We start from the raw sequence: 72,089 nt of genomic DNA, 5'->3' as shown, positions 1-72,089 counted from the left end.
ACAGGAGGGAAGGAACTGGGACTGAGTCAAAAATCGTTCCTAGGGCTGCCTCAGTGTGGAGCTGTTATGCAGGGTTGAGCCAATAAGTTCAAGGAAACCCTAAACACCTACTGATAAGCAGGGGTCCTAGAAATCCTGAACAACACAGAATGTTTTTACAGAGAATCTTTAGTTTTTACATTTTGTGAAAAAAAATGTATTAGGTGGACATCTGATTATCCAATCTAATTTGGGTCCATGACCAGATCAGATAATCAGGAGAATGGGTGGGGTTCTCCGTATCAGCCCTGGTTGGTGGGGCTCCAACTGTCAACTGAAAACTTGTAAATATATATATATATATATATATATATATATATATATATATATCATGGCTAAGGAAACTAAAGTTTAGCATTTCATTTTAATTGCGGAAAAACAAAGATTTCTATGGGTTTTTTTTAATTAGAGTTTCTTTTTTTATCACAGAAAACTAGGATCTCTACTGGTAAGGAAGCCAATTCTGCACTTCCTAATTCAGCAAAATTCCTAGGCCTGTGTGACCAGGGTCCCAGTGGGGACCAGCTGAGGTCACTCAATTAGGGTGACCTGCAAAGAATGGGGCAGACAAACCCCAAAGCTTCTTAATTACCTCATTGGTTATTCAGGAGTCAATAACACAGTTCCCTTAAAGTACCCAGTTTCAGGCCTCCATCCAGGTACTCATGTCAAATATGATGAAGATTCCTGTAAATCTTATTTCATCATATAAAAGAAAAGATTCTACCAATCCCAAACAATTAGACATGTTACCTCCCAGGTTAATGAATATTCCAGATCTTACTCAAATACACTCATACAGCCAATTCTTATTAACTAAGCTAAAATTTAATTAAAAAACAAAAGAAAGTGCATGGTTAAAAGATCAGTGTACATACAGACATGAATTGAATTCTTGAGGTTCAGATACATAGAGATGGTGAGCTTTGTAGTTGCAAAGAGTTCTTTCAGAAATAGTTCATAGGTTATAGTCCAATGTCCAATGACATATACAGGACAGACCAGTCAGCACTGGGATCCCAATCTGGCGGGTTAAGCTTCGCCTGATGAAGCATCAAGCAGATCTGAGATAAAAAGGATCAGGTACAAGGATCTTTTATACAATTTCAGGTCTTCTTTGACAAGTTGGAGTCCCTCAGGGAACAATAGTCCCTTATTTCCTAAGCATTGTCGTTAATTAATCACACAGATTAATATAAGGCAATTTATCCATCAGGCAATCTATCACCAGTACTTAGCTATACGAATTAACGTAAGACAATCACCTGTTCCTCCACTATTCACTATACATTTCAAAGAGAGATGAATATAGAGATATCCCATGTTTACAATACATTTAAATGCTAGGATGTTCTTTTGATATCTGAATGATCAGAATACAGCATAGACAGGGACTGTTGATTATATTGTTGATCCTACTCATATGTAAATATATAAAAACACAAAGCTTACCTCCCCAGATGTCTTTAAGGCTTGAATTTAAGTAGTTTACTTCTAGCCATGCATCATAGCCCATCAATAGGGGCTATTTCTGAGTAATGCATAGGCTATTGGGCCCAAAATATGGAGTAAGATTAGCTCTGGTGTCATGTAATTCTGTGACTGAGCCTTGACATCTATTTTCTCCCTTTTTGCAATGTCCTTCTTAGAACTCTGAAGCTGTATTTGCTGTAACTGAGAGAACACCAGTGGTTTCGAGTTCATGCTGGATGCCAAGGACAAACCTCTAATCACCTTGTTTCCTGCTTTTCTATCTCTAAAGGAACTCAGAGGAGAGAAGTCTTTGTAAACTCCACTTTTGTTCAGCAGTGTTCCCTGGCTCAGGGTCTTATATGAAATAGTATTAAAGCCTATTTATAGACACAGTTGGACATTCTCAGTTCCATCCCATTAACACTATTAAATATTGGAACAAATCAGTTATTTTAAAATCATGCAGGAATATTCACTGTGTTCAGATCTCATCCTCTAAAAGAATCTAGATCCTGAGGATCACTAATATTTCTGTGGAGTTGTCTATTTTTGAGCCACATAGCTATAGATGTCAGGATTTGCCATGCATTTCATTGGCATGCTTCAAGAGGAGAGAAAAAGAGAGCTTTTTTCCATAGCCATAACCCCATTGTTTCAAGTGTTATGCTGTAATTTTCCAACTGCACTTTCGAAATGGTCAATCATTACTTCAGATGACAGTAATATTGATTTTTACTAGGTGTATGGACAAGGTCAATGTTGTTTTAGGTTATAAAGCATCTAGGGGTAATCATGAAACCAGTCTAGCAAAAACCATTAACTCACAGATGGATTACAGAAATGACATTTTGAAAAAATGCCTCCCTGAGTTTGTCTAGTAAAATATGAGCTGAGCGTATTTTGCTGATGAAGAACAGAAGCATAAAATGGTGTTACCTCTAAAGTAAAGAAAAATAGCCATTTTACAGAAATGTCACCAAATGAAAAAGTATGAGATTTATTCAGTCATGCAAAAAAAACAAAAAAAAAACCAGCAAGTTTATGTTAAATTCTGTGAAATATTTTTCATTTTAGAATTATTATGTTGCCAAAAGGCCCCAGTCAAATTCTGAGTCCCATTTTGGGAGGTGCTGTACACACTTACAGAAAGAGACAGTTTCTGGCCCAAAAAGGCTACAATAAACCCCCCCAGCACAGCAACATATTGCATGAGAAGACTACTGAGTCCATGTGTAGTGCTACGGAAGTCAAAGATGTTCTGTGCTTAGACGGCAGTCTACCTCTGCACTACACACTGCAGTTCTGGGTGTCTATGACAAGATGCAACAAGTGGTTGTGACAAACAGGAAATGGAAGGGGGCAGGGAAGACAAGCTAACAGTAATAGGATCCGATAGTTAAAGGGGCTGACAATGGCTGAGATTTTAAAGCAGTGCACACCTTCCATTAAAGTTCACAAGAGTGTCTATTTCCTCTACACTGCTCTGAATATTTTTGTGCACAACTTGATCATTCTGAATCATTTGAAAAAAACCTAAGACTAAATAAAATATTGACTGATGTGGACTGCCCCTCAAACTGGACAACTTATAGGCATCACACAAGGAGTGAGTCTTGAAAAAGAATTTGAAGGAAGAGAAGATAATGACCTTATGGCAGTGGTAGGCAACCTGTGGCCTGTGGGCCGCACACAACCCATCAGGATAATCTACCGGTGGGCTGTGAGACAATTTGTTTACATTAACCGTCTGCAGGCATGGCTGCCCACAGTGCTCAGTGGTCACAGTTCGCCATTCCCAGACAGTGGATTACGCTGATGGGCCCCGTGCATCCCATGGGCCACAGGTTTCCCACCACTGTGTTATGGTGTAGGTCAGGGAGGGCATTCTATATGGAGAGACCCGTGTGGACCTAGCCTGTATTTGCAGACTAGCAAAGCCCGCAGCCATGAACACCCTCTAATGTGGAAGCCCCACAAAAGCTGAGATTTTGCTCTGCATTCATTAAAAAATATTCCCTAGCCCTTTTCCTGGGAAGATAGCCCTGGTTTACCCCAGTTTACATTTTCAATCTGTAGGGCTGGGAATTCCTCTTTCTTTCTTTTCCTAAAGATGAGAAGTTATATGTACAGCCGTTCCATCCCAGCTACCCAGGACTGGCCTTTGGATCCAGAAGAACCAGGGCTATAAATTCCTTAACACTTGGGAAGACCCCTCATTCACAGCTTAAATGGCCTTTAGAGGCAGTGCTGCCCAGGCTACTGCTGAAGTTACTAGGAGCAAAACAAGCTGCCTACCTGAGTCAGTGCCTCTGCTGAACAATGCATCTTGTGCACTCACAGCTGTTTAAAGCAGAGGTAAAAGGCTACCATTTGGATCTGGTAGCTATGATTCTAACTTGTTAAGGCCTTGCAATCACCTTGTACATATGTAGGGCCCTACCAAATTCATGGTCCATTTTGGTCAATGTCATGGTCACAGGATTTTAAAAATCATAAATTTCATGATTTTAGTTATTTAAATCTGAAATGTCATGGTGTTGTAATTGTAGGGGTCCTCATCTCTGCCAGGGAGTTGTGTAGGGGGGCTGCAATTTTATTGTAGTGTTTTTATTGTAGTGTACTGTTTATTGCAGTGCTGCTACCCTTACTTCTGTGCAATTGCTGGTAGCAGCGCTGCCCTCAGAGCTGGGCCGCTGGAGAGTGGTGGCTGCTGGCTGGGAGCCCAGCTCTGAAGGCAGAGCCGTCGCCAGCAGCAGCCCAGAAGTAAAGGTGGCAATACTGCGAACCCCCCGCCTTAAATAAACTTGTGACCCCCCCTGCAACTCCCTTTTGGGTCAGGACCCGCAATTTGAGAAACACTGGTCTCCATGAAATCTGTATAGTATAGGGTAAAAACACACAAGACACCATATTTCACAGGAGGCTGAGGGTGGGGGGAACACCCAGATTTCACAGTCTGTGATGCGTTTTTCATGGCCATGAATTTGGTAGGGCCCTAGACATATGTAAGTGACAATACAAGGTGCAAGGCAATGGAGAATCAGGCCCAGAATGAGCAGTAAAATCTAATGGGTTAAAATTCATATTTAACCTCACTACAGTCAATGGGGATTGAGTGTATCAGCAGCAAATGAAAGGGGGATTTGGTGTAATAGATGTGATGTACGTAGAAATGCAGGCACACAAAAGGGGAAGAGGATACGGGCAGCTAAAAGCATTTCAAGCATAGTATAAATTGTAATCTTGATAACTAGCATAATTTTAGCAGATCTATTAATGAAAGAGATTACACTGAATGAATAAATGCCAGAGGCTTCTGAAAATAATTTTCTTTTGTAGATTCATATGCTTGTATACATTTCAACTATTTTGTCAGATATCCATTTTAAAAAGAGTTGGGCAAATTCAGGGATTGAGTTGAATACTCACTCCATGGGTGGCAGCTGTGTATGGTATACCCCAAGCTGTATTTATAAATTTTATATTTTTCTCAGATTTCTTCCTTTTTCTGTTATTTAAGTGACTTTTTCAGTACTATACTTCTATCTTCTACTTACGCAATCCCGTAGACTTACTTTGATTTATTATTTTTTAAAATCACAACTGAATTTTGTATTGTAACATAATGCAAGGAAATTTTCTGTTGCTTAGGGTTTAGCAATATGTTGTTATATCATGATGCCTAAGAGTAAATGACTCTGTCACAGGAGATTTGAAGATGAAAGGTTCCCATGGTGATTTTCATTGGAATCACATGTCATTCTTAGTCTCAAATAAAAGATATTAGACAATTGCCAAAGAAGATCCAGTAAACTATTTTTCAAATGAAAAGGATTTTGTAAAGAAAAGAACATGCAAGAGAGTAATTCTAATGTTTCGAATTCATCGGTAATAAGCTAGAACCATGTATTCAGGAGGTTAAAGCAGCCTGCAGTTAGCAAATTAGATATGAGTTTAGATCATCATATGTCTGCAATGGGCTACATATTGCCCAAGTATCATGTGTCAGAGCAGAGTCTAGTTTCTCTGTTTATGGCTCTACTGCCACAACACCAGGTGAAATCCCGTCTCCAAAGTTCTTCCATTGACTTCAGTGGAGCCAAGATTTCACCAATAACTTGGGCCTGATCCTTCATATAAACAGGTAAGGCTTCACTAATGTTAATAGATTCCAAGGCCAGAAGGGACCATTGTGATCTCCTAGTCTGACCTCCTGTGTAACACAGGCCAGAAAATTTACTAAAAATTATTCCTTTTGAACTAATATACATTTTGATTTAAAAATTCCCTGTGGTGGAGAATCCACCTGATTCTTGGTAAATTGTTCCGGTGATTAACTTCACTGTTAAAAAATTATACCTTAATTCCAGTCTGAATTTATCCAGCTTCAGTTTCCAACAATTCAGCTGTGTTATACTTTTGTCTACTAGAGTGAAGAGCCAGTTATCCAATTTTTGTTCCCATGTATAAACACATGGAGCTTCCTGAGCCTATCAATATAAGGCATTTCCCCCCTAATGGTTTGTGCAACTCTTCTCTGAACCTTCTCCAATTTATCAACATTTTTCTTGAATTGTTATTCACCAGATGTGGACAGAGTATTTCAGCAACAATCATGCCAGTGCTAAATATAGCAGGAAAATAATTCTCTTACTCCTACTCGAGAGCCCTCTCTTTATGCATCCTAGGATTGCATTAGTCCATTTTGCCACATCACTGCCCTAATGCCACATCACTGCCATCATGTTCAGCTGATTATCCACCGCAACCCACAATATCTTTTTCAGTCACTGTTTCCCAGGACAGTGTCCCCCATCTTATAAGTGTGGCCCACGTAGGTGTATACATTTATATTTAGCTATATTCAAATGCATATTGTTTGCTTGTACCAAGTTTTCCAAGTTCTCCAGATTGCTCTGTATCACTGACCTGTCCCCTTTGTTATTTACCACTCTCCCAGTCTTTGTCATCTGCAGACTTCATCAGTGATGGTTTTATATTCTCTTCCGGGTCACTTATAAAAATGTTACATAGCGTAGGGCCAAAAGTCAATGGGGCTGTGTTAATTGACACCCTTGGAGAATCTAGCCTGTTGTGTTCAATCTCAGGCACTACTTTAGCAGAAAGATTGACAAACTGTTGAGGTTTCAGGCAACAGCAACAAAAGGGGTCAAGAGGGAATGATTAGAGGTAAATGAAGTGCTAAGTGTGCATCTTGTCTAAGGGACAATGGAGGGATGAGTATATGAGATGTATTAACACAAAGGGGACAGGAATTATCTTGTGTAGTACACAGGGTTTGTTTAGAGTAAAGAGTTCAAATTAAGACACAATGTAGCCTGAATATTGGGAAAACAGCCTGTCAAATCTATAAGCCTATGGAATAGTCTCCTCAGGCAACAGATGGAAACCCAGTCACCTAGAGCTTTTTAAAACGAGTCTGGAGAAACAGAAAATGTACTTTAGGGAATGGTCCTGAAGCTGCAGGAGAATTGGATGCTCTCCTTTCCATCTCTAAAGTCTCCATGTGAAATCCTAGTTTTACTGCAGTCCCACCGATTACAATGAGGATAGGATTTTACCCTATATTCTAGGACTGGAAGAGCTTAGTCTGCACAGTAGTCTTTTAGCTTAAATTTCCTGTGAGAAACCTGGGAGGAGCAGGAGACCCCGGTCAGAGGCTCGGTACAGTATATCCATCAGCTTCGGGAACTGGGCACCCTGGCACTGGGGAAGCAGAGGATGCTGTGGATCTGGTTGAATCTGAGGAAGGGGAACTAGATCAGTGTTTCTCAAACTGGGGTCGCTGCTTGTGTCGGGAAAGCCCCTGGCAGGTCGAGTTGGTTTATTGATCTGCCCTGTCTGCAGGTCCAGCTGATTGCAGCTCCACCTGGCCGTGGTTCACTGCTCCAGGCCAATGGGAGCTGCTGGAAGTAGCACGGGCCAAGGGATGTACTGGCCGCTGTTTCCAGCAGCCTCCATTGGCCTGCAGTGGTGAACTGTGGCCAGTGAGAGGTGTGATTGGCCAGACCTGTGGATGGGGCAGGTAAACAAACCAGCCTGGCCCACTGGGGCTTTCCCTACACAAGCGTGACCCCAGTTTGAGAAACACTGAACTAGGTGAACTCTGGCCATTGTGCCGCACTGCCCTAGGGGCCAGTTGTATGGACTTTGGCCACTCGGCCGCATTATCCCACTAGGGAAGGGGAAGTAGATGGACTCTGACCCTTGAGCCACACTGTGCTAACTACAGAGGGGTTTAGAACACAGACTTGGGCGCAGAGAGGCTGTGTTACCTCCTGCCCCCTTGACTTAAGGGGCCATCATGGTACAAGCCCCGCCACACATCCCTTCTTTCTGCATGCTGGGGATGGACTCCCACAAGACAGGGCTCTTCCTAATTCAGTCATCCCTCTCCTGACATCTGGCTCTCAGGACAAACTCCCAAAAAATGGCTTCCTCTTAGCTGGCACTGCTATATGTCAGATGTTGTGAAGAAGATTGCTTCGTGTTGCAAAATAGTTCAGGTTCAGGTTTGGTGAATTTTGTGTTAACCTGAACAAGAATTTGAATCTATTCTACTTCACCCACCCAGAGAGAATAGAACATGCATAAAAATAGTACAGCAGAATGCATACTTCAAATGTATGTTGTTTCTGGAGAACCCTGTTCCCCCAGGAGCAACACAAAGATTGTCTTGTTTGATTTGTCCCAGTAGTGACAGTCTGTGTGAGGGAAGTGGCAAGCTGTTTTCACTGAGGTGCTCTGAGGCATTCTGCCAGTACAGGTCAGAAACAGGCAGTATAACACTCCTGACCTACTTCTGAAAGGAGCACTGTCGTGCATATCTGACCCTCAGTTAATACCTCCACATGATAGCACATGCTATCGGGCCAGAATCTGGCAACTCCAACACATCTGGCCATCTTTTGGCTGTGAAGCACTGATAAGTCTGCTAGGCAGCCTTTCTGGCACTCCAGGAGCACTGCTATCAGCATTGAGACTAGATTCTGCAAAGGCTGTAATGAAGAGCTCCTTCCTGCATACACCACCTGAATAGGCCACCCAGAATCTAGACAATAGTCAGTAAAATGCTTTGGGACAAAAAGTGCTGTGTCAATATATATAATTTTGATGTTATACATTATAATAATAATAATAATAATAGCAGCAATCATATACCATGAGTCAAACTTGTTAGGTTAAGACACATTTGATTCCGACCCTAAATACTAAAAACAAACAAAAAAAAACAACAACCCTACACCCATACTCAAAAAAACTCCAGTCCATTTAGAAAAAGCACATGGAAAGTACTGAATATTAGCAATTCACTAAGCTCTAGAATGAATTCAAAGGTGAAATAAAATTAGGCTGTTCAGTGATATAACCTGTAAAAGCAGAGCCATTATTGTCATTATCATTATGATTAGTCTTATTCTTACTAGAAAACTTAACAAGTTTTGCCTACAGGTGATTCTACTATTGACAGAGCAGGGAAATCCCCTGTCCCTTTCACCAAATCTAATATTCTGGTGAATGTATACCTCAAAGCATTGTATGACAGTAGTGATAGCACAGTTCCTGTCATTTCCCAAATGCTGGATAAACATATGGCGTCACTGATATCAACCAAATAATTCCTGTAAAAGATTTATTCCTAACAGACCCGTGAAGCGTGCTGAGTCCTGAGCACTGCGGTAAGCTGAGTTTCTTAGCAACATAACGATTGCCTGTGGCAAAATGTAACAGACTTGACAATGACAATGCAAGTGGAATGCAAAGTCTCGCTATGGAAGAAAGAATAATAGGAATGAAATTTTTACATTTAAAATACAATAGGTGTAGTCTCAAAACAGGCCAGCTACAGGATTCCTAAAGCTTTCCACATATATAGATTATACATTATCAGGAAATCCATTTCTTTTATTAAAGTGCACTGTATGTGACTGAAAAATGAAGGGAGAAATGTTCCTCAATTTACATTTCCCCACTTTGAAACACTGATTACAAAGTTGGCCCAGGAGCTGCAAACCCCAATGGGAGGAGGGGTTACATTACAATCTAAAGACTAGTTTGTGCCCGATAAGCACACTTCTGCCCTCGGGAAGTGCCAACAGTGCCAGTAGAGCATGACATTTCAAACCAAACAAAGCTTATTTGCTATTTTGAGAATAGTATTAATGGCATCAAGATGTGGTTGCTCACCTCCTGGATATCTTGCCATCGACCCAAGCGTAATATGGCCCAACTAAACTCCTTTTCTTCTCCAATTCTGTCAATGAGAACAATACCATCAACCTTCCCATCACCCATCCCCATAAAATGGGAATCATCTTTAACTCTACCTTTTCTCTTGCTCCACAAATCCAAGCCATATCTTCACTCTGCCACAGCTTCCTCCAAAACCATAGGAACTACAAAGGTCATCTAGTCTAACCCCTTGCCAAGATGCAGGATTTGTTATGTCTAAATCATCCAGGACAGATGGCTATCCAGCCTCCTTTTGAAAACCTCCAGTGAAGGAGCCTTTGCAACCTCCCTAGGCAGTCAATTCCAATCTCCCACTGTTCCCACAGATAGGAGATTTTCCTGAGATTTAACCTAAATCTGCTATGCTGTGGTTTCAAGCCATTGCTTCTTGTCCTGCCTTCTGTGGCAAGAGAGGAAAAACTTTTCTCCATCTCTTTTATGGCAGCCTTTCAACTCTTTGAAGACTGCGATCATGTCTCCCCTTGAGCAACTCTTTTCTGAACTAAACATTTGGCTTAGTTTGCTCAGCTAAAGGTTTAGTTTAGCCTTTGCTCGTATAGTTTGCATTCCATCCCTTTCATCATCTTTGTCTCTTGCCTCTGGATCCTTTCCAGTTTCTCTATATCCTTTCTATACATTGGTGACCAAAACTGGACATTATATTCCAACTGATTGCTAACATTTACAAGTTCTGTAAGTTTCTCTCTTTCCTTCCCACCAAAACCTACTATCTCCCACTTTGATTAATGTAATTTCCTCTTATCTTGCCTCCCTGATATCCATGCTGCCCTCTCTATCCCTACAGAATGCTGCCACCAAGATCGTATTCCTAGTTTGACAATTTGACCACGTCATCATCTTTGAATCTTTCCTCTGGTTCCCTCTTCCACAGCATTAATTTCAACCTTCTTGTTCTCTAAGGCCCTACATAATTCATCCCCATGTATCCACTCTTGTGACTTTCCGTATCAATCCCAACATCTTCACTCTACCAATAATGTTGGGTGCTCCCACAAACTTTTCCATGTCTTCTTCCAATCCACTGTCCCATGTCTTTTCTGAACTGGTTTACAAAACTACTCCTCTTGTTTTTATTCTCTTGAAGATCTAATTCCAGCGTAAGATCCACACAACATTAGCCAGTTGATTAAGTCTAGGGTTTGGGTATTTGGGGATAATCTGACAAAATAATTCGTTGTGTTTATAAATTACTTAATATGGCCAGCTATCACTATGACCATTTTTACATCTCTTTCCTCTATACTATGACCATTTGTATGTTTATTTTGTCTTTTAGATTCTAAATGCCTCAAGCAAGGAATATGCCCGTTATGACTGAAAAATGCCATTTAGGTTCAACAAGAAACAAATAAACAATTATGAATAATAATATCCATATAAACAACAAAATCCTCTTAAGATACTTGTTTTTCAGCAGTGCATTCCATGGGCTAATTCTGTAAGGAAACTCTTTCCTTTTATTAGTTTTAAATACGTTGCTTGCAATTTCTTTGGGAAGTGTTAAAACAGGATAATTGCCATTCTGGGGTAGAGAGAAGAAGAACATCACTTTAACTGTTTCATTCAAATACACTGAAAGCTAGTTTGTATGAGACATTTGCACAAACATATCTAGTAGAATATTTATTAAACATGAACAAAGCACTAGTAAATTTATGATGGGAGACAATCTTGCAGAGTTAGGGGGAAAAACAAGTGACAGAGTAAATATTTTGTCTCTGATTTCTGTGATTCATTTACTTGGTGTCATGCTAGGAACTATTCTGACAACCTAAAGGTGCTGAATTCTTTCACTAGAGGCAGTAGAGAAATATTTACTTATATATTATGGTAAAATCAATGATAATTCTAGGTCAGAATTTTAGATGGGGCACTGTAACCCTCGAAGGACTGCTCAGCTGCATGCAGGGGCTCTGGAACAATTTTTATAGTGGCGGTGGTGAAAGCGATTGAACAGGAGTGGGTGGGTGGGATTCTGTGGCCTGTGTTGTGCAGGAGGTCAGACTAGATGATCATAATGGTCCCTTTTGACCTTAAAGTCTATGAGTCTATAAAATTGTCGACCCTGGATATGATGGAAACCACTTTAAGTCAGGGCGTGCTGCTGTACCCCCATCACCTCTAGTTCCAGCACCTATAGCTGCACATGTACTTATCAGTTAAAGTTGCTTTTGAATGTTCTTTTTCCATTACTGCTGTTTGTTTGGATAACCCTAGAAGAGTACACACTCTATAACACTTAGCGAGCTGTTGCCACAAAGATCCTTCCCTTAGCTCAATAAAGTGCTGTGCTGTTAAATCCACAGCTGTGAAAAGAACATGAGAAAATATATCATTCAAATTTCATTTTGCTCAGTAAGGCAGTTCCCAAAAAGAAAACCTATGACTAGAAAAAAGAATTAATATCCCAGTATATTCCTGTCTCATTTTCAGTTCCCTTTTTATATGAATACAAGTATTATCCAAACAAGTTCAACCAAGGTTACTTCTCAGCTAGTTATCTAGCACATGAAAAAGCAAGACAATTGTTGACCTTTCCCTGCCAAGTTCCTTTAATTATGTAGTTTTAAAGATGCACTGGCTTTTTGTACAGGGTTTGATTTCTTTTCAATGATGTGAAACAAACCCATGACTAGTTAACTAGACCACATATTAACAAGCGTCTCTAAAGTACACTGCATTATTTCAGCACCTAAATAATATATGAATGCCCTTTGACATGGAGTTGGTATTTTCCAGTTTCCTTAATTAAGGTAAGATGAATTAACCTTTAAAGTATCAGAGGGGTAGCCATGTTAGTCTGGATCTGTAGAAGCGGCAAAGAGTCCTGTGGCACCTTATAGACTAACAGATGTATTGGAGCATGAGCTTTCATGGGTGAATACCCACTTCGTCGTATTCACCCACGAAAGCTCATGCTCCAATACATTTGTTAGTCTATAAGATGACAAAGAACTCTTAAACTTTAAAGAATTACCTTGAATTTTTAAGTATCAGAGGGGTAGCCGTGTTAGTCTGGATCTGTAAAAGCAGCAAAGAGTCCTGTGGCACCTTATAGACTAACAGATGTATTGGAGCATGAGCTTTCATGGGTGAATACCACAAAGTGGGTATTCACCCATGAAATCTCATCCTCCAATATGTCTGTTAGTCTATAAGGTGCCACAAGACTCTTTGCTGCTTGAATTTTTAAACATAGGCCCTGAATCAGCAAAGACTTTCACACATGTTAAACTTTACACACTGTATGTAAGTAGTCCCATTGAAGTAAATAAGATGACTTGGACTGCACAAATGTAAGCATATGCCTAAATCTTGCAGGATCAGGACTTAAGGCAATTAAAGAATGTTACAAAGATCTGAAAGGAGAAAAAATGTATGTGAGAATCGCTCTTTTTGGTGATTCATCAAACTGCTGTCTCCTCCAGAAATAATTCCCATTCTGCACAGAGAACATATTGTCAACCCAAACAACAGACAATATGGCAGAAACAAACTAGTAATAGTACCTTAAAAGTTTTAAATCATGCCGTGGACGATGGCAGGGAAATCACAGTCATTAACATGGTTGAAGTTGAATCACAAAGCTGCTGGAAAATATATAGTCTTGTTGATAAATGTGATATTCACGTCATCCACACACACCTATTCGTGGAATGAGGTTTTGCACCGTTAATCTCATGGTATGGTGCCACAGTGACAGGCAGTCTTATGAAGACCTGAAAAGAGTATTGTGAGGCATAACAAATATTTTGAAAAAATGCTTTGAAATCCTTGGTTAAAAAGTATAATATAAAGGCATTGTATTAATCTAGCTATACAATATTATCACTGAAAATAAAGAAGATACAAATGTTAAGAATTTGAGATGTGGTGGCTTTGCTACAGTCAATTCAAAGCCATAAATAACTACTTATGAAGTTCCACTCCTGTATAACAGACAGTGAGTTTTATGTAGGACTCACAGGAATGGTCTGCCTCCAGAGACCCAAAAGAAACTAGACTCCCTTGTCTAGGATCTATGGACCTACCTGGGAATCAGAATGTCACAGGGTCCACTCACTGCTAGGTGCTTCCTTCTGAGTGTTCTGGGGATTAGCTCCTTCCACGCTCCTCTGACAGTCTCTCCACCCTGCAGCTCCAATTGCTCCAGGAGCTGCAGCTTCCTCTTCATGACTTGGCCCTCCAGCCAGGTCCCTGTACAGGTTTTCCCCTTCTGGGGTATCAGAGTCTTTCTTACAAATGGGCTCAGGCAGTCTCCCCATTCACTGTCCAGTAAGTGCCACTTCCCCTGCGGCTGCCAAGGGAACCTGGGCTGCCCTCTACTTCAAGTACCAGCTCAGGGGCCCTCTGATCAGTGGCCAAGGTCTACACTATCCTATACCTTGCTGTTCTTCCTCTGAGCCTTTCCTACCTTTCTGGCTTTCCCACCCCCATCTGGGTTTGCCAACCCAAACTCCCTCCTCCCAGGGAGTAACTATAGACTAAACTGTATAGTCCCAAACATACCTTCCTTCTGCCAGGGAGTGACTGCAGACTATGTCCCTGCTGCTCCCTATCCTATCAGCTTCCTGCCTTTATAAATCCAGCCCAGCTTGTTCCTCCGCACCTGGGCTCCCTCATTCAGTCAGGAGATTAGTTAAGCCACTTGATTCCCTTCAGCTGTGGCCTGTCTGGTTAACTGGCCCTCTTCTTGGCCTACATTAACCATTTCAGGGCAAGTGTGGGGTGAATACCGCATCTCATTACCATTTTACAGGCCTAAAAAGTTAGGTCAACCCAGCTATGTCACTCAGGAGTGTGAAAAATCCAACTTAACTCCCATTGTAGACAGTGACAGGTTGACGGAAGAATTCTTTCATTGCCTTAGCTACTGCCTCTTGGGGGCATGGAATACCTACACTGTTAGGAGAACTCCTCCCATCATCATAGGTAGTGTCTACACTGAAGAGCTACAACAGTGCAACGGTGCTGCTGTAGTGTTTCCAGTGTAGAGAAGCTCACAGACAGGTAAATCAAGATGGAAAGTTGCTCATCTAATGTCACACTGAGTAAGTGACTTGGGGCTTTATCTAAAGTTTTTTAAGTTAATGGGCATCTTTCCTTTACTTCAATGGGTGTTGGATCAGGCCCAGTCTAGATTACAACTCTAAACTTCTAACTATTAGAGTGTCTGTTCTAAGTACTAGACAACAGTGTCTCACACCATGATTTAGGGCAAGACTGTGTGCCAAGGAGAGAGCCCATAGTAAAAACTACACCACTCAGGAAGCCACATTTCTCTACTACTCCCTTTCTCCCTAATTTATGTTGGTCTATACAGCAGCTAATCGCAACCCCTCTCTGCTATGTTCCAGCTTATTCCACTGACTGACCAGTATTGAGGGGGAGAAGTCAAGTCACCAGCCATTCCCTGTCTACCTGCCCACAACGGGGGAAGTTATGCAGGTTTACAGTGCCCTGTAACCCTGTGTACCAGTGGCCTGTGTGGCCTCTGCATAAAGGGGAAGAGGAAATCTTACTCCTCTTACAACCCTGGGCAGTCTTCCAGTCAAAGCTACAGTATTGCCTTTTTTTTAAAACACACAGTGGTGTTGGCTACTATCTTGGCCAAAAAGGCTTTTCCTTTTAACCACTGTTGAACAAAATTGAGAAATTGGCTCTCCATGCTTGAAGAGAAGTGGGGAAGTGATAGTGCAGTCAATGGACCCCCTGTGCTTACTGCAAAACCTACCAGGGCCCCAAAGTGCTTCTCAGCTCATTTGTGAAAAGCCCTTATGGCTCATTCTCAGGGGTGTTTAATATTTCCGCTGTCATTTTCCCAGCAAAAATGTACCAAGCAGCAGAGATTCTGCTGTCTCCAGAACTGGGCTCCAGTGAATTGACAAAGCTGTTCAATCTATTGATTTCCCAAGCTGTAAGGAGTGTTTGAGATAGATTAGAATAGCTATAAATATTCTGATCTTATCTCTAGTCTAAAGCTTGTATAGGGCTGCCCCAAACACAAATGCAAGATCCTAAGAGATTGGGGTCCACAGGATCCATATATTCGCTCACCTCTTATAAAAACAGAAGGCCCTTTTTTCTTATACAAAATTACTTGCCACTCTGTAAAAATAGGTATTTTACTACTACAATAGGGAGCTGTGACTCATTGTTTGTAGAAAGAATTTGGAGTTGAGTCACATATGAAGACCTGTGAGTAAGCACAGTGTTGGCAGCAAACAGGAAGTGAGCAGATAGCGGTCTTGCTCCAAAGGGATTACACAGACACCTCTACAGATTGTGGGCCTGATCCTCTGCTAGTGTAAATAAGAGCAGCTCTACAGAAGTCAATGGAGCTATGCGGATTTACAGAAATGGAGGATCTGGATTGCAATGGTAAATGACTGAAGAGATGACAGTTTCTCTGAAAAAGGGTGATGCAAGGAACAAAAAGCAGCTAATGCTGATTCACGAATGATTGCTCAAAGGTCAGAGGCTAAAATTAAATACCACAGGCTGAAACTGGGAAAGCAGGAGGCAACACAAGAAACAAACAGGAAAAGATTACAGTCAATCAAGAGCTGGAGAAAGAGGATGATTAGGGCAGCAAATGTCAAGTTGAGTGGAAGCCAGCTGAATGGCATATGGCAAATAGGAATGTAATTGACAGATAAAGCAAGGGGCAATGCTGCTGTGAGAGTAAGTTTATTAATAAAGGCCTCATTGTGTGATGTTCTGAGCACCTCAGACATAGCACTGAGAGCCTTCAACTTCCACTGGCTTCACTGCAGTTCAATGGAAGTCGAGGGTGCTGAGGACTGTCCCTATGTGCTGGATTTTTATTAGAGTTAGTTGAAAAAGAGTCTCTTGATGAAAATAGCTTTTTCATAGAAAGGATTTTTTTTTCTGTAATTGTTCATTTTCCTTGATGTTTCAGTATTTTGACAAAAATGCAAAAAACTAAGAAAAATATAAAGAAAAATTCAAAGGTTTTTTTGGTGAATTTGTTTTTAACGAATTCTGTTACTCTTTACATTTATTGTAACTCCCAACTCTAAGCAGTGCCACTGAAGTTAATGGAAGAAGAGAAATAAATGGCTTAAAATGGCTGAGATAGTAAATTTCTTTTCAGATCTGTGCTTAACACAAACTATTATTGTTGGCAATCCCATCTAGGCTGAGGATGATTGTTGCCCATTAAATGATAGCTAGTTATCGCAGTGGATCTATAGGTGGCTAATGAGACTGATCCAGGATCCACAGATCTTGTCACAGTTGAGGTAGACATTTCCTGGTGGAAAGTGTGGATCTGGATTGTTGAGTCAGGTTTCGGCTCATTCTTTCTTCCTTTCCCATTTCTTTGTTTTCTGTTATCTTTGTTGGATCTTGAAATAGAGGTATCCTTGCACAAAGTCCATTTCCATTTTGATCGGTTGGGGGTTTGGGTTTCCTATGAGTTTATATCAATATTGAACTTCTTCATGTTGGTTTTGAGGGTACCTTTGAAGAGCCTTTTTTTTGCCCGCCCTTTGTTTGTTGGCGATGACTCAGTTGTGAGAACAGGACCCAGACTCATAGACTTTAAGGTTGTAAGGGACCATCGTGATCATCTAGTCTTCTGGCCACAGAACCTCACCCCCCACTCTTGTAATAGATGCCTAACCTTTGGCTGAGTTACTGAAGTCCTCAAATCATGCTTTAAATACTTTAAGTTGCAGAGAATTCACCATTTACATTGGTTTAAACCTGCAAGTGAGCCTGTCCTATGCTACAGAGGAAGGTGAAATCTCTCTACAGTTTATGCCAAGTTGAACTGGGGGGAAAATTCCTTCTTGACTCCAAATATGGCAATCAGTTAGACCCTGAGTATGTGGGCAAGACCCATCAGGCAGATACCTGAGAAAGAATTCTCTGTAGTAACTCAGTGCACTTCCCATCTAGTGTCCCGTCTCCAGCCATTGTAGATTTTTGCTGCTGCCAGTGGCCAATGGGCCACATGCCATCATAGGCAGGCCCATCATACCATTCTCTTCATAAACTTCAGGAGTCAATTGTCTGACATTCAAAGAACATGAACAGCACAACAGAATTGGTGGCAGATGATCATAGCTTCAATACTGGAGGTTTTGGCTTGGGACAGAACACTGATGTTGGCCATCCCACTTGATACAGAAGATCTTGCGCAGGCACCATCAAGGGTATTGTTCAAGAACCTTGAGCTGTCTACTGCACATGCCCCAGGTTTCGGCACCATATAGGAGAACATGGATAACAATGACCAGGTACATGAGAACCTTGGTTTGATTCTTGATGTCACAATCTTTAAAGACACATTTTCTCAAGCATCCAAAAACTGTGCAGGCACATTAGAGGCAGTGTTGAATTTCCTTGCCAATGTCAGCTTTCTGTGACAGATAGCTGCTGAGGTGAAGGAAGTGCTCAACATTCTCCATGGTGTCTTTATTTATTTGAAATATCAGAGCAAGAGCCTGTTGGTGGGGTACTTTCATTTTCTTGATATTGAGTATGAGGCTGAGTTGGTTGTAGGCCTGAGAAAAAATGTCAACTACTTTTTGATGATGCTCAAGAGTGTAAGGTATTTAGAGTCTGTTGCAGGGAAAAAATAGAGACCTTGCAAAAAGATCAAATGCTAAAAGGCAGCAAGAGGGAATACTGTAGCATACTGGGAAAATATGATCACATACAGTGCAGCATCTCAAGAGGACATAACTCCTTGCACATTAAAAGAATAAGCCACTGAATTAGTGTATCATTGTCAATATTTTTATTGATATTACAAGTTTGCCAAAGTTAATATAGCAAGTGTCTGTGTCTGTTATCCTTTTCACACTGGCAATGGGGTTTACAGTGTACCTTTCCATATTATTGGCCAATTCTGATTCAATGTCAGGCTGCCACAAATTAGGATGCGGTTGCTGCAGTATCTTTTGCTGAATCAAGGTTATGTATGTTTTTATTTTTCACTTTTTAGTTTAATGGGGTTTTTTTTACGTTCTCATTCTTCATATTTTGAAAAACAAAGTGTGAAATGTCCCTCAGATTCAACCTTCCCCCCCCTTGAAACACAGATTACAAAGCCAGACCTTAAGGAATTTTCATTGCACTCTCTCTCCCAGTTTCTATTTCCACTGTAATCACTGATTCTTTGATAGACTTGTTAAAAGTCCACTTGCTGTTTTCATATGTTGATGGCTAATAGATTGCAACTTCTGTGCCATGATCTATAGCTTGCGGGTTTTGCTCTTTTCTCCCGGTAGACCGTATGCTGTTTTTTATCATTTGGTCTAGTGTTAGTAGCACTATAGGGTTGTTTGAATTAGGAATATAGATGCTGGTTTTGTTTTGATTTTGGTATAATATAATATAAGAGTGTAGGATTTGTGTTCCAGTTCTACTTTTTGCCTAGTCTTTCAGCCATAGTTGTTTGTCATAGAGAGAGTATATATTGTTTTGATTTCAAAAGTCCTGGAAGCTGAGGTTTTGTTTTTTTTAATTAAGAATGAGTTGTCCTAGTTCTGTTCCTCAGCTTTTGCTGAAAGCATTTGTTTGTGCATCTAGAACTTGTCTGCAGGTGCAGGTTCTCTAGTCTTTTTTTATCCTACTCAGTATCATCTGCAATTGTATTTGTACCCCAGATCGTACTCCCACATAGCAAAATGGGTTGAATTAGAGTGAAGAATTTTAGCAATAGTTTTCTCAGCGGTTTACATGTGTCAAGTTGTGGTTTATTTTTTTAAATGGAAGAAAAGTTTTGCAGAGATTTTTTTTGGGTAGGACTTTTCTTGTCAGCTTGAAACTTCCTGATGTACTGTATGTGAGGAGTGTGCTGGGTAATTTGATCTATTTTGAAGTTTGTCAAATACGGTTATTTAGGGTCTTGAAAACTCCTCATTACTTTATGTAGGCCGCTTTATTGCATGGCACTTTCCAGTTCTAGGATATTTTGCTAAACTATTTGCATTGCACCTGCATTTTAACAGGCAGCCTGGAAAGCTCTGTTTCATTCAGATAGCAAGTTGTTCTTTGGCTCACTGTGAAATCTCTAAATGAATGCACCTCATTTAGAAAAGTTCCAAACTTGCAATTTGCAGATAGTTGCGCTAAACATACATTATTTAGTCAAAAACAACTTTTTCTTTCTTAGTCACAGCAGATTTATTTTCATGTAACCCTACTGAAATCAGTAAAACAACAGTGTAAAATTCAACTAACCCAGAGGCTCCAAACTCTAAATGTGGATCAAATTAGTCAAAATATTAATGGCTAATGTACCTAGGCCTTTAATGTACCTAGGCCTTTAATACAAAGCTGGGTCTAGTTTTGAGCAAACTTGGGCAGAACTTAGCCATGTACTGAAACCAATTACAAATGCCTTCAAGATGAAAAACATGAAACTGTCTTATTTTGACTGAGTTTGCTTTGCTTGTGGGGGGATCCATTTGAATCAACTGAATGCTAAAGCCAAATAGTTGCAAACTGACAAATCAAACACAAAGAAAATGGTAGCTTGATCCCCACACACAATGATATTACCACATTTTACCCAGCTCTTCTTTCTTTTAGCTAATATAACTAACGAGGCTGCCATTGATATATGTCAGTGCACTGGAGCTTAGCAGAATAAGAATTTGCCTCAATAAAATCTAGAAATGGGCTGGGGGGAAATTTATGCTGTTTTGGTTTTACAAGTTTATGGTCATTTTTTTTCCCTAGACCTAAATTGAAATCAGGAGCAAGCTGAATCCTGGTCCCAATTTATCCAAACAGCCAAAGATCACAGAGGTTATGGGGATTTACAGTTCCATCTCCAGCCTGTGAAAGGGAGAACCACAAGTTAACAGTTCACTAAATTAAAAAAAATTACCCAGTTGAAATGTTAAGTGTCCTAAATAGGTTGTACACTTGGGAGCAGATCCTCAGGTAGTGTAGACTGTCACCTCTGTTGAAGCCAATGGAGCTATGACAATCTACATGACGTGAAGATCTTCCCCATTGTGTAGATGAAAAATACTATTCAACATTACGGCAGCGATGCCCCTTAGAAGCCTGAAGCGAAGTGGGAAGTTTGGTGTATTCATTTGCATGTTAATATTCTGGGTGCTCTTCCAGCTGAAAGTTATTGTATCTACATATGCTGGGGTCTGAGCAAACAGAAACATTTGGGAACGCTTGTGATTGTCCCATGGTCTTTTTTCAACAAACACAATTTTTGATAAAAGCTGAGTTGCACTTTAAAAAGCTCCTATTTTTGTCTTTGCACTGAAAAGTATTTATCTTGTGTTTTATACTCAAGCTTTAAATAAATAAATATGTTGGTCACACAAAACAGACCTAGATATACAAGGGAATTTATTTTAAATATAATGTGCTAAATGGAAAGGAATGGTTACATTACATTTGGAAGTGGGAAGAGGTTATTGTTTGCTGTCTAGTCTGAAGTTCACATTTAGCTGGAAAGAACACACTGTAAGGTAGTCTGTAAATCAAAAGAAAGAAACATACTTTTTAAAGAAGATGTGGAGAGAAGCAGCATTTTAGTGACTCCCTTAGGATTCCTTTCCTGCCCCTTCCTCCAAAAGTCCTACATTGGAGATCTCTGTGCTGCCAGAGAGTTTTGCTCTTGTGCTTCGCGAAGAGGAAGATTTCAGAGTGATGTTAGACACAAGCTTCTCCCCTACCCATGTAGAACTGATGAATAAAATTGTTTTTAATTGTTCACTTTATTAATGTAACTTCTGTTCACTGTTTGCCACATTGTAATTCAAACCCCATTTTAAAACGCTCTCTCCATTTTGTAAAAGCTTCCTCCAACTTTTATTTTTGCAAACCCTGCTGTACTCTTATTAGTTAGTTTAGATGTGTGAATGAGGTATGTGTGGATGATGGAATTAACCTCCAGACACAGCCTGTCCTGATGAAATAGAGTTCAAACACCAACGGCTGAAGATGAAGACAAGAGCCCTAACAAAGAAGAGACCACCCTAAAAAGAAAAGGTACAATAGAAGGAAGATCAAAACCAGGTCCCAGGCTGAAACTCACGCCTGCAATTGATGGGTGATTAATCAGCAAACCCAGAGGCAGCTTAACACAGCAAGACCTATAGACTCTGGATTCAGACTAAAGCCTACAAAAAGGATGGGTGAGATGGAAGACTTTGGAGGGTAACATTCTGCTGCCAACATGGAAGGGCATCAGTGCATGCCCAACAGAGACCCAGCTGGTCCTTGTGCCTGGCTTTCCTGGCCAGTTAGCCACCACAAGCTACGAACCCAAGCTGCAAAATCAAGCCACGAACTCAAGCTGTCTTCAGGACTGGTAACTATGCAGCAGCTGCAGAACATCTGATGAATGTGTGTGTGTAAATGTGTGTGTGTGTGTATAGGTATTAGGTATAATGTGTATATGTAAGGATTAAAATATTAGTTATTGGACATAAATCAAATTGTTATCATAATAAATGTGGCATCTTTGTCTTGCCCCTTGAAAAGATCCTGTGTAGTTCTGTCTGTACAACACCCAAGAAGCTGATCACTCTTCTCATGCATTGCTATGCTGGTACCAGGAAAGAGAAAGCTAGTTACAGGAGGTGCTGGGACTATAAGAGAATGTAATACTCTGAGCTAAGAGGTGAAAATATTATCTAAAGTTGTATCTCTATGGGTAGGATTTGCAAAAGAGTCTAAGGATAGGTTCCCAAACTTGGTTCACTGCTTGTTCAGGGTAAGCACCTGGCAGGCCGCGAGACGCTTTGTTTACCTGAGTGTTCGGAGGTACGGCCGCTCACAGCTCCCAATGGCCGCGGTTTGCCTTTCCCAGCTAATGGGAGCTGTGGGAAGCAGTGGCCTGGCCCGTGCCACTTCCTGTAGCTCCCATTGACCAGGAACAGTGAAACACGGCCACTGGGAGCTGCGAGCAGTTGTACCTGAGAATGCTTCAGGTAAACAAAGCGTCTTGCGGCCCGCTAGGGGCTTACCCTGAACAAGCCGCGAACCAAGTTTGGGAACCTCTGATCTACACTGACTACAGCAGATAGAGTACATATACTGCAAGCCTAGCTAGCATAGTTATAAAAAGCAATGTAGATGGTGAGGCACTGCTTAGGTGATTGGGGCAGAGTGCCCTACATGCCTGAACCCTATGGTTTCTCCAGCCCCAAGCAGTGCCCTTGTCTACACTGCTATTTTTAGCAGTGTAGTGTTCTTTTGCCTTCCCATTGCCAGAGCCTTTCCCTGCTGCAGTGAAAGACATTGGCAGGAAGAAAAGGTTCTGGCAGAGCAGAAGTAGTTGGGAAAGGCTTCAACAGCTCCCTGCTGCCTCTCCCTTGCCAGAGCCTTTCTCTGCCATAGCAGCAAAGAGTCCTATGGCACCTTATAGACACAGACATTTTGGAGCATGCATATCCGACGAAGTGGGTATTCACCCACGAAAGCTCATGCTCCAAAAGTCTGTTAGTCTATAAGGTGCCACAGGACTCTTTGCTGCTTTTACAGATCAGACTAACACGGCTACTCCTCTGATACTTTCTCTGCCATGTGTAGCCAAAGTGTGGTGCAGCCTTCCTTTCATTGCAGCGTGTAGCCACATATTCCCTACATATTGCTGCAAACGTAGACAAGGTCTAGACGAGTTAGGCACTTCACTCCCACTGAAAGTCAGCGGGAGTTAGTTACCTAACTGAGGTTTAGGTTAGGTGCTTTTCGAACATCCCATTTGATGAGCTTAGAGACTGTGTACACATCCTCGAACTCTTTAAAGCACATATTATTCACCAATATATTATTTTGTGTGTTTTAAACTTAGAGTACCTGCTACTCTTTACACAAAGGTATTTTAATTTGTCGGGATTTTGACTCCCTTCCCCCTTCTTGTTTGGTTTACTTATTAGCTGTAGTGCTTGTTGAGTATGTTTATTAGTGAACAGAAGCAGTTGAGACTATTTTTGTGTGTTTGTTATTTTCATTCTTATGTATGTTTAATTATTACAACAAAGGATATCTTTTATATTGTTAATAGGCATCTAGACCTCTTGGCTTAAATTAATCATTGGTTTATAAATCGTCATGAGAACGGTGCCCTTGAGAAGCATTCCCTTCATAGCACATTTTGCACGTTCTTATTTTAATTTGGGGCTCACCCTTTGAGAGCATGGGGTAGTATCGGCAAGGTGAGATATACCTTTCAGGCCTGGTTATGAAGTCCTTGTTCAGGCAAAATGTTCATTGAAATCACTGCAGCTCAGATGACTCTTACTCTGTCTCCACACAGTGATTATGCTTTTATATTCTCATTTTGCCCTCGAAAAGAGGCAAATTTGTAGGTCTTAAGGTGTACCATGGGCATATGTCCTGGTGCATATGTCCACATTAAATATATACACCTGGCTGTGGAAGGATCTGGGTAAAAAGTGAGGCCACAGATAAGGATAAAGGAGAAAATAAGAGATACTAATCGAATCCCTAAAAGCATCATCTCTCAGCATAGCTGAGCCTTTGCCTTTTATTATGCTTTTTTGTTACATACAGAATCCCTTAAGTGTGCACTTTTTCTAACAGGAATTGCCTTTTAGTTTTACTCCATGGACTTAATTTGCATGTGCCAATGTCCTCCTCTACCCATCTGTGCTCCTGGAGAAGACTGATCTGTGTCCAACATGAGTCTCCAACAAGAAAGGCTTCTTGGCCTTCTTGTCTGTCTTCCTGACCGGCGACCTAAGAGGCAGACTGAGAAGTTATTAGGCACCCTGGTGGCCAGTTACTCCCAAAAGTATTCCAATTGAATCTAATGTCATCTGCAATGGCGAACAAGGACTCCCAGGGAAAGGGGTTCACAATCTGGCCTTATTTCATTGAGAGCCATCAGCTTGTGCCTATGTAATCACATGATCTTACTGTCACAATTTCACAGCTACATTTCAAGCTCCTTTTTACTTTAGTTTGCTTTCACCTCCATTTCTAATAGTGACATCCAAATGACCAATCATTCTTTTAAAGAAGATCCTTCCTTCTAAAATAGAATTAGTAGAATGGAGTCTTGTTTAAAAGAATTACAGCTACAGATCATCAGTGATATCTATTAAAAAAATTACCCTACTAGAGGTGTATCAGAGAACTGGCAGGAATTAAAAAAAAAATCTCAAATTCAGTAGTTAAGGATGAATACATGGTGCTGCTTTAGAAAGAAGAGATTTGCTGAGACAAACAACATGAAAGCACATCAAAGCAGCAAACTCTCAGTAATTGAGTGTAATATTCAGGGTTGACGTAGTTATTTATAGATTCAAGATCCATTTAAATTCAATGAGAAATGAAGATGTAGAAAAGCAGAGAATCCCAAAGTTGTCATATAGGACAAATTAGATTACGGAGAATTTTTAGGCAGGCAATAAAGCTATGTGTGAGTCTCATTTATGACAAAATGGATACAGATTGATAATTGATGGTGTGCAGCTATGAAAATATAAACATTATGTAAATGTTAAGTATTAGTATTATGAATATGCACAAGGAGATGGACGGTACATAGACAGACTGTAATAATAGATGACCTGTTGCATGCCATGCACAGGAACAGTTCAGAAGTGTATATACTGGAGCATTGTATTTATAAATATTAATTGTTTGGATATTTAGAAGCAAATATGAAAAATGGATAACTAGCTAAAGTGAGGTTCTACCCTGAAAAGCGATTATGTAAAAAAGCATAGTTTATTATGCCATGTTTATTATGTCTTAGTGACATTTAGACCAAATCTGCTCAATTTAACAAGAAAAGTGGTTTTTTCACCGCAAGCCCTGTAACCTCTGTGGCTTATGCACTGCTCTGTATAGATTCTGCAATTGGAACTAAGGCACTAATTCTGCAATGCACTTATGCACATGACTAACTTTAAGTCTGTGCGTAAGTTTAACTAAAGTCAACAGAATAAGTGTAAAGAAATAGCCATTGATTGGGCTCAACAGTTCCCCGGTGCAATCCTATTGATGTTACTTCGAGGATGAATTTGATTTTGTGTTGGTGTAGCCCACTGGTGAGCGTGTCATACAGATTCCCCTCTGTGCCAATCTGCAGGTGATAGAAGATGTTACAATGCCCAGCTACAGGGTCATGGTTCCACTTATGTGATGACCATCCTCTTGGCCACCGCACTGTGTATCTGGATCTCCAAAGCTAAAAGCATGAGCAGCTTGCACTAATGAGACCAAGCTCTGTGGCTGGGGGCTGTAACAGCCTCCTCCTATCCTCTGCAGATTGGCACAGAGAGGGATCTGTAACATGCAAATGTAACCCACTAATGAGTATCTTGATAAAGATGATCAATATTCCTTAATAGCCTCACTTTACAATTTCAGAATGTTTTCTCTTAAAAACTTTCATATTTGGTTATTTAAAGCTAGAGTATAAAATGCAACATAAAAACTTCTCACTGCAAGGACAAAAAATAGGAGTTTTTAAAGTGCTTTTATCAAAAACAGAAAGGCTTTTGTGGGAAGGACTTCGCCCTCGACTTAGAATTCCCCTTAGAATTTCTGAACCTTGGCCTTGCAGCAATGCACATTCATGCTTGCACTCTGTGACAAATGAGCCATGCAAAATACTGTCCAAAGCTCTTTGACATTTCCAAACAATAAAAACTCTCCCTTATTGCTTTGAGCAAGTGGGGACCCAGGGTTCTCAGACTCATCCGATCTAGCTACTTATACTATCTAATAAGTAGGCAAGCGCTAATGAGTCTTTATATGCTTGAACAGAAACGAAAGGAGTCCCAAGCCAGCCCACTCCATCGACCTCTGATAAGATCATGAGAACGGCTGTACTGGATCAGACCAAAGGTCCATTTAGCTCAGTATCCTGTCTACTGACAGTGGCCAATGCCAGGTGCCCCAGAGGGAGTGAACCTAACAGGTAATGATCAAGTGTGAGCATGAACGACATTCTCCCCACTTCAAAAGGGAGTAAAATATAGCAAAAGAATTTCCAGAGAGACAGTACAAGAAACAGCCTGTCTGTGGGATGCTGTCCCCTGATAACATGGATGCCTCTATATGTGCAGGGCTTGGAGTCTACAGCTTTGGAGTATGGGGGCATTGTTTGTGAGATGCTTATGTTGGCACCAGATGGATGTAAGCCCAGAAGTTCCTTCTAGAAGAACTCCCCTATTGCGGCTTCTACCTTCCGTGGTGGCACTGGTTTAAAATGCAGGAATACTAGCCCAATGTTAGTACAGCTGCATTGATAAGACAGGGAATGCTTCATAGGGATGGTTATAAAATTTGCTACATTTCATACATTACAGGCTCCTCCTTCTTGAAGGGAGGACGTCACAAACTCTGCAAGTCTAAACTCAGATTTTTGAATGGATGTATTATCTTTTGATGCCTATGTCCACAGGACGATAGCATGTACTGCACTGTCTGGAGTGTACAGGAATCTCTGAGTAATCCCAACCGTGAGAATATTGCATATTTCATTCTGCCTAGGTCCTCGTGCAGCCTTAGGGATTTCTTATAGCTGAAATGTTAAGAACAGTAATTCAGCTTTAATTTCTTTACTACAACCTGGACTGTGATTTTGGGAACTAGTGAATGAGTGATATTTTTAAGTACTCTGTTTTTCTGCCCTCTAGTAACCCATAGCCAAAACAGTGACAGGCAAGGAGGATGTTGTGCTGAATTGTTTGCTGGCTGGTTATTCTAAAACTGAACTGGCAGATGGAATGTAAGTCCCCTATGTCTGGATTTAGGGAGAAAATGGTCCTCTTGGGAAAGAGATTGGATCCAGCTCTGCTCCATGTTACACTTGTCCAACTCTACTGCAGTCGATGGGGTTGCAGAAATGTAACTCAGAGCACAACTTGGCCCAGAGTTTAAGAAACATGGAAACTATTAAAGGGAGCTGATACAGACCACAAAGGTAAGAACTATAAAAGCAAGCATGGCCTAAAGCAGTACTTAGAAACATGCATATGCCTGCACCACTAGTGAAGTGTTAACTGGTGGATCCACAGAACCTATGAGCTGCACAAGCAAAGCTGACAGAGCCTGCAAGCGCCACCAGCTGGATACCTCCAGATATTTTCTTTACAGCCAAAACCAGGATATTAAATTCCGACAAATTGCACAAAAAGGTTGTATGTTTAAAACCAAAGGCCTAATTTTCAATAACTATTACATGCCTCAATTTTTAGGTGACCAGCTTGAGACAACTCTCTTTACCTAGGCATTTACATGGCCTCCATCACCATAATACCAAAACGCCTCACAATCTTTATCCTCACAGCACTCCTGTGAGGGAGGGCAGTGCTATTATCTTCATTTTACAGATTGGGAACAGAGGCTCAGAGAGACTAGCTGAATTGGACAGGTCACACAGGAAGCCTGAGGTAGAACAAGGAATTGAACCTGGTTTTCTAAGTCCAGATCACTCCCCTAACTACTGGACCATCCTTCCTCCCAAGCAGATACACAGACCTGCCTGAATTCAGGTCCCTTTAATGTGTCTCAAATTGAGCACCCCAAAATTGAGGAATCCAATAATCACTGTTTGCTGCTGAAAATTTCAGTCCGAGGCCAGATGCTGTTCTCATGTCAATTTTACATCATTGTAATTGTGTAATGGAATTAGGGGCTGGTTTGATGAAAGTCTTTCCATTGATCGGGCCCTTAACTCATGACTGAGCTAAATTATTTAGCTCAAAACACTTGACAGCTCTTTACCTATACCGTTAGCACTAGTGCAGATGCTGCTAAAACACGAGTTTGTTCAGTCAGTAAAAAGTAAGGGAAAATTAAGTCTAAAGTTAAAATTAAAATATAAGGCTCCAGCACCAAGGTCATGTTCATAGTGGTACGATATTTATGATATTTATGATTTTCTGTTCTTGTTTTTGGGTGAAATGTTTCCCATAGAGTATTAAGATGTAAAATATGTACCATAAAGCAAAGGGTGTACATTGATTTGATGTTGCTGTTAGAACTTTTAATTTTCCATTTCCTGACTTTTAAGATATTTTACCCATGTAACCATAATGTAGCATTAATCGAGTTTGTTTGCTTTATGCCAATTTCAGTGGAGTTACTCCAGAGTTACATCTTTGCAAGGGAGAATCAGGTCCATTGTCTTTGCAACTGACTGAACCAGACTCCTCTATGAATGTTTGGCACTGTATATGTTCAGAGTAGTGCAATAAGTTACTGTAATGTGATTTTAAACTATTAAATATTAAACAATGTAAAATAGTTTTATTGCAAAATATTTAGCTCAAAATACTTGGAAGAACAGGCCACATAGAAGGTTGACAGCTTTAAGCTATATCGTTAGCACTAATGCAGATGCTGCTAAAACACCAGTTTGTTCAGTCAGTAAAAAATAGATCTGAAATGTATTGTTATTCATTTTTCAAGATATGTCATGTTGACTACTCTTCCCCTACATTCCAGGAATAAAAATAGCAAACTCTTCTCTAGTTTCCATTAGAAAAATTGGACTAAATTTTTTTGCGATATATAAATAGGTTACATTTTAAATTTGAATTTTCTGTGAACTATCACTCATTCCTCCTATTTTCTCAAAACGCAATGATTTTTAAACAGGATTATGTACTGTGAGATTTCAGAGATGCATGATTATGTTTGCTGGCCTAATGTTTCCAGTGTCTTTGCCAGCTGCATTCAGAATTTTGTTGCATGGATTCTCTGAGCCAAAATGGGCAGATAGGATTTTATTATTGGTATTTCTGTAATAACAACACAGTAGTTAGGACATGTTTCAAAATGAAGCCAGTAGATATAATTCCTTTTTGCTAGGAAGGAGAGAAGCCAGCAGAACCATGTTGGCTGAAAAAGCTTGATCAACTCTCTCTCTTCTTTATATGCCTTAATGAAAATGCAGCAGTTCTAACGTGCTCCGATTTTGCGGTCAAATTGACTTGTGTCTAATGATCAGTATATATTCAGTTGATTGATAATCCACAAAGCTACCCATCATGCACAGTGAATAGATTAATGTGACATTTTCCTTTGCTGAACATCCTTCTATATATTGAAAACACTGCCGAGTCTGGCAAAATGTACAGCCTCTTTTCTTAACTCAAGATGTGACTTAAGCAAGCTCTGTGGGCTAGATTTGCAAAGGTACTTAGTCACCTAAAGATGCAGATAGGCTGCTAGTGAGATTTCAAATAGGCAGATAAATCCCACTAATCTGCATCATTAGGTGTCTAAGTAACTTTGGAAATCTGGCTTTTTAGTATTAAAGTGTTCAGTGGCTATTTTAAAAAAGTTGGAATGCTTTAAATTAGGGATGTCTAACCACCAGTTAATGTTACTGAGCACAGTTTTACATTATCATTTGTACACAGGGGAAAACATGGTCAATGTAACAAGTTCCTTAAGAACTAAGGCATGTGTTTATGTTGTTTGCTGAACTGGGGCTTACGAGACAGTAAAATTCAGACACACAATGTCACACATTTTAAAGGTGCAAGCATATCTGGGCACCATCACCTGCCAAAACCTACGTTTAATATTTTGTGTGCAAGACAAGTGCAAACACAAATTTAGGCTGGGTTGAGGAGAAAACTGATCACACTTTTGTCGTGAACAATATTCCTTGAAATCCAACCTTTTTCCTTTCAGTGAATTATTTACTAGACCTTGATTTGTGCAAGTATGTTCACTCTGCATTACTCACTGTGACTATCTGTGGTGTGTGATTGGTGTCTAAGTCACTTGTTATTATTTCTCCTCTCTGACTAATGACTGAAACTTTTTAAAAAGGAAACTAATGGCCAGTAACATTATGTTCTCTCTGGCATCAGTATGAACAAAGCCTGATTGAAGTTTCTTTGAAAATTTAGCCCCAATGGACTGAGTGACCAGAAATCTATTTTTATCACATAACAGTGTAATTTTAATATATATATATATATAGATTAAATATGAAAAGCTCAATTGCTTTGCTGATTAACACTGCCAGGCAGCACATTAGTGTTCTGCTGTATAAAGAACCCATCTTACATTCAGTCCAATCACTAATACGACAAAACCTGTTTAAAGTTCAGACAAGTAAGAGTGTGCCTCAATGACCCCTTACTAGTGCTGTCTAAGGCTCCAATCCTTCAAACACTTACACATGTGCTTAATTTAAAGCACAGGATCCATCCTATTGACTTTAATGGGGCTACTCACGTGCTTGAAGTTAAGCCCATGCCTAAGGACCTGTCTAGATTAGGAAATTGGGTTGCATTTGAACAGATGTTAGCTAACACATTTTAACTAACATGTATCTGAACATAAGTATAGATAGGATGATGAATCCTTTTGGAGTGGGACTTCTATGTTCATGGGTAAGTGATGAGTCTTGCACACGCATTTTGGGATTGTGCAACCACTATTGTGCATGCACTTTTACTAGACTCTGATTCTGGAAAGCATCCCTCTTTGGGAGAACACCTCGATATATGCTGAAGTCCCATTGAAGTCATTGGGACTTAAAGTTAAGCACGCCCTTAAGTGCAAGATGAACCTAAGCATGTGTTTAAGTGCTTTCCTGAAGTGGGAGGGGGGGCATACATCTGCTAGTTGTGATCCTATAGAGCATCAGGGACTGAAAAGTTACCAAGTTGGAGCACAAATTTACAAGTTTCCCTTTGAATGAATTGTGAATGTGTGACTTTGTAGCCTTCAGGATTCTGCTGCTTTTCAGCAGATGGCACTGTAGTTAAGATTGTAGAACGACTTGCATTAAATTCCTCTAAATTCAGATATTTATATCCTGGCCATAAGCTACTCAGTTACTGATAAAACTTCACATTTACGATAAAGGTGATGATTGAAGAGATACTTTTTCTTCTTTAACAGTTTTTTTTTGGGGGGAGAGGGGATTGCAGGAGGTAGGAGGCTAAGGAGGGAAGATTATAAATTTGAGCGTGAAAACCATACTTAATATTGTATTGATTTGGGACACTTTTTAAATATTTATATTACTCAAAATATGCCTAATGAGACTGTGATTATTTAAATGGAATCTAAAAATCAGTCTTCTTTCTTGGCTTCATGCTTCATATTTAAGAATAACTTCTTCCAAAGTTTCATTGTCAATTTTCTATACGTGGCAATAAGTAAGACAGGCAGTAAATAATGCCTATCTCACAGGACTAAATTCTGCCTTTGAATGTTTGTGTGGGGTTACCCTGAACTTTTCTGCTTGTTAAACTGATGGTAGAATTTAGCCTCCCTCCCTAGCATTTTCTTGTGAGTATTTCTAAGGCACTTGTCACTCTGGTATCTAAAGCCTACACAGATGGACAGGTACAAAGGGCATGGATATTAGGTTTTGAATAGGTGCTTGGCTTTGATCTAATAACATTTCACATCTGAATACAGGGACACACTGCTCCCTTTTCAAAATACCTGTGACATGGCCAGCTCAGCCACTTCTAACCCTTTCCTTCTCATTGCTAGGTTATCATTGGTTCACATCCCTCTGTTATCAAAACTCACTCATACAACATCTCTCTTCTCCACCTTCAGTTTTCTCACCACTTCCTGTCCTGTCAACTCCTTCCTACTCCCTTTCACTGTTTATTCTTAGCAGCTCAACATATTTCTTTTCCCCACCCCCACAACTCTCTGTTCATTTTCCAATTTCAGCTCTAGTAGTTTTTTTAGGAAGTGCTCAGATCGTAAGGTCATGGGCACCATTATAAAAACCTACACAGGCTTTTCTGTCAAAGAGTACAACAGTTGCAGCTCTGACATACCCCAGCACTCCACACAGAACCAAGGACCCAGCCCCTAGTAAAAAACTCACCACTTTGTGAGGCCTAAAGAAGAAATGACAGAATCATCACAAAACTTCTCATAGGAGCTGTATGCAGAACAACATGGTAGGGAGCACAACTGCACGTGGATTGTTTGAGGTGTTAAAAGAAAGTTTTGATGGAAGACTTTTGAACAGCCCTAACTAAGCTACTTTGTTTTAGCACACATCTTCATTCATTGTTATAATAGGAGCAACTAAAGATTTAGAAACTATTAATCTTCTCTATCTTTTTCACCCAAATAGAGAAAAAAAAGAGATCTGGCTTTTGTTCTCAGGTCTGCCACTGACCTTGAACCAGTTACAATTCCTCTGTGCCTCAACATCCCCATCTGTAAAATAGGGATAATAATTCCAGCACCCAGATGACCTAGTGATGGGTGTTCTTTAAACAGAAAGGCAGGCACATAAAGAAGAGAAATAATTGTAGTGACAGTTCTGCATATTCCAGGGCTGAGTTCCAGGACAGCATAGAGGAGGATGAGTGTGATGCAGGAATCCCTCAGAGTCAGCTGTCAAGGGGGTTACAAGCATATCCTAGTCCTGGTATGTACATTCAGGTTCACCAAAGAAAGTCAAGTGAAGTCTTAAATGAAAGCGAGGGTGATGCAGTCATTAATACTCATACCACTCATCAGCACACGTGTGAAATGTATATATAGATATATGTGAGAAGTTATGAGTGTATGCTGAAAATATGTTTCTAAAGTCTGTATCAAGGCACAGTTGGCACACAGACAAAAGATGTTTATTCACCTCTCTCTCGTGCAAGTTAAGCATGAAAGTCAGCACAATGGAAGCTCCATTTACATATGAAGTCAAGATGGAGATGTGAAATCAACAAGAGGAAAGCCACACTCAGGAGAAACAAGGATTTTTACTGCTCCTGAAAATAGACAATGAACTTTGGGGACATATGTGGAAGGCAAGGAGAAACCTCTTTATTCTGCATGTAGAAAGTAAATGAACAGGACATTTACATTCCTGAAAATGGGATCTCAACCAGGCTTGGCTGAAATGCTGCAAAGAACAATTGGAGTGAGATCACCTTCTTTATACAGAGGGTATCCTGTTAAGTCTAGTCTCTAGAAATGGTATTATGATTTTGTTTATAACCCTTTCATTTCCATTATCTTTAATCACTATATCTTGAATCTCAGACATTTGATAATAAACATATTGTTGTTTTCACTGTGAAAGTATCTCAGTGCTGTGGTCTGATACAAAGAACTGATCCTGAGTTGACTCATTCAAGCTGCTATGTACACAGATCTTTCTGGGATAGCAGACCTAGTATTTCTGTGAGTGTGCTGTGAAAAAGGGACTGGGACACTAAAGGGGGTCGTTTCAAAGGGACTTGGGAACCGGGGGACACCCATTGTTAACCTGGATGGCAAAGTAAGGGCTGGCTTAGCCCAGAGGAGAGCGCTTGTGTGGAGTCAGGGCGCTGACACCCAGTTAAGCACAAGCAAGGCTCCCTCTTGCTGGAGTCAGCAGAGTAATAATGTGACCCACAGTCCCGGGTACCCCAAGAGTCATTACAATGGGAATAAGACAGGCCAAGACACACAGCTCTATCAGGAAGTTTTTTTAAAAATTTAATTGATATATACACTATAGACCTGATACAGTCAAGTACTTGGCCATGTGCCCAACTTTAAGCATGTGAGTAGCCCCACTGAAGTCAGTGAGACTAATCTCATGCTTAAAGTAGGGCACACGAGTAAGCATGTTGCTGCATCAAGACCTATTTAGGGAAATCTCTATTTATGGACATACAAGCCAAATTCTATCTCGGCATTCAGTGACTGAAATTGGTGATATTACACTAGCGTAAATGATAGCAGAATTTATAAGTACTTAGAGAGGGAAAGGGACACCGCGAGGTGAGCGGGAAGAGAGGAGGGCATTTGCTGAACACATTTGCTTGTGAATATTTAAATGTACATCCAAACTGTTAAAGCAGCATGTTAGACCTCGTTTGGTAAGATTGGTTAAATCCAAATAATTTAACATTCAGTGTGTCCTTGTGAGGCATCAGCCAATCTTTACAGTCTTTTGAGATAGCACAAGCCTTTCATCAATGCGTTTGCTGGAGCAGACATCTTTATAAAGCACAAAAATAAATTATGCTAGGCCCAAGTGTTGTGGCAACTTCACAAAGAATTTATGTCAGGAGAGAACTTTTATGTTTTATGTTTCTACCTGTCAGATGATGGGAAACTACTTGCTTTTGGAAAGCTATAGTGTACTTTTTTTCCTATTAAGATATATTTATTTTTATATCTACAAATCTAAGTTGCTATTAGGAATATGAAATGTGCCATACCAGATCTGTCCACATCCAGTCTAATATTCTACTTCTGTCAGATGTCGATACCGGCTTCCAACAGAGGGGAAAGCTCCACAAATGCTCCTAAGTCAATTATTCAATAGCATCCATTGGGCTGGGGAGGGGATCTCTTCTTGAAAAGGGATAAATCCAGCCAGGAACTATGATGTCCAACCTACTCTTTTTTCACAGCAGTCATCAGCTTACAGTTATTTTATTTGTCTGATATCTTTTAAAATGCCCCCCCCTTCAAGATCAGTGATCTGTGATTCCTACTAGCCTCAGATGTGTTGCATTTACATTCTTAAATAATTTAGAAACCTTCGCCTGTGTAACTGAGATTATCTAAATTAGGAAAGTTGGGTTTCACATGGTTAATAAAACTGATTGACATCAATGTTTGAGAGCATCTTACATTTCTTTAGTGCATAAGTACACTCCAAGAGACTTAACACTGAAGATCTATGATGTGATTGAGTTATCACTGTGTGCTGATGAGTGGTATGGACATCTGGTAGTGGCTATCGACTTACTGATCACTTGATGCAGATGACTAAGCTCTTGAAGAGAAGATGCAGTTTGCCAATATGTGTGTTAACAGGCTTTTCCACAGGGAAACAAATTAATGACTATACTAAAACTTTTAAGACAAAGCCCACATTAAAGAGGAGAGCTGCAGAGGAACTATTCTGCAAAGTAAGCCCCTTGAGGCATTCTGGTGGACTCACTGGACTGCCCAAAAGGAATGCAACTTTCCTTCAAAATCCAATAATCATAATTCAGATTATAAAAAAATTATACACAAGTCCATTTTGGAAGGAAATCTCTTTCATTGCCCCAATACCCGTGGACACATTTTCTATATTTTGTAATATCAGGTAGTGTTTTATTGCGGAAAGAAATCTGATCTGAGTTGCTCTTTCAGTAGTTATCACTCTCAATGCTTCTTATTCCTGCCTGTTAGAGAACATTTTCTGAATGTATTGCCCATTCTCCCTTCTCTGCTTTTAACACCACATTCTCATCACACAGCATTGACCTTTCCACAGAGGATTAAAAATTGCATGTGCAGAAAATGGAATCACCTTGGAACATATGCTCACAATCACGCAGCCCCAAATGTCTAACTCTGCTTCAGACATTTGCAATTCTGATGCTTCAGTGTTGCAGCATTTGATTATTTCTGGTAGACTGTAAACATATTATTGTCAGTTCTTGTTGATATCTTGCTTTCAGAATTTCCCAACAATAGTGACTAGGAATTGGGTAACAGTAAACACATAATAGCACTGTATTGAAAACATGTCAGTTTCTAAAGGATTTGAACACTTATGCAAGGAAAAGTGTGACTTTTTGCAATAAACTCTTTAATGTTCAGCTCATAACATTATTAAACAACGCTGTCTGGGGGTGGGATAGCTCAGTGGTTTGAGCATTGGCCTGTTAAAGTAAGGGTTATGAGTTCAATCCTTGAAAGAACCATTTAGGGATCCAAGGCAAAAATCTAACTGAGGATTGGTCCTGCTTTAAGCAGCGGGTTGGACTAGATGACCCCCAGAGGTCCCTTCTAGCCTTGATATTCTATGATTGTATCTCCCACATTTTATTATAATCAGATCTTTCTTTGCCTGGGGAGTCAAGTTCTTCTGAAATCTGGAAGATGCAGGCAACTTAAAAATAGCAGAAGTCAAGAAACATCACAGACCAAGGCTTGCAAGCAGGTTCTCAGAGGACAGTCTTACAGCTGTCTTTTGTTGTGCTTGCACCAGGGAAATCCTTACCCCTGGCCATACGTGGGGTTTCTAGGGTCCATTTATGTTGATCCAGCTCTTCCACCCAGTATAAATGGGACAGAGCAGGGGGGAGGATCTCATCTGAGATCTGCAAATTTGAGCACTTTAACTTCCCAATGGTTTCTGGGGATGTTTTCCTTTGTTGTCAATCCACATGGATTAATATCCCCAAATCTTGAAAGAAAACTCAGTGCAAACCATAGTTACACATATCTCTGTATTAAAACCCTGTGAAACCCATACAATTTTCCCCATTAAAAAAAAGTTAGCATTTTGACAAATTCTGCAAAGATTTATGACCACGCTTAATTTTACACACTGCATGTAATCCCATTAACTTCAGTGGGACTTCCCACATAGTGGGGCTCATGTGTGAGACTGAAGCTAAAGGATTTAAAATCAATGCTTTCTTAGTGGCCTGATATTTAAAATAGAGATTTATTTGAAAGTGAAATTTAACCGCTTGCCCCTCCCCACACACACACAGTACAAAGCTGACTTAATTTTAAGAAATTATGTCCTTGGCATCAGTCTCATGACCCTAACATCATTAGACCACTTATGTTTCTAGGATACCAGTCCATTGAATTATGTGATTTCAATGCTGACTATTCTGAACAGACCTAGGTAAATGACTTAGGCAGCAGCATGTACTTGCTCCAATTTAGCTACGTTTGAGCCTGCTGAATGAGCTCTGAAGGCTTAGTCTGGCAGAAGCCTGCATCACAATGTGATGGTGCTGTGGTACAACTAGCCCAGAACAAATTTGCCCAGAAAAGTTTTCACTGAAAAATGCAGATTTCGGTTGACTGAAATCTTGTGAATTTATGTTGATTTCACCTAATTGTTTCAGTCGGAAAAAAGCCTTTAAAAATTCCCCCCAAAATCAAAATGATGCATGTTGACATTTAATCAACTTTTCATGTCAAAATCTATTTCTGTTTTATTTAAGAATTAAAAATGTTTAAAACAACTCAAAAATGAAAGTTTTTGTGTTGGGTGAAAAAAAAGTGTCTTGTTTGACCCCAAATGATTTTTTCTGATTTGCTTGGAACAGCCAGCAAACCAGAAAAGAAACAGTTATCTGTACTATTCTGGTTATAACTGTGGCAGGGAGGAAAAGCTAAGTGGTTTGAGCATTGGCCTGCTAAACCCAAAGTTGTGAGCTCAATCATTGAGGGGGCTACTTAGGAATCTGGGGCAAAATCAATACTTGGTCCTGCTAGTAAAGGCAAGGGGCTGGACTCAATGACCTTTTGGGGTCCCTTCCAGCTCTATGAGAGAGGTATATCTCCATATATGTTCTATAAATCTGCAACAAAAGCATCAAGATTCTCCACATGCTGAATGTTAAGGCAAGGCCAGGTCCATGGAAAGGCCTGACTCAGAAAAGCCCATATGTTAGGACTCCATCCCTCCAGCCTGCACTTCAGAGAATGCCATCTTTTATCTTGAAGAAAAGGCTGCCAGAGGTAACAGCAGTTACTCAACGCAGATGGCCAAAAACATCTGCCCCTGAACAAGGTTCAAATTAAGGTTTGCCAAACTTTGTGGTGCAGAGACAAATGTGAATTGAACTGTTGTACATTTGCCCTAAGCCTAAAGCCTTCATTTCACACCTGTGAAAGCTGAAACTATTCCAATCCACTCTTTCCCGGGCAGGTGCAATGCACTGACAGATTGAGTTAGTCAGTAATGTTTGAGTTATTAAAGAGCTATGGAACTGAGGATGGAAGGATGGGGCAGAAGCATTATTGTCAGTTGCAAAAGAAAGAACTACAATCTGAGTTTGGAAGTTTTGAAACAGATGTACCTCAGTAATGGTTTCCCAATCTGCTGCTTGAGATAGTAAAGCATTTAGGTCTACATCTTACTAGGCACACAGCCTAAACTGTTATATCTCCTGGCTGAAATGACTTAAAGATGAGGTGATGAGAATAACCGAAAATGATCTGAATTACTACAGTGATAGCATCTCTTGGTTGAAAGCTGTGGTTCCTTTTAGGTCCATAACTAGCTCCTCAGATAGCATCAATCAGTATAGCCACTGAAATCAACAGAATTCACTGATCAACATCAGCTGAAGATCTGATTTTTGTTTCCAATCAGCTGCAGCTTCAATTTACAAGTCTTGAACTCTTCCAGTCCAAAATGTTCCAGACTTAAAAGGTGAAGTCACCACAGTTCTTAAATCACCAGACACCAAACAAATTTCCAAAGCCTATAAAATCCTTATTTCAACTAGTCAATAGCATAAGCAGCTCACTAAGGCCTTGTCTACACCACAAAGTTGCAGCGCTGGTGAGGGAGTTATAGCGCTGCAACTTAGGAGGTGTACACATCTGCAGGGCATCACCAGCGCTGCAACTCCCTGTTTGCAGCACTGGCCGTACACCCGTTGAAACTCGGGTGTAGAGGATCCAGCGCTGGTGATCCAGCGCTGGTCATCAGGTGTAAACACTCACCAGCGTTTTTCTTGACCTCCGTGGAATAAACAGGTATCCCAGCATATCAGAGGAAGCCTCTCTGGTAATCAAGCAGGTCTCCTTCCCCGCGGTTTGCAGGGGGGTTCGGGGAACGCCAGAGCAAACCGCGGGGAAGCAGGTCTCCTTCCCCGCGGTTTGCTCTCGCGTTCCCCTAACCCCCGTGCAAGCAGATCTCCTTCCCCGCGGTTTGCAGGGGGGTTCGGGGAACGCGACAGCACACCGCGGGGAAGGAGATCTGCTTGCACGGGGGTTCAAAAAACACCGGAGCAAACCGCTGGGAAGGAGACCTGCTTGCACGGGGGTTCGGGGAACGCGACAGCACACCGCGGGGAAGGAGATCTGCTTGCACGGGGGTTCAAAAAACACCGGAGCAAACCGCTGGGAAGGAGACCTGCTTGCACGGGGGTTCGGGGAACGCGAGAACAAACCGCGGGGAAGGAGACCTGCTGGGGGGGGGGTGTTCGGGGAACACTGGAGCAAACCGCGGGGAAGGAGACCTGCTTCCCCGTGGTTTGCTCTTGCGTTCCCCTAACCCCCCTTGAAGCCGCCCAACAGCGCTGCAGTGTGGCCACATCTAACACCACTTGCAGCGCTGGTTGCTGTAAGTGTAACCACTCTGCAGCGCTGGCCCTATACAGCTGTACTAATACAGCTGTAACAACCAGCGCTGCAAAATTGTAGATGTAGACATACCCTTAGTTTGAAATGACTAGACCTGATTGTTCAGACCACATAGGCTTACATAGCACTTTTCATGTTAAAAGGATTGCTGATAGCAGTAGTAGGTTGTAATCCTTTATGTAGACCAGCGCTAGAGGGGAATGAGACACCTGCTTTGCCTGTGGGTCTCACAGATGTTTGCTGATAGTAGAGGAATGGTGAGACTCAGGAATTTTGGGTTCCATTTTAGGCTTTGGAGGGGAGTGTTCCTCAGTGGGTACAAGCTCTTCTGCCCATTTCCTCTGAACTTAATCTCTTCTGTCCTATCCCCTCCAACTTTCCCTGTCCCAGTCCTGTCTATTTCCTACTCCTCGCTCCTTATCTCAGCCCTAGTCTCTTTGCCTGCACAGCCCCATTCTCCACTACTCAGCCTTCTTTCCCCCGTCCCACCTTCTTTGCCCAGCCAGGCCTAGTCTCCCCAACCAGGCTCACTGTCCAAGTCCCGAACCTTCTTCCCTTGCCCAGCCAATCCCAGTTCCCTGCTCCCAGATCCTCGTCTGATCTGTCACTTCTTCATCCACCACTGGTTCTCAGTCCTAGTCTCCCTCTCTGGACTCCTCATCCATCCACAGTCTTCTCCCAATCCCCTCCCTGGTTCATTGTTCCAGTTTTCCTTCTCTCTGGCCAGCCCCAGTCTCTGCACACAAGATTCTTATTCAGTCTCAGTTCTCCACCCCCTCATCTGAAACCAGCCAGGTAGCTCCCAGTTCCCTCCTCTGTTATCCTCATCGGTGTGATGCTCTATACCTTGGGGAAACACCTATCACCCACTGCTCCTTGAAAACATTGAGAGAGGTGGTGGATGTTGCCCAGAGGAACTCTCCCTGGATAAGTGAATGGATGAAAGAACGAAACATGGCACCACAGTCACAGGACCCCCCCCCTCTGCCAACCTCCCCTCCCTACAGGAGAGTGTTCGAAGGCAGATATATTAGTCCCAGATTAAGTAGATCACTTTTCCCTGGGTAAGGTAACAGGGGCAGTTCCAGAACAAGCAGGAGCTTGCTGGAACCAATTAAGGCAAGCAGGCTAATTAGGACACCTGGAGCCAACTAAGAAAAAACTGCTAGAATCAATTGGGACAGGCTGGCTGATAGAGCATCTGAGTTTAAAAGGGACCTCACTTCATTTTGTAGCATGCATACGAGGAACTGGGAGCAAGAGGCAGTAGGAGCTGAGAGTAGGAAGGTGTATTGCTGGAGGAATGAAGAGTACAAGTGTTATCAGACACCAGGAGAAAGGTCCTGTGCTGAGGATACAGAAGGTGTTGGAAGGAGGCCATGGGGAAGTAGCCCAGGGAGTTGTCGCTGTCTCGCAGCTGTTCCAGGAGGCATTCTAGACAGCTGCAGTCCACAGGGCCCTGGGCTGGAATCTGGAGTAGAGGGCGGGCCTGGGTTCCCCCTAAACCTCCCAACTCCTGATCAGACACAGGAGGAAATTGACCTGGACTGTGGGTTCTACCACAGGGGAAGGTCTCTTGGCAGTTCCCTGACCCACATGGTGAATCTCTGAGGTGAACAAATCTGAAAATAAGCGCAGGATCCACCAAGATAGAGGAGGAACTTTGTCACAGTATATAGTTATGAGGCTGAAAATATGTCCTCATGGCTTAAAGCAAGCCCAGACAAAAACTCTCAAAGAGCAGAGAGGCAGTTGAAACCTCATCAGGACATGTATGGGACAAACTCAGCCCAGCCTCACAGGAACAAAAGACACTGGCCTAGGCAGCAACAAAAGGATTTGTTGGACTCTCAGTGAATCACCCCACTTTCCTTTGGTCAGTTTGGGACTGTAATGCTCACCTGACCCTGAGGAGGGGGAGGGGCAAAGCCAAGAGGGAAGAAAGAACATGATAAAAGGGAGAGACCTTTGCCATGTTCTTCGTCTCTCTTTCACCTCCATCTACAGACACCACAGCAAACGAATGAAGTGCTGATCAAAGGGGAGAGCCTGGCTGAAAAGCAACCAGCCAGCCTGTGATGAGAAGCATCTAAGTTTGTCAGGGCATTGAAAGTGTTAAGATCAGTTTAGAATGTGTTTTGCTTTTATTTCATTTGACCAAATCTGACTTCTATGTTTTGACTTATCACTTAAAATCTATCTTTATAGTTAATAAATCTGTTTGTGTATTCTACCTGAAGCAGTGTGTTTGGTTTGTAGTGTGTCAGAGGCTCCCCTTGGGATAACAAGAGTGGTACATATCAATTTGCTTGTTTAAACTGATGAACTCATATAACCTTGCAGCGACCAAAAGGCATAACTAGACACTGCAGGACGAAGGTTCCTACGGCTGTGTCTGGGACCGGAGATATTGGCTGGTGTCATTTGACTGCATAGTCCAAGGAGCAGCTTCCATGCTAGAGTCTGTGCATGAACAGCCCAGGAGTGGGGGTTCTCACAGCAGAGCAGGCTAAGGCTGGCTCCCACAGTCAAGGATTGGAGTGACCTAGCAGATCACCAGTCTGGATAACAGCAGAGGGGAATGTCACAATTGACTCCCAGCCTTCCAGCCACACCTGCTTCCCAGTCCCAGTCTCTTTGCCCAACTAGTCCCAGTCTCTACCCCAAACTCCTAGAATTCAAATTTTAATCAGGCAGCCTCCTCTTCCAGCAGGGGGGGGTCACTGAGAGGAAAGAAGAAATAGGCTCCCTGCTTTCATGTCTAGTGCCTCGACGCACCCCACCCCTGTAGCTAGGGTCCCTAAACACACAAACCCAAACACCCTTGCCCCACTACCTTCCTCATCCCTTCCCTGAGGCCCCACCCTGCTCACTCTATCCCCCCTCCCTCCGTCACTCACTCTCCCCCACCCTCACTCACTTTCACTGGGCTGGGGCCACGGGGTTTAGAGTGTGGGAGTGAGCTCCGGGCTGAGCCTGGGACAAGGGGTTGGAGTGCAGGAGGGGGTGAGGAGTGGGGGCTCTGGCCAGGCGGTACTTACCTCAGGCGGCAGTGCAGCAGGGCTAAGGCAGGCTCCCTGCCTGCCCTGGCCCCATGCCGCTTCTGGAAGCAGCTGGCAAATCCCTGAAGCCCCTGGGAGGGGACCAGAGGGCTCCATGAGGTGTCCCTGACTGCAGGCACTGCCCCCGTAGCATCCTTTGGAGTCAACGCTCAAGGGGTGGGCAGCATGCTGAGACCCCTTTCCCCACCCCAGGGGCTGAAGGGATGTGCTGGCCACTTCCAGGAGCAGTGTGAGGCCGGGCAGGCATGGAGCCTGCCATAGCCCTGCAGTGCCTCCTGACTTTTAGCAGCCTAAAATATCCTGGTTTGGTTTCAGTGGCCTCTAGGAGATAAAGCCCGATTCTGGGAGACTCCCTGCGAAACTGGGACAGTTGGCAACCCTATTCTGGGTTTGAGCATGCACACATACTATCCCCTCAGAGCAAGTGTGCAGTCTGGTCAGCACTAGGAACTGTGAGAGGTTCAAGCACTGCTCAGTGAGGATGGACTCTTCCAAGATTTAACTGCTAAAACTGAAGATAGCTCTATTGAGCATGTGTGGACTACAGTTTTGCAAAGTCTTACATCTTGGCTAAATTTGGGAGGATTTTGCTCAAGGACCACACAAAAAGTACATCATTGACACAAAAGCCACCATCTTGCCAAATTTCACATCTCTGTTCCAAACCATGGTGTGTCCAGAGGTGCTCAAAGAAAAGGTCTGAAGAATTTAACATGGGCAAAACAATGAATTTTCCCCTAAATGAGTGAACCATATTACTGAAAATTTCCAAAAGTAATCGGCCTGAGGCAGAACCTGACCTCGAAGCCTCAGCCCAAATGATCAAAATTTGGCAACTTATAAGCAACTGAAAACAAGGTCTTATAAAGAAAAGTCAGGCACCCTTAGTGGAGGCTGGAAGCACAACCTATTATTGTCATTAAATACGTCAGTTTCATAATCATTAAGTAGATTAGACACATATATACTATCAAATACTTACTAAATACATACAGATGCTGCAGGTAAACAAACCGTCGCGGTTCACCAGCGGATTTCCCTGATGGGTTGCGTGCCAAAAGTTGCCTATCCCTGGTCTATAACATACCATATAGCAAATACTGGTTATGAGGGAAATGCTCTGAAGGACCATATTCCCAAACCCCCAGAATAGCCTACAGAAAAATGTTTAACTGTATTTGTCTTCCTCAGTATCTTTTAAAATTAGGAATGACAATGTTGTACAAATTGATTTAATGTCAGTATGGGGCACAGGAAGCTTTTATAATGCAGCATACTTCCAACAGGCATAGGAAGGGATTGCTTGCTAAACTCAACCCTTTCGGTCTGATTCTTTTTTGCACTGGTGCAGCTCCATGGACTTCAGTGAAGTTACTCCCAATTTACATCTGTGTAAGTCAGCTGAGAATCTGGCCCCCTATATTTAGTGCTGTTCCTAAAAATATAGTACATGAAAATTAGAACATATTAGCCACTAGCGTCATCTTACTGTAAAATAATTGTATGCTACATAATGTAGAGATTAATTTATCGCAACAAAACAAGGTCACTTTAATCAGATCACTTCTGAAGGCATGGAAGAGGCTCAGTGCTATCTGCTAGTAGTAAAAATATTTTCAATACATAAAAGTTGCCTGCATTAATAACAGGTTTTCTCCTCAGATCACAAAGAAACTACAGTAGAACCTCAGTTACGAACACCTCAGGAATGGAGGCTGTTCGTAACTCTGAAATGTTCGTAACTCTGAACAAAACGTTATGGATGTTCTTTCAAAAGTTTACAACTGAACATAGACTTAAAGAGCTTTGAAACTTTACTCTGCAGAAGAAAAATGCTTCTTTTAACCATCTTAATTTAAATGAAACAAGCACAGAAACAGTTTCCTTATCTTGTCAAATCTTTTTAAACTTTCCCTTTATTTTTAGTAGTTTACATTTAACAGAGTAGTATACTCTATTTGCTTTTTTTATTTTATTTTTTTGGTCTCTGCTGCTGCCTGATTCAGTAGTTCTAGTTCCAAATGAGGTGTGTGATTGACCAATCAGTTTGAAACTCTGATGTCTGTAACTCTGAAGTTCTACTGTACATGTTGAGTATTTAAGTTTTGGCATGTTATTCTGCTGTTTCTCCTAATCTTTTCTTAAGTACACACAATACATAGCTTCCTGTGCACATTTTGTACCAAACATACATGTGTTAAAATCTTCATTTAGCCCTCTGAACCAAGAAGTTAAGAACATCAAGAGAGAGGGTTTGAGGAACCATTGCAACATGTAAAATTCTAGGCTGGGATCAAGGGGCCTAAGGGAGTTAGGCACCCAATTCCCATTGGAAGTCAAAGACCCTTAGGTCCTTTTGAAATACAAAGCCCTTTTCTCCAGAGTGTAAATACAACATCAGCTAAAGTAAGAAACATCATGGTCCTTATGGAAAAATCCTATATAAATTAATAGAAAACTGTATCTCTGCTATGGAATTATATCAGATGGTTAAAAAATAGATCTATGAAAAAGGAACCACTCTTTCAAAATTCTGTAGCATTTATAGAATAATTGCTATAGAGATTTGGAAAGTCTATTTTCTACTAGATTCTCTTTTGTTACATAACTTTAATATAGCAAAAGTAGCTTTTCAGTTCCTTCTTTCTGTTTGGATGGCAGAGAACAAAAGGTGGGTGGTAGCATGTGGGCGTGGACATATACAGTGTACAGAAAATGAGATTGATTTGGTAGCAGGATCTGCATTATGGGATATGGTGCACTCTCATTCTCTGGTTAAGGGACACTCTATGCTAGTGCCACAAAAGTAAAGATCAAATGCTCAAGAAAAGGGGGAGGGGAAATCAAGTAATTACAGTAACACTTTGTACTTCTGACTAAAATCTCAAAGCTCTTTACAAACGTTAATGAAACATTAATGCCTGAGGAAGGTAGGGAAGTGTTAGTATAGGTGGGACACTGAGTCGGGTGACCAGATATCCAAATTTTATAGGGACAATCCCGATTTTTGGGTCTTTTTCTTATACAGGCACCCATTATGCCCCACTCCCTGTCCTGATTTTTCACTTTTGCTGTCTGGTTACCCTAGACACTGAGCAACACAGATCTTGAATGACTTGCCTATGGTTATACAGGAATTCTGTGGCAGAGCCAGGAACACAATTGTTAACTCTCAATCCTCAGTTCTGTGCTTGACTCACAATGCCTCTAAACCCAGAAATATGTCAAGGTGCAGTGACAGTGACTTGAGGTAGATTTCAGAGGCGTAGCCATGTTAATATCTATCTGCAAAAAAAAATAGGAGTACTTGTGGCACCTCAGAGACTACGAAATTTATTGTAGCATAAGCTTTTGTGGGCTACAGCTCACTTCATCAGATGCATGTAGTGGAAAATACAGAAGGAAGATATATATATATATATATATACACACACAGGAAACATGAAACAATGGGTGTTACCATACACATTATAAGGAGAGCTAAGGTGAGCTGTTGTCAGCAGGAGAGAAAAATAACTGTTTGTAGTGGTAATGAAAATGGCCCATTTCCAGCACTTGACAAGGAGATATAAGGAACTGTAGGGGGGGGAAGATATAAGTCTTTACACAAAGTAAAACTATTTCCCCATGCTTATCTCCCCGCACCACCAGTTCCTTATATCTTCTTGTCAAGAGCTCGAAATGGGCCATTTTCATTACCACTACAAACAGTTATTTTTCTCTCCTGCTGACAACAGCTCACCTTAAGTGATCACTCTCCTTATAATATGTATGGTAACACCCACTGTTTCATGTTCCCTGTGTATATATATATCTTCCTTCTGTATTTTCCACTACATGCATCCGATGAAGTGAGCTGTAACCCACGAAAACTAATGCTACAAAAAAATTCTTAGTCTCTAAGGTGCCACAAGTACTCCTATTCTCCTGCTAACAACAGCTCACCTTAACTGATCATTCTCGTCTGCACAATCCTATACCTTGCTGTTCTTCCCCTGAGCCTTTCTAGCTCGCTGAGTTTAGCCAGCCCAAACTCCCTCCTCCCAGGTAGTGACTGCAGATTTCTTCAATACAGCCCCCAACTGCTCTCAGCTCCGGGGATCTGAAGGGTAAGGTGACATCTTTGACATGGATTTCACTCCCAGTGAAATGGCAGGGTTGGGGGATAGGCACCGCATCCTCCTTGTAGTCAAAGGGAACTCCACTCAAGTGCTGCCTGGACAGGAACTGACTGAGCCTCATCTAATCAATCCCTGCTCCCTGGCTTCTCCTCCTTCAGGTGCAGCCTGGGCAATTATTTGGCCCATCTAGCCAACTTAACCCTGTCAGGTCTTGTGGGGGAGAGGACATCACAGCATTATAGGTTTTAATAAGACTCACCTCAGTAGATGTTGGCTCCTTCTCTTTACTGACTTTTCAAAGTAATAATTATGTAACTCTCAGGACTGAAATCCTGGGCAATCAAACTAGCATTTCACAGCTTCAGAATACTCAAGGAAAACAGACTTCTAGTGTGAGTTAATTCTTCACTGGATGAGAAATCACTGGACAGATTCAGGAAGATATTCTTCCTGAGTCTTATTTTAGTCACACTATATGAATACAGTTCCTGGTCACCTTAAGTAATAACAAAGCTTTGCAGCAACGATTCCAAGTTCAGCGTTCCACATAGACTGCTCTCTCTCTGTGTCACGTTTCAGAAGCTGCTTCACTATTTCTTTCCCAAGTGCATGCTGACCCTAATCCTGGTATACCTGGATATATTAACCTTGTCTAAAAGAATCACTAGATAAGTTTGTGTTGGTGGTGTTCCTGAGGCATCACCCTGCAGCAAGATTGCTGGGTATCCAGCTAGAAGTGGTACCTTGGTGGGTTCACCCTGTCTCTGATACTGCCTCCCTCCATGTGTAAAAAGAACCAGTGTCTTTAATACCAAAAGAGAGTAACAGCAAATCCACAAATATGTCAGCAAATGCAACAACCATGTGTTTTTGAATGAATGGGCTGAGCGGCTGCATTTGGAGGAGATCAATTAGTCTGCAAAAGCCATCTCCCAAGAGAAGTGATGGAAGTCCCTCTACTTGGAACATTTAACAACATACTGTACAGAACTAATAAATACTCTGTAAAGATTGATCCTACATTTGCAGAAGGATGAACTTTATGATCTAATAGGTGTTCCTTTATCTCTAATTTCTATCAGACCCTTGATCTACTCCTGTGTATGACCCTTTCATGTTGGACTTTTTTTTATTCCTTTTCTTCTTTCTTGAACTTTACACAATCTATATATATGGAGATTCCTTATACTCCTACTTAACAATATTTTACCTCTGTCTAAATGCATAAAGATTTTTTTAACATGTAAGACTATATTGATCACCATCTTTCTCCCACCACTCAGAGATCCTTGTAATTCTAGTTCACAATGGACTGAACTTCAGCCTTCATTCTGAACTTTCAGTGGTTTCAGTCAGACTCTGCATTTGCCTTTAAAATGTGAAATTATTTAACTTCAAGGAGATCTTGACTCAGCCTCCTTTTTCCAGCATATGCAAAAAAAAAAAAAAAATTACAGGCACAATTATTTATAAGATGACAGCTGCACTGACAGCCTGATCCTAAAGGTGTGCTTTTGTGTTTGAAAGTACTATTGCTTAAGACAGCTCTTATATAGCATTTTTCATCTACAGATTTCACGAGCACTTTGCAAAGGATGTATTATTCCCATAAGATTTTTTTAAATAAAAAAGTAGTAGTTATTTTTATTCTACTCCTAGCCCTGTTTTTGCTGCCTTAGGCAAAAGTTTTGCTGCCCCTGACCTTCAGGCCCTCAGAGCCAATCACTGTTATGGTAGCCAATACTGCCTGCCTTTATCATGACTGTTTTTTTCCAAGCACAAGCAACATATTAACTGTTCTCTTCAAGGAAGCTTTTTCTTCTGTTTCCCTGGGCCTCCTCATAGGAGTCTCAATTGAGCTGTCTTCATTTTAATTTTGATCGCACAGCATGCCATGACACTTCTATTATGTTGGTCATTTAGCAAAAGTGGAGGTGGAAATAAATTGTCTTTGCACCTTTTCTCCCTAAGGGATACTTTCACTGAATCAGACACTCTTCCTTTCACCAGCTGTTTTCAATTACACAGAAATATGTTCTCCCTCTCATTCTCTCTTCTCCCCCTGACAAACATGCAGAAAATAAACCTAATCCAGAAAATACAGATTCTTTGGCAAAGCCGATTGTTTGAAGTGATGAATATTTCATGTGGCTTTTAAAGGTGGAGAAGCAAGAATTCCCAATGCTGGCCTAAACCAGAAAGATGGTTCTATGGTTTTCTGGTGCTTACTCTGAACATGAACTGACCAGAGGAGAGGTTCTAACAATGTCTTATGTCTACTATCATCTAGACAATATCCTGAGTGCCCTCCATCCTGTCGTTTGTTTGCTAAAATGTTTGAACCAAGGAACAAAGCATTACAAACATATTTGTTAGACAGTCATGGCTAGAAAGTGAAGGCTTTGTAAGTACATATAAAATCTAACATTGAATTAACATCTCAGGCCCACAGACAATGAAGGCTAAAGTACATGCCTTAAAGAACCACATTGTATAGATGACAAAAGTTCCAGTTGCGTCACAGCTTCCCCCCATCCCCATTTGCAATAATTTTCTTTTGTCCAGGTGATTATGGTACTTCCTTTAGAGAAGCTCCCTCTGAAGAAAACTATACTGCAATGTGAAAGGAACTGATCCTGCACTCTTTATTTAATCAAGAGTCCTCTTTGAAACATTGAAGCACAGATTCTTCAATGGGAGTTTTACATGAGTTAAGAATGTAGGACTGGGCTAAAGGGGTTCAGTATCTTGGAGATGAGAGATTATTGAAAGGGGAAAATCCGGAAGAAAAGGGCAAAAATTTGTGCCAATGTGGAAATGACAAAGGTCTGGGTTTGCTATCCAGCCTGATTATGTGACAGCACATAGCTTCCTTGCCCCAGGAGTCGAGTGTGGATTGCCTTTGATCCATGGGGAGATGCATCACCACTCTTCCTGGGCCAGTTTACCTTCCTCTCTGCACCATCGTAGCTCAGCTGCTCTGGGTGGCATGTTGGCAGAGTGGAACAAGCTCCACACCTCTGTCCTCCTGTGTTACTGAGACCCGTTGGCAAACAACTCTGACCGCAGACCTGATGAACTCACTACATCAAACATCTTACAGGATATTTATTCATAGAGAGTGTCATGTGAGGTATCTACAGAAAGCTTTTAACTTGTCAAGATTCATAACCCTGGCAAGATGTGTGTACGGGTAATATTCAAGAATAATGTAATTATATTGAAAGTAAAACTTAGTCACCAGGGGATAATATGTTTCAATGATGGCCGATTCAAGCAGGAGGGATTTGTCACTCAGCTTTGCTAGACCATCAGTGCAAAAACAGCAGAGGCAACTGCAAACAATCAAAGCCATCTTCAGGTAAAAAAGGACCATTACCACAAGACCAGGCTTCGCTGTGTCTAGGAATAGAAACAAGCAGGGCCGGTGCAAGGATATTTTGCACCCTAGGTGAAACTTCCATCTTGCGCCCCTCCCCCCCAAAAAAATCACATACATCATACACAATACATGGTCACAGAGTAACATGTTATAATTCAGAATTTATGTTTCCGCGCTTTAAGTTTAGCAAATTTAGAAACAAGTTCCTCCAAGTCAATGCTGTGAGCAATGTCATGTTCTATTGACAAGGTAGATAATCCAACAAGTCTTTGTTGCAACATTGATGTTCGCATGTATGTTTTTATCAACTTGAGCTTTGAGAAGCTTCGCTCGCCACTGGCCACAGAAACTGGGAGAGTCAAGAGCAATAACTGTGTTAGGGACACTATCTGTCAGCTTATTTTCCCATATGAAGTTCAATACATCTTGCGGTGATGAACTCCTTTGGACTCGTCTTGCAATAGCTTGCGATTCACTGCACAGGTCGAAGGCATCAATATCTTTGGATTCACCATGTTGCAAAGCTTTCTCCAGATTCAAGCAATGTTCCATAATTTGCTTTGGTGTTTTATTTTGCAAACTGTAAACATATATGAAGCCAAACACTGAACTAATTTGCTGCATCAATGTGAATCTTTCTTCAACCGAATGTATTGCTGTGTCAATGACTGCAAAGTAAAAGTTCACTTTGAATTTTTCTTTCGGATCATAAATAGGTTCGTCATCTGCTTCATATATGAACTGCTTCCTCTTCTTTCTAATATGGATTGGATCTGGTTCAAAAAGTGCCAGTACATCCAACTCCTCCGCAAGTTCACCTGCATCTACCAATGTTTTCTCAAAGGCTGCGTCACTTCTGCAGCCCACAAGAAACTTCTTGCTTTCTCCAAGTTGATTAATGGCATCACATATATCAAATTCTTTTGCCTGAGGTTGTTTGCTAGTTATGTTGATCTCAAACAATATATCATACCACAAAACAAGAGAAACAAGAAACTTGAAACTAGAAATGACTTTTGTAAGAGCCTTTGCATCAACTCGCGATGTATTGCCAGATGATCCTGTCAGAGTAGTCTTCATAGATGTTTACCAGAGCATCATAGATGTCACCAAGCTGATAGCGAAGAGGTTTCAAGGCATCAATTCGACTTTCCCATCTTGTTTCACTCAATGGTTTAACTGTGAGATTAGATATGTGGCATGTTAGAACTTCCCAGCGATATGTAGAAGCTGAGAAATACACATACACATGTTGAACTAATTCAAAGAAGGCCGTTGCCTCCAAGCAACACTTTGCAGCATCATTAACAACCAAATTCAATGAATGTGCACTGCAAGGAACGAAAAAGGCTCGTGGATTAATATCCAAAATTCTTCACTGGACACCATTTTCTTTCCCTTTCATATTGCTCCCATTGTCGTAGCCTTGACCACGCAAGTTTTCTATAGGCAGTGACATCTCTTCTAACTGGTGAAGAATAGTTTCTGTCATACCAGCTCCAGTTGTCTCCGTAAGCGACACAAATCCCAAGAAGTGTTCCTTTATGCATACTGATTCAGTCTCATTCTCAGTCTCTGAAGTAGGCCTATCCACAAACCGAATGATCATGGTCATTTGTTCAACGTGGCCTGCATCTGGTGCACAATCGAGAATGATTGAAAAGTATTTTGCAGCATGAGCAGATGCTAGGATTTTTTGTTTGATGGCATTGGATAGAAGCTGAATAAGCTCATTCTGTATGTCTTTCCCTAGGTAATGTACATGCATCTGCTGGTCCTTAATCCTTCGAAGATGCTCATCCATAAGTGGGTCAAACAAAGATAGATATTCGACAAATTTGAGGAAATTTTCATTACCAGAAGTATGCAGTTTTTCATGTGTTCCCCGAAAGGCCAGGTTTGCACACCAAGAACTCTGACCAAAGCAGTCAGACGTTTTAGTATTTGCAGCCAATACTTTTCTTCTTGCTTAATCAAGCGCAAATGTTCTTCATCAATTGTTCTCTTGTATTTCAATCGCAGTTCAAGTTCCTCCCATGACTGAACATTCGTCAAATGTTCACTGCTTTTCTTGTGCCGTGAAAGAATTGCAGACATGTTTTTCCAATCCCTTGAGCCTTTTTCAGAAAGAGATGATATGCCAATAGTACTGCTGCCAAACAACTTGCAGCAGAAGCAAAAGACAGAATCACTTGATGTGGAATACTGCAGCCATTGACGGTGCATTTCTTCTCCACTAACAAGTCAACGTTTGTAATGAATTGTCGAGAATTTTCTTTGCTTACTATCTTTGGGGAAATCGAACTGCTGAACTTGTTCTGGCCCATGTTCCACCAGAATTTGTCGGACTTGATCATCACATTTGGCCCAAGTAGCAAGATCATTAAAGCTCAAATTCAAACGAGTGACATTTTCACTTTCACAGTCTTCCAAGTTTTGATCCTCGCGTGTCTCATTTGATTCGTCTTCAATATTCAGATTATGTTCTTCAAACTCTTCTTCAGCTTGTGAAACTCCCACCTCCACCTCCACCTCCATTTTTGCTTGATCCTTTGACATTGAATTACCTTCATCTTTGGCTAGTGGATGGAGATATTTCAGAAATGAACCTTCTTGCTTTCTTTCTTCTTTTTGCTTATCAGCCTTCCGCTTATGAAATTGTGCCCCAGACCTTTTTTTTTAATCTGCCATGACGCTGCATCAACTATAAATGAAAAAAAAATGAAATTGTATTCCTATCAGTCCTTTTGCTTGTTCACTATTAAAAGTAAAGAATAGAGAATGCATATCATTTACTATAATTAACTATTTGAATTTCAACAACTGTTTGACGTAAATATTGTTTAAGAGATCAAGATGACTTTCCTTAAAATTAAGCAATGTTGATTGTAATCAGAAATACACCTTTTTTAGTCACGTATATGTCCTTCCTTCATATCAAAATCTGACTGGGAGTGCTGCGGAACCCATTCTGCCTAACTAGGCATGCACCTCCAAATGATTAAAAACATCAAATGGTACAAACTCAATTTGAATGAAAAATTCCATTTTCTAACTAAATAGGTCACACACACTCAGATGGTTGCCAAGTGCTCTCTGTGGTGGTATGCTCTAAATGCCTAAATGCTCTAAATGCCTACTAACTTCCCTATGAAAATAATCTTTGACTTTGATCCAATGAAAGCAGGATGGAAAAGCTCCCCCGCTCCCCAGAAGACCTATGACATGATGGCTGGATGACATAAACAGACACCTGTCCCTCACAGGCACTACCTCATAACATGCCAATTGTGCTCAGGACAGAACATCATAGAGGAATATTATGCATTCAGTGGTCTCTACACTGGCCAAGCAACAGCACAACTTTCCTAACCAGTCCATCCAACTTTTTTGACTGCTTCTTGGGCACCGGTGAGGGGTAACGATGCCAGACTGAGCCCAATGATGGGTGCAGTACAAGTCTACAAACTGAGGCAAGGTGCTGGGCCTAGAGTCCTGCTGAAACTGCTGTCCTGCACCAAGTGGAGTGCAGTCTCCATGAGGAGAGAACTCAAATAAATATCACGCTCCTTGTGCATGATTTCCCCAAGCACTTCTTCAGGCAGCTGCTATGGGGGTCACTCAAAGGCTTAGGCCTGCCTGTTGCAGGCAAAACACAGCAGCAGGGCTTAAAACTCAGACAGGGCTGCCTAGAGGATTCAGGGAACCTTGGGCAAAGCAAAATTGGGGGCCCCTTCCATAAAACATTTGCAATACTATAGTAACATGTATTAGGAAATATAAAAAATAACTAGTGAAATACATTCAAAAATTAACTTGTAATAATTTGAAAATACACTAAATACATTATTTAAAAACATTAAAAGCTGTAATGGTCAGATGATGGGTGATTGTGATGATTGGTACCTATGGGCTGTCGCTGCCTGGGGGTGGTGCTGCTGTTGCCCAGGGCTGGGTGGGGAGCTGGGATCTGGGTTCAGGGGTGCCCAGCTCACAAGAGCTGGGCTCAGGGATGTGAGGAGATGGGGTCAGGGTGGTGTCCAGCTCAGAGGGGCTGGCCTTGGAGCTGGGGATCAGGGCTGTGGGGGGGATGGGGTCGAGGGGGGTGCCTGGGGGCACTGCGGCAGCTCAGCTCTGCAGGCTGCTGTTCTCTCCAGCCGCCAACACACAAGGGGAGCAGGGACTAGCCAAGGACCAAGGGGGCAGGAGCACAGGTGCGTGAGTCCGAGCTGTGGGGAAGCACTTGCTTACCTTGCCCAGCACATGAGCGTCAGGGTACTGTTTCTTTCTCCACTCCACCAGACCGCCGCTGAGGCTCTTTTCTTCTCGGTGTCCCTCGCTGGCGCTGATGTGGAGGCTGAGCCAGGGGGCAGCCACCGCCACTTTCCCCCAGAAGCCCTTGTGTCGCGCCGTCGCAGGGCTCCTACCACATGCCCTAAGGCTAAGCAGAGCTGTGCAGCTCTGCCCAGTCGCTGGTGTCCCCGCCGGCAATGAGAAAAATTGCATAGGCTGGAGCCCCTGCTCTGGGAGGGAGAGGGATTCTGAGCCTCTGCCTGCAGCCCAGGGATTCTCTGGGTTAGCGCACAGCCTGAACTGGGCAGTCGCGGCTGCGCCCCCTGACCCAGGGGACCCCCTGGACTGCCGGCTGCCGCGGCGGCGCCCTGACCCAGGGGACCCCCTGGACTGCGCGGTAGCGCCCTGACCCAGGGTTAGTGTGCCTCCATGGCAGACGGCAGCCCGGGGTTTCCCTGGGCCAGGGGACCGCCGCCTCTGGGCTGCCGGCTGCTGCGGAGGCGTCCTGACCCAGGGGACCCCCTGGACTGCCGGCTGCCGTGCCGGCGCCCTCACCCAGGGGACCCCCTGGACTGTAGGCTGCTGCGGCGGCGCCCTGACCCAGGGGACCCCCTGGACTGCCAGCTGCCGTGCCGGCGCCCTCACCCAGGGAACCCCCTGGACTGTAGGCTGCCGCGGCGGCGCTCTGATCCAGGGGACCCCCTGGACTGCGGGCTGCTGCGGCGGCGCCCTGACCCAGGGTCAGGGCGCCTCTGCGGCAGCCGGCAGCCCGGGGTTTCCCTGGCCAGGGGGGACCCCCGCCCCTGGGCTGCCAGCTGGACTGCGGGCTGCCGCGGCGGCGGCCTGACCCAGGGGACACCCTGGGTTGCCGGCTGCCGCCGGCAGCTCAGACTCCCTCTCTGTCCCAGCAGCAGTGGCTGCTCAACTATTAAAAAAAAATTGGGGGCGCTTTTTGGTGCCCCCAAATCTCGGTGCCCTAGGCAACCGCCCAGTTCGCCTAAATGGTTGCACCGGCCCTGGAAACAAGAGTCTGTTTCGGTATAATACAGGGGAGGAAATGGTTTTCAATTTTTCACTGAAGAGACACTTTGGGAGTGGATATATTGAAAACTTGATCCTTGGTTTCTCTGAAGCCAGCTAGCCAGCTCTGCAGCAGACTGAACATTGGAAGGGAAAGCGATTTTATTAGATAGGAAAGTTACATAATAATAAGTGTAGACCCAGGTTCACATTTTATTTTGTTTTGAATTGTAACCACTAGTCTTGAGCAGCATCTCTAAACTTCCTTAAATAAAGCTTTTATTTGATCACAAGTGCTGTGTGATTTTACAGAAGTGGTGATTTATGGCAAACCTATAGTGTTCCTTTGGGAGCAGAGGAGCTGGGATTTCCTTGCATAGTGAGCACTGGGGATTGGACAGATCAGGGAAAAAAAGTTCAAAGGGTGTCCGTCTTGTTAACCAGCAAGGCAAAGTCAGGGCTGGCATAGCCAAGAAGGAGAGTGCTTGAGTGGCTGCAAGGCTGGTGGTGTTAGGAAGCTGACACCCAGACACCATGCGCAAGATTTCCTCATGCTGGAGGCAGGGAGTAACAAGGTGATTTCCATCCTGGGTACCCCAAGAACCATCACACCACCTACTTGCTTCTCACCGGTACAGGAAGGAGAAGTAGCAGCCCAGCAATGACTGCTCTTTCCACCTCCCCTTCTCTCAGTCTCTGACAATAGAGGGAGAAATACAGCCTTTACCACCCTCGGTGGTCACTGAGCCCAAAGAGTCAACATTCTTTGCTATTTTGTGTTATATTATATGCATGCAAGCAAGACATTCAACGATGTACTGTACGAGGAACAGCACACAGTTAAAGAGCCCTTGGCAAACGCCATTACCGCTACATGTTTGCATCTGACGGGTTAGAGCTGGGAAAGCAGTGGGGAAAGGATTTTTGTGAACTTCTTTAGATTCTAAATGGCCTTTCCATCCAACTATATTGGCATAGCTTTTTAATTTGCTTTTGAAACGTTATTAGGTGTTATGTTCCTACCAATGCTGGAGGAGGGTGGGTATTTCAGACTTGCAGCTGAAGTTAGTTTTCGGACTAAAATACATTAATTTCAGCAGGACATGGCTCTCTTTCTCCATCATTTCTCAAATGGTGCGTGGAGGCGGCTGTTGATACATAAAGGTTATAGAGACTGAACATTATCCTCCATTCCAGGAGATGGGCTCTTGACTGCAGAGAGAGCAGCGTGAACTTCAGGCTGTGGTGAACAGGATGCTCTGGATTTCATTGTGTTTCAGTTATGTCATCTTTAAATAAAAATAACGTATTCACTCTTGTTTCTAAAGGGAAAGAACATCAAAATAAACCCCCAAACCTCCCACAGTTTCCTCCCACAAGGATCATGTAATTGTGGCATGGTGGAAAAGCATAGGTGTCTCTAGATGGGCGGCGGGGAGGGAGGAGTCCTAGAAATTGTAGAGGTGGTTGAAGGTGTGATGAGATATATGGCTGACTTGGAGATGGTGAGTGGATGGGCAGGGTGACAGACTCTGTATAGTGATTTTTTTTTTTAAGCTGCAGCAGGAAGCCAGGACAGAAGGAGTTTGGAGAAGGTTGGATGCAGAAGTTCTGCAGTAAAATGGGGGAGGAGGGAGAGAGAGAGAAAATAATGTGTAAGATTAATACTGTTTTCTTTATTCTATTGTTCCTTGTTGAATAGTAGAAAAAAATAAGTCTTTCCATGCTTTTCAGAGCTCACTGAAGTTAATGTGTGTGTGGTAAAATCCTTCAGGTATGCAGCTGGTAGGCATGGCTCCAGATACACAGGTAGAGACGGACCAATTCTTTATCACAGTAGGTGGTCTGTGTTGCCTGTTGTAGGTTCACAAGGAATGATTACCCAGAAGACATGCATAGTCATCTATCTTGTTCTCTGTGCAGTAAACTGTGTGGTCCCCACACTGACTAATCTGTTGCTGATAATCCACACAGTTACAGTGGGGGTTCTACTCTGTGATAAGGATCTGCTATTATTAGTGCCAAGAATTCAAAAACCACGGGTCAGCTGCCCCCAAAAGGAGATTTCAGGGGAAAAAATTGTGATTTTGGGTCTTTTTATTTATTTTCTGCTTTTTGAGCCTCTGGGGCCCACTTTTTAAAGCTTCTTCCTAAAATCATGAGGGCTAGAAGCTTTCCTTTAAAAAAAGAAAGCAGGAAGTCTCACATAATCTCAAGACTGCAGTAGCTGGGGCTTTAAGAAAAGAAACCCAAACATCATGAGTTTCTGTTGTTTCTCCACAGCGCCTCCTACTGCTTGGGTGTGGGGTTGCAGGGGTTTCTCAGTCTAGCACCCCCTTTAATTGTGCTGGTGCTACAACAGTCTGTAGACTTATGTGAGCTGCCCCTCCAGCCAGGGCTCTGCTCAGTCCATTCCCCTTCCAGGGATTAACAGAAAAATCCAGGAAATATGAAACTCAAATATCTAATGGCCTTCAGGCTGCTCTCTGGCACTTGCCTTCCTTTATTTTTGACACACTTTCTTGCTCTGGGGGTGGGGGAAAGAGCAGTAGGAGAACCCAGAACCACCTATTCCACTGGATCCAGCTCAGAGGCCTTGTTTGGAAGGACCAGAGCTAGTTCTTCTCAGTCCCTTGCTGCTCTCTGAGCTACTTCTTACCTCTGTAGGCTTCCTTGGCCTCTTGCTCAACTTCTCCCTCTTTCTTTTCTACTTTTTTTTTTTATGGCAAAGCAAATTTGACTGAAAAGTCTGTAGCTGTCACCAAGTATAATTTCTCCTTTGGAGCATTGGTTCATAAGGCAGTTTTTCAGCAGTCCACTGGCAGGATCTTTTCTCTACAATCCCACTCTAACAAGGTCCTTAACTCACCGAATAACAGGGAGGCAGTTAATTAGGCAGGGAAACTCCTTGGCATAATATAGATTTAACTACTCCCAGGTGAACCTGAAATGCCTTATTTCCCCTTGTAGAGTCTCTGACAGGTAGGGCAGGCCTCTGACTCCTTCAGAGTGACAGCTGTGGATTTGGCTGAGAAGAGAAAGATGGCTGCTGAGTCAGGATGTTCTGTGACTACTCTGCAGCTCCAACACAGAGACCCAGAGGATTTGTAGGAAAGGTCTAATTCCTTCCTGCAAGACTTTCATTCAAGGGGGAGGGGGGAGAGAAGGAGTTGAGGAAGGAGGGAGGACAGAAAGAAGCATTGGGATGGGTTTCAGTAGTGCAAGGCCACTAAGGGGGTGGTTATGGAGAGCAGACTAGGATAGTCCAAAAGGGCTGAGCAGGAGAGAAGGGGCCTGTCTCCCGAGCCTAGCGGTTGGGAGAAGGGTTCTCTGGGGAGCCTGCCTGTCACAGAGTCCCCGGGAGATGCTCTGGAACTGCTCCCCACAAAACCAGTCAGGACTCTAGGGAGCCTCCTCTCCCTTGGAGCAGACTGTCTTCAGGTCAAGAAGCTCATTCGGCTTCACCTTCCTGGGCCTGACCTTGGAGCATTCGGCATTCTTTGCCCCTCCATGTGCTTCCCACAGCGAGTCTGCCCAGGCGGGGTCCTGGGGAAGCCAGAGGATCCTGCATGCACCCCCACTTCACAGTCAGACATGACTCTTAGCCAGCCAGTAAAACAGAGGTTTATTAGATGACAGGAACCAGGTCTAAACAGAGCTTGTAGGTACAGAGAATGGGACCCCTCAGCTGGGTCCATTCTGGGGCCCAGTGAGCCAGATAACTCTGTCTGCACTCACTTCCCATCCCCAGCCAGCTCCAAACTGAAATCCCCTCCAGCCCCTCCTTTCTGGCCTTTGTCTCTTTCCCGGGCCAAGAGGTCACCTGATCTCTTTGTTCACCTTTAGCTATCCCCTTGCAGGGGGTAAGGGTCCCAGCCATTCGTGGCCAGGAGACAGAGTGTTGGTGATTTATGCACATTGGCCTTTATCCCACCACCTAGAAACTTAAGAAATGCATAGGAGAAACTGAGGCACCCACAGAGTATTTAGAGGAAACATTAAGAACAGTCCCACTTCATCATGCTGCCCCACCAAAGGGAGTTCTTGCAACTAGTAAACCAGAAGACTTCTGAGAGTAGTAAATGGATTAGAGGATGGGGAGTGGGGTCTGGGAGGGAGCTTAGGTGTGGGAGAAGGCTCAGGATGGTGCAGAGGGTTGGGGTGCAGGTGGGGGTGAGTGGTGCAGGTTCCAGCTGGATGGCACTTACCCCAGGTGGCTCCTGGAAGTGACTGGCATGTCCCTCTGGCTTCTAGATGCAGAGGCAGCCAGGCAGCTCTGCAGGTGCTGTCCCTGCTGCCTCCCTGAATCACAGGGCTCTCCTGGGAACCACAGTGGGGAAAGGAGCAGAACATGGGGCCACCAGGTGGCCCCTGCCAGCAGCTCCTCTGGCGTGGTGTACTGCCCCTGTACTGCTCCCCCTGACCCACCCAGTCCTGGCTGGCTTCTGTATAGCTGGAGAAGACCCTGTGTGGAAGGGCTGGGGCAATACAGCCCCACCAGAGGAGCTGCGGGCATGGGGTTTCCCAGCAGCCCAACGTCGTGCACCCAGTCCTGGCTGGCTTCTGTACAGCTGGAGAAGACCCTGCGTGGAAGGGCTGGGGTGATATAGCCACACCAGAGGAGCTGCGGGCATGGGGTTTCCCAGCAGCCCAACGTCGTGCTCCTTTCACCACTGTGGTTCCGAAGTCTCCAGCACAGCAGGAGGAGGACAGAGCCCTCCTCCCCAGATAAGGGGGGTGGATCATGGGAAGGGGACGGAGAGAGCGAGGGGGCCCTGGGCTCTGAGCAGGGCAAGGAGGAGTCACGTGGAAGCTCACACGAGGAGGTCATGTGCCCCCCCATACTTCCTTCCATTTTGGTGAGAAATGGATTCCACTTGCACCACTGTATTAGCCCCAGCCTGGGGTGCTGGCTGTGGGGAAAGAGCCCCACACAGCACAGCACCAGGAAGCAGGAAGGGCCATGGGCGTGGAGCATGGGTGGGGCCATGCAAAGCTGTTTGGGGAGGCTCAGCCTTCATCGTCTTCAGTAACCGCCACTCATAGACTCATAGACTCTAGGACTGGAAGGGACCTCGAGAGATCATCGAGTCCAGTCCCCTGCCCTCATGGCAGGACCAAATACTGTCTAGACCATCCCTAATAGACATTTATCTAACCTACTCTCAAATATCTCCATAGATGGAGATTCCACAACTTCCCTAGGCAATCTATTCCAGTGTTTAACTACCCTGACAGTTAGGAACTTTTTCCTAATGTCCAACCTAAATCTCCCTTGCTGCAGTTTAAGCCCATTGCTTCTTGTTCTATCATTGGAGGCTAAGGTGAACAAGTTTTCTCCCTCCTCCTGATGACACCCTTTTAGATACCTGAAAACTGCTATCATGTCCCCTCTCAGTCTTCTCTTTTCCAAACTAAACAAACCCAATTCCTTCAGCCTTCCTTCATAGGTCATGTTCTCAAGACCTTTAATCATTCTTGTTGCTCTTCTCTGGACCCTCTCCAATTTCTCCACATCTAAAAAACCCTCAGTGCTACTGAATGCAGTTGGCATCACTGTTTAATGCTATGATTATTCTATTGCAGACTGGTATATTGGAGAAAGTGACAAGGAATTGATGTCAGCTACTAATCTGACACAGTATTCTACATACAGTCGCTGCTTTGAGTCAGGAAGTTATTCAGGTAATTCTCTGTATTGCAGAGACCGTTAGAGACTGAAAGTGTCAGGTAAAGGTACAATGAAATAAGAGCTAATCTAGCATTTCAGGTGCAGACTGACAATTCCTGTGTAAATTAGATGAACTGAGGCTGGTCTTACCCAAAATAACAAGGGCACACAAGCTTATTTGCAAAAAATATATATAATAATAGGATTACTGAGACTTTTCCAGTACTGTTACATAAACCAAGTCTGGTCCTTCACAGTCATTATCTGGTTTATCCATATTACAGAATTTGAGTTGTAACATGCACTGGGTAACTTCAGCCTAAATTAATATTACAATTTAAAGGGAAAGAATGAGAGGATTTTGCAACTTTTACAGAGTTGTTTTTAAAACATTTTTCCAGATTTGTTTTTAATGCAGTTCTTTGGTGGAGTATTTGCCTTAGGAGCTTTGCAGAAAATGTGTGTTTTAAGAAAGGCTATTAGCGATGAGGGTGTGTGATGCACCACGACAGAGAAGAGGCTCTAAATAAAAAAAGGGGTTGGGGAAGAAAGGTTAAAGATGATAAATGTGTAAGTGGGAGTAAAACAATTTCTAGGTTTATACAATGATTAATGCATTTGTAAGTGTTATTTTAAAGCTCAAATGTTACTCCAGCCATGTTGTTGTTCCAAGTATGTTCCAAGTATGTGCAAGCCAGTGGAAACCGAGTAAAAAAAGATTAGGAACTCAAAATAATTACCAGTAAGTCTATTTATATACTGCACATGTATTTAGTGTTTTCCATTTCTTTTGCAATCAGTGGACACCACTTTATGACTGTTATGTCTGAAGATAGGAAAATGCAATACTAGAGCCAGATTTTTTGGAAGTGGTCAGCTCCTAGCAGCTCGTGTGAGAACTATGGCAGCTACCAGGTGCTGAGAAATTTGAAAATAAGCCCATTATAATCATTTTATACAACATATAAGCAAGTATTTGTGTGTAAATAAGCCTGCTCCCAGTCCTACTCCCCCAAATCCATCAGATTTTTTTTCCTCCCCTCCTCTTTCTAGTTCCATTCTCACCAGATTCTTTGTCTCAATCTGCTGTACTCCCTTCCCTCCTTCCCAGTCCAGCTGTTGTCCCATCTGCATTCAAGTTTGGCAGCTTTCTCCTTCAGGCTTCCTGAGAGTTAATAAGGGTGGAGGTGGTCATTGAGAGCACAGGAAAGAGAGGTTCCCTGTTCTCAGGACTAGTGCCAAATTCCACACCTGGGCTACAAGCATACTCTGTTGCTCAGTGGGATGACATAGGCACCCATCCAGTTACACATAGCATGTGCCATCCCCTCACATCTCCTATGTTGCTTTATGATAATTGCAAATATGCAGTCTGGTCAGCATGTAGGTAGCTGTGCCAAGATGAAGCAAGCCCAGTAAGGCTGGAGATTTGGCGATTTTTAGCTGCTAAACTGTAAGAAGTATCTATTGAGTATGTGCAAATTGAGATTTTTTTCTAAAGCTTACAATTTGACCAAATTTATGTGGTTTTTCTTAGGAACATCAAAAGTCATATCCCTAACAAAAAAGCCACCTTTCTGACAAATTTCAAGTCCCTTCTCCAAAGCATAGGGGCACTAATTTTTTTTTAAGATTGGCCCTCTTTTTAAGAAAACAAAATACAGATTTTTTACCCTTTACATTATTTTGCAATATGAGATATTTCCCCCTTTGTTCTCAAACAGCTGAACCATTTTGGCTAAAGCTTTCTAACAACAGTTTGAGGCAGCCACCTAGTATAGAATATTTCAGCCCAAACAGTTAAAGTCTGGCAAAGTTATAAACAATTGAAAACAGGGTCTTATAATGGGAAGTGTCAGTAAACCTAAATAATAGATAGTGCTACCAGACCTGCCTATAATATAAACACACACATCAATTTAATGAAAGGTGCCAACTGGAGGCAAGATTCCAAGATGATAGGGAATAGTTCTAAACAAGGAAAGCAATTGAAATTGACAAAATGGACTTAGAAGAAGAAAAAGGGCAGAATTAGACCCACTGAACAGAAAGCAAGATGAAATACAGACTGAGTGCTCAAAATGTATAGCGTTTCTTAGCAATGTATGATGGTTAGGGTCAACCTCCAAGAACTAAGTGCTGTTAACCTGTTGTGACATTACCCAGGATACAATCTGGACTGGACAGCTGTGTCCCTTTAATTTTCCAAGGTGGGGTGCCTATTACCTTGCTTGGCTGTGAGAACCACCACTCCTGGTCTGCTCTCACACAGCTTCCAGCATGTAAATCACCCCCAGCTATATTGTATGAGGGCTATAGCCAGTCACTCATGAATTACGCTGCAGGGCACCAGCAGCAAACTCTCAGTCCCAGACTTTCCCTCAGAAATGTATGATTTGTACTGCCCAGCACCCACCTGGACTCCACAAGCTCAGATAAAGTCCGTTTCATTATTAATCCAGGAACAACTGGTTTTAATATGCTGTTCAGATTACTAAATAACACACTGCCTAAAATATTTATCAAATCTTTCGAGTGTCAACATATATCAAAGGTCAGACACTTTTATCTTCAGTTATGTGTGTGTGTGTATATATATATATATATTTAGCAATGGTGATATATTAAGATTGCAAAGCCGAGCACTCAAAAACTAGAAAATGCCAGAATTCAGACTCTCTGTTCTGTGCCATCTCGGGTTCCTTGTGTGTATGCATTATGACACAGTCTTTAGTTACATGATTACATGAGATCTTTTTCCACAGAACCCCTGCCTCATTCAGTGCATAAGATGGACCTGATCTGGGAATGAATCAAGATTGTGTTCCTGGTATGGCTAAATATGCCTTGTAAATACAAATATTTTATTGGAAGCATTAAGCTCCATGAGCATTGCTTCAAATATGCCTCAAAGTATGCCAGCTGGAGTCTTTCTGAATCTGTCTCAGTTACAGGAAAGCACTTCTTTAATAAATCTTAACATTTGGCAAACTGGCATTTATTCTGGTTTTGCTGATATGAAGCTACCTTGCCAGCCAGTCACAGCAACAAAACACTGAACCAGTAGGTTTTTCTTGATATTTGTGTATATGCTCTTTTGTAATACAGCTTTACTAACTCTTGCTATGTCTTTCTTGCTTAGAACTGTTATTTTGTAGTGCCAAACTGTAGAATTTATGCTTTCAAGAGACAAATGAAGGAACAGAGGTGTACTGTTTTTGCATCCATTTAAGGTATTTGGCTTCTCAGTAAGCTCCAGCACTAAGTTTTCATTTAAACTCTCACCTGCCCTTTGCTATGTGCAGAGCCATACATGGGAAAACAGACTTAATAAATCAATAAGGTTTGATTTATGTCATTATTTGGCCTTGCTTTTTCTTAAGAACGCAGTGAATGTACTTTTATCTTATTCTGGGACACAGCATTGTATAAATAAATCCTAATATTTTCAAGGGAATAATGTAAGTTCTTAACCCTTTCCAACTGCATTTTGCAATAACAAACAGAGCATTCATTTGCCTTTATAAAGTAAAGAAGTAGTTGACGTTTGGAATACTTACTCAGTATGGTCTTCTTTTAAAATGTTATGTTTTAGAAAGGATCCCCCCCCAGTTTTGCTTTTCAATTAAAAAATAGGAAAAAGACTCACCCCACACTCAAAATATGACAGGAGAAAATTTACAATGGCTAAGACAGAGCTCACTAAATAATTTCAAGTCTAATATGGCTGTACCCTTGTTGACTGATGCATGTATCCCATTAGAAAACTAATTTATAACGTCTCCATCTGAATATACTGTTCCTTTTAGTTTCTGTACTTAGTGTAATCTTATCTATGCTTGATTTATCCAAGTCTCTAGTACTTCATATTAGATGCTTTATATAATTCAGCAGTCATTTCTTTAAATAATGAACTCCTTAGTGTTTCCATTAGTGACAACAGATATTGTGCCAGAATAATCCAAGTTCCATTGCTAAAGACTGGCTGTAGCTCAGCTCTGTCTATCTTGGCAGATGTTCCAAGGAAGGCCTGAGGAAATCTTTTGGCATTATGATTTCCTTGCAGTCACGGTAGTTTTATAGTGCATTCCGTATATTTTTAGTGAAGTACATAGCTACAGTTTCAGAGTAACTGCATCTCTAACCCCTTCTGTGGTCTGCTCAAGAGATGCCCCACTTAGATCTCAGGCCTCCAGCTGTCAACTTGCTATAGTCAAGGAACTATATCCCATTACCTCCTGACCAGAGATTTAGGCTGCAGTTCCCCTCAGTTTACCGTGATTTATCCAGAAGGGTTGAACCTAGTCCTGCACCTGCAGTTTGCTCTCTCAACAGCTCTGACACTGAATCTCAGTGACCAACTAGCTTTCACAAAGCAAAGTACCTTTGTTTGAGGACAAAAACCTTATAGAGAAAACATATCAAAACCAATTAAAAGGTCTAAACAAGTTAGGCTTACCCAATGTCAACCATCTTCCACGTGGAGACCCCGGTAAGTTCCAACCCTTATATCCCTTTGAGCTGGGTTAGCCCATTGGTTAAGGATTCATGTCAGTTTGCAGAACAAGGATACCCCTCTGTCAGCTTAGGCTAACACTTTCATATTCTTTGGGGCTTTTGGTTGCAGGCCTCCTGGATGAGATAAAACCTGTCACAGCCCCTTTCTCCAGGGGGTACAGCAGAAATATAGGCATCTGGGGGACTTTTAATGGAATTTAGGCACTGACAGAGTTGGGTAGCAGCTGAACAAGGCTTTTGGGACTGTCAGCAGTGCCCTAAATATTGGACTTAGGTGCTTAAAAGGGCATCTAGGCACTTAAATCCCCCATGTGAATATAGGCCTTGGCTCCTCACCAAAGTGGCTATTAAATTAAACTGAAATAAATATAAATGAAATAAATATTTTTGTAAAATATGGTAAATCTGTGACTAGCAAGGCCCTGGCCTAGCAAAGAACTTAAGCACATACTAATTTTGTAGCCTACACACATGCCTACAATTAAGCACGTGCTTAAGTGCTGGGCTGGAGTGAGTCCTAAGGGCTTGTCTACACTACTGCCAGATTGGTGGGCAGCAATTGATCCAGCAGGGGTCGATTTAGCGCATCTAGTATAGACTGTGAGCACTCTCCCGTCGACTCCGGTACTCCACCAGAATGAGAAGCGTAAGCGCAGTCGACCAGAAAGCACCAGCTCTCGACTTACTGCAGTGAAGACACTGTGGTAAGTAGATCTAAGTACATCGACTTCAGCTATGCTATTCATGGAACTGAAGTAGCATATCTTAGATCGACCCTGTGCGGTAGTATAGATAAGCCCAAAATGGCAGCAGTTACTAACTGCCTTGTAAATGAAGGTAAATAGTACATTAGCTCTCTGTTATATTAGATCCTGAGCCAAAGCTTGACTTCAGTGGGCTTTAGATGACCCTTAGTTGATTCTTATCTAAAACAAACCTTATAAACTGAAAACATCCTACTCCCATTTGACAGCTTGTGTGAAAAATAAATGAAGCTCCATCACAGATATGAAAAGAACCACCATTTAAAATAAAAAATTATGACCTGAAATGACTGTTGAATGATCAATGACCTGAAACAAGGAGACTTTCAAGAAAACAAACAGCAAATCACCCCTGAATGGTAACATTGTAATGGAAAACTTTTCTGATCTCACATTTTGGGAGCAAGAAATGGGTTTTAAAAGGTCAAGATTAAGCTAATGTCTCCCAGACTCTTTCCTCTTCATTGACCAGCTCATACACATAAGTACCATTCAACCCTGAGCCTTTCCACTGACCAAAGCACAGCTGTCTTGAAACAATATGGAGTGTGTAAGAGAAGACACAGATTAAAAGGAGAAAAGAAGTAACAAAACGGTGATGACAAATGCTGCTGCAGTCAATTTGGGACTAGGACAAAAATGAAAGCAAAACTGACAAGAAGAAAGACACTGATCAGCAGGGCCTGGCAGAACATGGCACTTGTAGTGCACTGCCTAAAATAAGAGAGAGGAAGGCTGTGGAAGATGGGTGCAGGTGGGTGACAGGAAAGGATGGTGCACAATAGCAATACTAAATTGGAATGAAGTAAAGCCTGTGCCAAAGATGGAGATTCTGAAAGGGATTAAATAAAAAAGAGGAAGCCTATTGAAAATATAAAGCCAAAAGGATGTGGATAGAAAGGTAGATGTACAGGCAATTATGTAAAAAAGGAGCTGATAGTGCATAACACAGCATTAAATGAAGTAAAAGAAAGCCCCATAACAAATAAAGATTGAAATCTTTAAATGAACGCAGCAAGAAATTAATTGAATGGACAGATACATTCATAAGTTTTCAAATTAATTTACTGCCTGAATACTTATGAGACAAGTTTAATTAAAGCAGTTTAGACAGGCACTATGTGTGCAGCTTTTCTCCTGCCTAGTTTATAATCAGTTTAGAGCTGAATAATTTTATGACCCATATTAATGTTTGTAGTTCGGCAAGCTACGTGGATGAAGACCTACAGAGAACAGGAAGTAACCTCTCCCAAATATGCATAACTGAATTAGTTAACAAGGCGTATTGTGGGAGATTTTTACTTTTCTCCTCAAGCGTTAAGGGTTGATTAAATACAGACAGGGAAAGGACAACCAAGTAAAGGGAATTACTTAATGCCTTATCTGCATTCTTATATGATGTCCACCATAAGATCTCAGGCTATATGGCTCAAGACAAAAATACACTGGAAAAACTACAAACAAGTCGTTAAAAGACAAGCAGCCCAATTTCGCTCCCATTGAAGTCAATGGCATAAATCCCATTGCTTTCAATGGACTTGATCTTGTGTCCATTAAAGCTCTCAGTGACTTTAATGGTGCAGGGTCAGCGTGAGCAGGATTGGTTCAAGTGGCAGGACTAAGTGAATCTTCTTAATCTGAATGAAACATATCAAACCTAAAATAGACAGTGGTACTGAGGATGCCTACTAGTTGCCATTGTTAACAAGCATTTCAAATATTATTTGGATCTTTTCAAGAGCTATAAGGATAGTAAAGCATTGGGACGGGTTACCAAGGCAGGTGGTGGAATTACCCTCATGGAGGCTTTTAAGAACAAGTTAAACAAACACCTGCCAGGGATGCTCTTGGAATAGTTAGTCCTGCCTCAGCACTGGTGGGCTGAACTAGGTGACCTCCTGAGGTCCTTTCTAGCCCTATATTTTCCTGATTAAGATTTTAATATGAATGGAATAGAACACTGACAAATGAATGGGTCTCTGCTGCTAAATCACCACTGTTAATAGGAAATGTCAAAGTGAAACTGAACTGAAGATCTTAATTTTCAAGAAACCTGAATGCTGTGACAGCATTCTATTACAATGACTTCATTTACATTTTCCGAAGTGAAAGATGTAGCAGCTGGAAAATTTATCGCAGTGAACACTTGCTGTCTGCACCACTATTGATCAGCGACACCTTAAGTGGATTTTATCTGTGTTTTAACATTTTTTTAAATAAAAAATTGTTAATTTAAAAAAAAATTGACTATTATTAATCTAATAATACATAATAATTTTACATGTGGGTCTCATTTCATTCACCAGTCTCCAAATATTTTATAATCTCTATGGACTGAACTGTCACTGTTCTTCCTCAGCTGCAAAGGGTAGTAAACTCCCTTGCCCAACCTTGTTTGGACTGCAAAGCCAGCAGAGGGAGGAGAATGGGGGCTGATACTTCCCCCAGATTGAGTGGGGAAGGCGATAGACAGGCACAGAGAGTGAAAGGAGCAGTGGCTGTCAGGGCCGTCCAAAGGAGGGGGGGGCAAGTGGGGCAATCCAATCCAGAGGGGGTTGTATAAGGGGCAGGAAGTCCCAGGGACAGTCAGGGGACAGGGAGGGGGCAGAGGTTGGGGGGAGGCGGTCGGAGGACGAGGAATGGGGTGGTTGGATTGTGGGCATTCCGGGTGTCTGTCGGGACTCAGCGGGGGGTGGATAGGGGTCGGGGCAGTCAGGGGACAAGTCCCAGGGTGGTGGTTGTGGGGGTCTCTGGGGGACAGTGAGGAGACAAAGAGCAGGATGGGTGGGGGATTCTGAGGGGGGTGGGCAGTTGGGAGTCAGGAAGTGGGTGGGGGTCAGAGAGGGGACAAAGCCAGGCTGTTTGGGAGGCACAGCCTTCCCTACCATAAAGCTGATTCAGCAGTTTGAGGCTTGCAGAAGAGCCAAGCTGTTAGCTTTTCCATTAGGGCTACCATCCCTTTCAATTCTCAAATGCCAAATTATAGTCTATATTTAATTTCAGTGCCATAGGGAGATTCATGTCAGGGGAGAGTAGCCATTTAAAATTAGCCACTGGGGGAGGAATCACATTAGAAGAGCAATATCTTACACTACCCACCTCCTTCCCAACCCTACCAAGGGAGACCCCACCCTCCCCTACATTCCCAGAGACTCCGGAGGGGTTAATTCAGTAGTTCCCAAACTTTTATACTGGTGACCCCTTTCACATAGCAAACCTCTGAGTGCAGCCCCTCCTATAAATTAAACACACTTTTTTATATATTTAACACTATTATAAATGCTGGAGGCAAAGCAGGGGTTGAGGTGGAGGCTGACAGCTCGCGACCCCCAGTAATAACCTCATGACCCCCTGAGGGGTCCTGACCCCCAGTTTGAGAATCTTTGCGTTAATTTAATTTTAGCACCCTGTGTCCATTCACATGCATGTGCTATTTTGAGCATTTCAGTTTTCACAACATAGGCTCACCCCAGATTCTGGAACAAGCTCAAATGCTCAGTTCATGGAGTATGTACATAAGCTATACTAAAGACAAACCCACAGTCTCCAGTTTGTGAGGAACCCCATGGAGCCAGTCTCTAGGAAACAGATAAATGCATGGAGGTTAAGTCCATTAATGGCTATTAGCCAGGACAGGTAAGGAATGGTGTCCGTAGCCTCTGTTTGTCAGAGGGTGGAGATGCATGGCAGAAGAGAGCTCACTTGATCATTACCTGTTAGGTTTACTCTCTCTGGGGAACTTGGCATTGTCCATTGTCGGTAGACAGGATACGGGGCTGGATGAACCTTTGGTTTGACCCAGTATGGCTGTTCTTATGTTTTAACCTAAATGAACCCAAAGTTATGGAGACAGATATGAGTCAAGGAAACCAGCAGAGTATCAGAAACCTGGAAAAATCTCTGACTGATGGGCTCAGGTGTTTGGTCACAAGATAAGGTGGTTCAAAAGTTTTGGATTGTTTTTAAGCAGACTGGCTAAGCCAGTCTTAGCCAGTGCATGGGATTTTTCCATCCTAAGTGCAGGACTCTGCACTTGTCCTTGTTGAACCTCATCAGATTTCATTTGGCCCACTCCTCCAATTTGTCTAAGTCACTTTGGACTCTATTCCTACCCCCCAGCATATCTACCTCTCCCCCCAGCTTAGTGTCATCCGTCAACTTGCTGAAAGTGCAATCCATCCTATCATACAGACCATTAATGAAGATGTTGAACAAAACTGGCTCCAGGACCGACCCCTGGGGCACTCCACTTGATACCAACTGCCAACTAGATATCAAGCCATTGATCACTATCCCTTGAGCCCGACAATCTAGCCAGCTTTTTATCCACCTTATAGTCCATTCATTCAGTCCATACTTTAACTTGCTGGCAAGAATACTGTGGGAGACCTGATCAAAAGCTTTGCTAAAGTCAAGATATATCACATCCACCACTTTCCCCATATTTACAGAGCCAGTTATATGTCATAGAAGGCAATCAGGTTAGTCAGGCATGACTTGTCCTTGGGGAATCCATATTGATTGTTCCTGATCACCTTCCTCTCCACGAAGTGCTTCAAAATGGATTCCTTGAGGATCTGCTCCATGATTTTTCTGGGGACTGAGGTGAGGCTGACGGGTCTGTAGTTCCCCAGATTCTCCTTCTTCCTTTTTTAAAAGATGGGCACTACATTTCCCTTTTTCCAATCATTTGAGACCTCCCCCGATCACTACAAGTTTTAAAAGATAATGGCCAATGGCTTTGTAATCACATCAGTCAACTCCCTCAGTACCCTCAGATGCATTGCATCCGGCCCCATGGACTTGTGCATGTCCAGCTTCTCTAAATAGTCCTTAACCTGTTCTTTCACCACCAAGGGCTGCTCAACTCCTCCACATGCTGCGTTGCCCAGGACAGCAGCGTGGGAGCTGACCTTGTCTGTGAAGACTGAAGCAAAAAAAGCATTGAGTACTTCTCCTTTTTCCACGTCATCTGTCACTAGATTGCCTCCCCTATTCATAAAAGGTCCAACATTTTCCCTGATCTTTTTCTTGTTGCTAACATACCTGTAAAAACTCTTCTTGTTACCCTTCGCATCCCTTGCTAGTTGCAACTCCAGTTGTGTTCTGGCCTTCCTGATTACACCCGTGCATGCCCGAGCAATATTTTTATATTCCTCCCTAGTCATCTGTCCAAGTTTTCACTTCTTGTGGGAGGCCTATCCTGTTGCACCCTCCTCCTTGTGTTTCTTCCTGGTATCCCACTTCCTCACTTACCTCAGGGCTTAGGTCTCCATCCTCTGGCGAACCTAGTATAAAGCCCTCCTCACTAGGTTAGTGAGGATCCCTGCACCTGTGTGGATCCGAAGGCAGGATTGTGGCCTATGTTAGTAACATCAAAGTTCTGCTAAATATCATTCTTTACATGATCAGTTC

At 42.3% G+C, this 72,089-nt stretch overlaps 1 protein-coding gene across 1 annotated transcript; it reads right to left on the bottom strand.

The window, feature by feature from the left end:
- Window positions 1-50,945: 50,945 nt before the first annotated feature.
- Window positions 50,946-52,946, bottom strand: LOC115641080 (the record flags this gene model as incomplete). The annotated part of the gene is given in 4 exon segments (XM_030544213.1): window positions 50,946-51,480; window positions 51,482-51,522; window positions 51,793-52,376; window positions 52,694-52,946. Coding segments are annotated over 4 exon segments (1,413 nt in total), but the record flags the coding sequence as incomplete, so codon positions are not given.
- Window positions 52,947-72,089: the final 19,143 nt, after the last annotated feature.

The sequence above is a fragment of the Gopherus evgoodei genome, chromosome 1, assembly GCF_007399415.2.
Source record: "Gopherus evgoodei ecotype Sinaloan lineage chromosome 1, rGopEvg1_v1.p, whole genome shotgun sequence".
NCBI lineage: Eukaryota > Metazoa > Chordata > Testudines > Testudinidae > Gopherus > Gopherus evgoodei.
The sequence above is the reverse complement of the archived record's forward strand: the minus strand, read 5'-3'. Positions and strand labels throughout refer to the sequence as shown.